The sequence below is a fragment of the Lygodium microphyllum genome, chromosome 11 (assembly GCF_053477565.2).
Source record: "Lygodium microphyllum isolate KBCC chromosome 11, Lygodium_microphyllum_v1.1.10, whole genome shotgun sequence".
NCBI lineage: Eukaryota > Viridiplantae > Streptophyta > Polypodiopsida > Schizaeales > Lygodiaceae > Lygodium > Lygodium microphyllum.
This window is the reverse complement of record NC_141145.1, coordinates 103,634,719-103,706,807: the sequence shown is the minus strand read 5'-3', so window position 1 is coordinate 103,706,807 and position 72,089 is coordinate 103,634,719. Positions and strand designations below refer to the sequence as shown.

At 39.7% G+C, this 72,089-nt stretch overlaps 1 protein-coding gene across 3 annotated transcripts; it reads right to left on the bottom strand.

The window, feature by feature from the left end:
• Positions 1-23,338: 23,338 nt before the first annotated feature.
• On the bottom strand, positions 23,339-51,826 carry LOC148029180 (oligopeptide transporter 4-like). 3 transcript variants are annotated; one of them, XM_087687936.1, is made up of 8 exons: positions 51,578-51,822; positions 46,148-46,227; positions 45,737-46,037; positions 45,549-45,646; positions 44,907-45,470; positions 41,739-41,994; positions 32,238-32,420; positions 23,374-24,476 (listed from the first exon to the last, which is right to left on the bottom strand). In XM_087687936.1, exons 2-8 carry the CDS (start codon positions 46,195-46,197, stop codon positions 23,859-23,861), a joined length of 2,070 nt encoding a protein of 689 aa, XP_087544062.1. In that variant the 5' UTR covers positions 46,198-46,227; positions 51,578-51,822; the 3' UTR covers positions 23,374-23,858. The 3 variants fall into 3 exon arrangements, with proteins under 3 accessions (XP_087544061.1, XP_087544060.1, XP_087544062.1); XM_087687934.1 differs by having other exon boundaries at positions 23,370-24,476; positions 45,737-46,227; positions 51,578-51,823; XM_087687935.1 differs by lacking the exon at positions 32,238-32,420 and having other exon boundaries at positions 23,339-24,476; positions 45,737-46,227; positions 51,578-51,826.
• Positions 51,827-72,089: the final 20,263 nt, after the last annotated feature.

Here is a 72,089-nt window from a genome sequence, read left to right as displayed (position 1 = left end):
TCCCCCTACCACCAAGATTCACAATGTGTTTCATGTTAGCCAACTAAAGCCCTTCAGCGGCACCTCAGTGGATGAGCTTCCCCCATAGATGAAGAAGGTATCACACAATATATCTCCATGCACTAAAACTGAAGAAGGCACCTCAGTGGATGAGCTTCCCCCTATCCCTCTACAAGCCATATCTCCACAAAATTCCTTCTAGGCATATCTTCTTGGACATCCTGCACTCCTCTCTGGCACCTCAGTCGGTAACATTGCTACCTCTTCGGCATTTGAAAAAACTGAGTCGTTGCCTAATCTATGCCTGTGCATGTTTGTACAGCCTACACCACGCCTACAATCCACAATGTCCACGATTGTTATAGGGTATTCGAAGCTTGTTATATAAGCTTCTTCCCCACCAAATTTTGTGGAAAATGGTTCACTATGGTGGTTGCATAGAGTAAAAAACTAGTCGCCTGCGTGTCAAAACCCTAATCCACCATAGCTTCCTCACCTCAAGCTCCTTCTTCACTTCATTTCCTCACTATTCTCAACAAACTGAAGCCTTTAACAATTAGATTTGATCACTTTCAGCAAGTATAGACCTTCAAGAAGAAGATTTGGAGTAGTCCTGAAGATCAAGCAGCAGCCCGTTTGACATCAAGCATCATCTAGCTTGACATCAAGTACTTCAAGCTCATATTTTACCCTTCTTTCCTTCAGCTCAAGCTTGTCAATGCCACTCAGTATCCAGCAAGGAAACCATGACAAATTAACAAGCAAGTGCTCCAATATCAAGATTCGACTTGGAAGATTCAAGGACAAGCTAGTATCTCTTGATACTAAATAGTGTTGTTTAACACTAAAGTCTAGTGTGTCCTTTGACACAATCTTTTCCAACTCATTTACTGATTCATCTCAGTTGATTCTCAGCCATGGAAGTGCTAAACATAAAGAACTATAAAAGGATACTTATCTTGAAGAGTAACATGGTTCATGTTGCTCACTTACACTACATGCAAGACTTGGTAGACCCACTTGCAGGAAGAAATGGAGTTGTTTACATAAAAGAGCAATCAATGATTTCATTTGAAGTTTTTGAAGACATTCGAGTTGCCTTGGTCATCATACAAAACTCAAAGTTGGTGGTACCTTTGCTTGAGGGGGACAAAAAGAGCAAAGTCAAAGTCAAAGAAGCTACAAGAAAAGTAAAGAGTGACAAAGCAAGTAAAATGAAGGACAAGATGTTGTATGATCTTAGAAGAAAATCCAATGTAATGTCAAGCCATAAGTCAAAGCCATATGAAATCCCAAAAGCTACGTATCCCAAGATTTATGTAATAGTTCAACAAGTCATGTCAAGTCACAGCAATGTACCCATTTCAAACTCACTGATGAGAAAGAAGACCAAAATGACCTCACAAAGAAGACTAGAGCACAAGATAATGAAGAATAAGTCAAAGATGAAGATCATGAAGACCAAGAAAGAGTGCAAAGAGTCTAAGAAGATTGAGAAAAGCAAAGGATGCCAAAGAAGCATGAAGAAGATAAAGAAATTTCCGTTGTTAACAACAAAGAAATTTTCCCATAGTGGATGTAAAAGCCTTTACCAAAGATGTAAAGTTTCAAGTCTTAACTTGACTAGGTTGCCAAAGAGCTAGTCTTCCGGGCCATGTCATCATGTAGGGGGGGGAGGGGGGGGGCAAAAGCCACCAAGGATAGAGACTCATCATTTGAGGCATTAGGAAAAAAATGAACTCACAAATGGGCCTTTTAGTCCCCCCTCTCTCCTCCTTAAAACAAGAAAAAGAGGAGAGAAGAATAGTAAAATAATCTTATCTCTCCACTTTTGCAATCTTGTTTTGCCTTTTTTATATTATCTACAAAGATATACTCAGATTCCTTCTCTATCCTCATTCAAGAAGTTTTTTTCAACCAAATTTTATATTAAAAAAGGAGTTAGTTATAGGAGTGTGGTGCTTCATTTTCAATGCAAAATGATTAGTAGATATGAGGCTATTGATTTTTTAATCGAGAACAAGGAAAATAAATTTCCAAATTTCCTTTTAGGATATTTTAGGGATTTTTTATATTTTAGCTTTTGGTTAAAAAACAAACTGGTCAAATTTCGTGTTTTTTGGAAATGTTTTTGGAGGTAAAATAGAAATGTCTAAAATATGAAAAGTCTTGGACATCCCGACTCTCTGAGCTATTTTTCCCCATATCTTTACTCTCTCATGGCTCTATTGTAACCTCTTCTCTAAGTTTATGCAAGCTTCATTGTTAACAGAGTGAATTACTTACACCCTCCTTTTTCTTGGCGCCTTTATGTGCCTCTCTATGCATCTCCACTTTATCTCCTGGGACAACCAAGTAGGCTCCCCGTTTTTATTAATAGTAAAATGAATACAGGAAAGAAAGAGCTACATATTGAGGTAGAGAATGAATACACTCCATTATTCAAAAGAACCTAGCATACCAGTGTCAACCCACAGGTTCTACAGAGTTACAAGCAAATGTGATTGAAACATGTGGACTTGTGGGTTGATGGGGGAACCTACCCAATTGACCCCTTAAACAATAGGCCTCCAACTTTCTCAAGAATCACAAATTTGCTGAAGTATGTGTGTGAGGGTGAAAATGGGTTGCTTGGTTACACTAGGCAGCTCAATGATTAGGCGTTCAAAGTATTTACAACTTCACAATCAGCCATAAAAAATTATCATGATGTGATCGTTGCACTTCAACTTCATATACAACAGCTCATAGGACAAGTGGTACAACTGAATAACACTACATTTCAACAAAACAATCAAATTATTTCAATGCAGGATACTATCGATGGCATTGGTATCTCATATGAGGAGGCAAAGGCACAATTGGATGACCTGAGAAAGATCAACAACAAGCTAACACATGAGTGCAAACGAAAGAAGAAGCCAATCAATGAAATACTTGTGAATAGCGGCCAGTGGAAGCGATGTATCAAAGCATGTAAGGAAGCTCAGAATGAGAACCTAGGTGAGGGTGAGGTTGGATCATGTATTAGTAGATTGCTAAAGGCAAGTACATTGGAAAACGCTTTGAGCAATCCTAAGTTTAAGGCTATGAAGGAAAAGGTGATTAAATGCACCTTAAAAGATGTGTCAAATGAGTTCTTAGCTGTGGATGCACAATCCATTTGTGATAAGGCCGGTATTAGCACAACAACTTACTCAAAGATATTCAAAGGTGTGAAGGCTGGGTTTGGTCGTGTGATGAAGAGAAATAGAATTGTGTCTCTTCCTCAACCTTCAAAGTTAATAGAGACCCAACGGCAACTTAATACAAAGGTTTTGGAGTTGATAGGAGATCCCATGCATGTTCAATGCATGGGAACACTAAAGGTTGGGACCAAACAAGAATATGAGGTGAAGTTCACCGAACTCAACAATTACTATTTAGATTTGTACAAGGTGCATTTGGCAATGGTAATGTACTACAATATGTCTATTGAGGAATGTAATGGTAAATGCAGCTTGTTATAAAATTGGATGAAAGTGAGGTCATCAAAGGAGTAAAACTTGAAAGAGTTAGTGTAACTTTGATGAATAGAGCTTTACAATTCGACAAGAACAACAACCCAAGGAACTTTAGTGTTCAATCAGAGCGCCATGTGTAGTGGCTTACTACATTTGAAGTTTCTAAGAAAACATTTGAGGTGCTGCAACTGTTCTTTACGCACACAAGCATTCCAAGCATCATTGATCATCAGGAACATGGTGAGATGCTATCAATTGAAGGGTATGGCCAATACTTGGTTAAATGGCATCTTGCAGGAGACTTGAAAACTTTAAAATACATATGTAGAATCTCCAATGGTGCAAATACAAAGAATCCATGTCTATATTGCTTGACAGAGAGGGTGGAAGAAAAGGACGGAAAGAAGAACTAGCAAAGGGTGACAAGTGATGCACCAATGCACAATAGAGAAGATCCCACTTGGAAGCCCATCTTCAACATTCCATTGGATCATATTCACATTTTTTCATTACATGATTTTGTCAAAATCATGGAGAAACTTGTATATGAATACATTTGCTTTGCTTATAGGATGCAACAAAAAAAAAAGCCATTGCAATGTGTAGGAATGTGGAGCAAGTGCTATTAAAAATTGGGCTACACAAGCATCAAGTGACGTTTGAAAAAGATGAGAAGAGATTAAGAAAATCTGGTAGCTTGCCAAAAAAGTCTTGCTTTGAAAGAGCAAAGGCTAGGAAGTTTCTCTCTCAGTACCCATCAATAAGGAAGGGAATGTCATGGTTCGTAAGCCACAGGACTACAATGGGTAGAAAAAGTTACATTTTGCAATTCCTGATCAAAGTAATGGAGGAAAAACAAGGTTGGCCAAAGCTAAGGTTTGGATAAGTCTTAACAAATTGGCTCCCTTACTTCGCAAGATGGTATTTAACAATGAAGATAAGCAAGAATTTATCGATGATGTGCATAACTTCTACGAAAACATGGTGGAAGCGTGGGGCAAAAGCTCTATCACACATTACATGGTGCGTACTATGTTAATATTTTAAAATTGTCTAAATTGTATAAACTATTGAGCATAGGTTTACTCATGAGTGATATGTGCCTTTGTAGCATATTCTTGAGGCACATGGGTTTTGTAGAAAAGGGAAGAATTGGAGTTCTCTCCACACAAGGGATGGAAAATTCACATTGGATAGCGCGTGGTACATACCAAACAAACACCGATCATGGTGGAGGGGTGAATGGTAGCAATCCAATGATCTAATTGCTATCTTGGTGGTATAGGATTATAGTAGCGGATGAAGCTAAACTCTCGCAAAAGAGAGCAAATGAAAGTGCTAATGAATCGGCTACGGACATGATGGAATCACGTCATGTCACTAAAAGAGTGCGTTATGAAGCCTCAAGTGTCAAAGAAAACCATGCTAAGTGGCTAGAAACAAGGCTTCGACAAGGTAGCAAATGGGTTTAAAGAGAGCTAAGATAGTAAGATGAACAATGTGTTCAATGTGAATCAAATTCATAGTTTAGGAGAGAAATAGAGAGTGCGCATCTATGTGAATGAGTCTTACAGTTTAGGGTTATATAAAAGAGTGTTTCACTTTCTATCTTATTCATTGAGTTCTCACATCTCTTGTGCAGGAAAGATGGCTAGGCCTAAGACAGTTGCAAATAAGCTGCCAATGAGTGTCCCATATCATGTTCAGCCCCTTGGAGCATCTACTAGCTCAGATGCACCCCCTTCTCAACCTAACCTAGCTTCCTTGAGCTGCCCTCACAAGGGTCCTCCTCAGCATCCCCATAAGAAATGCAAGTGGGAGCTAGGTATAGTGGCAGCTCGAGGAAGCTCATCATTCCGAAGGCGAGCTTCTCGAGACTTGTTCGTAAGATGGTGCAAGACCTCTACCACACAGAAAGCAGGAGATGGTTTTTGGCACAAGGTCAGGATAGACCTAATCGCTTCACAAAAGAATGTCTTCATGCTCTACAGTGTGCAGTAGAGGCCTTTTTAGTCGATTTCATAACTGATGCTTATCATTGTGCAATACATGTGAAGCACATCACTGTAACTCCAAAGGACTTCCAGCTTATAAGAAATCTTCAAGCAGTGAAGGATGCATTCGTTCCAATGCAATGATCACAATTTGTAATGTTATCTTTTTTTACATAGTGTTCTCCTCGTGCATTGGACATATGACTATATCCCAATGCAAAACTGTTGTATGTGCCCTTAAAATATGAATTAAATTTTTACTCTTGTCCACCACTCTCAACTCAACTGTAAGAGTGACCTTTAGACAATTTATATAGCCTCTGGAGAAGTTAGGGTTAGGGTTTTCCCTTGCTCCCCTGTCCTCTAGTTCATTTACACCTAGCTACCCTTATCCTCTCCAGTATAAGGAGAGTTCACATGCTTACTTCTCAGCACAGATGCCAGACTTCGGACCAGGGGTCTGTAGGTTTTTTTTTTTCCTCTTTTTTTTTTGGACACTTGGCCACCTAACAAGCATGTGTGTGAAGCTTCATCACATTTTGATAAAAGGTTATGGATTTACAATCACACGATGAACAGTGTGTATGAAGCTGCATTAACCAGGTTTTGGGGTTTAAATGGGTTAAAAGTTCATTCTTCTTCTCATTTTCACATCTTTTTTTCTTTTCTTTCTTTATTCTCACACCCCCAATCTCTGTCTCTTCTCCATCTTACCCTCCTCAAGCTTGCATGGCACGCACAAAGCAAGCATGTCACTGTTTTGGCCATGGGAAGGCCTCACGTCAAGGCCCGCCACCTGGAGCACAAGTTGGAGCCTCCTCTAGATGTATGTGGGGAGGTTTGAGCAGTTGTCTACCTCCTGTAAAGACATTGTTAGACACTTTAAGAACTGGCTTTGAGGGTAGTCTTAGTGAACCTATCTTGCTAGTCTACTAGGCATCTGTTTTTAAAAATCCCTATTAGTTGTGAGGCAGCTAGGGAAGCCTACCAAATAAAAGAAAAAGCAATGAATATATTTGAAATATATAAGATACGAAGGTGTATAAAAAGGGATCCTAACCCCTAAAATAATAAAATAAAGGAAAAAAATTTCCTATAGCAAATATTCATTGCCTTGCAAAGGTCTAGTAGGTTCCTGGGGATGAGTTAGGACGCGGGGTTGATGCCTTGTCTTTCTAGGGGGTGGCATTTAGCCGAAAAATAAATAAGGATAGTTGGAGAAAAAACAAAATTGAGTGGAAGAAAAAAGGAAAATCATGTCGCCTTTCAAGAGCTTGGCAAGTTGTTGGTGGGTATTGAGACTAGACCTGAGACTGCTAATACCCTGTTCTCCTAGGGTCACCATATGCTCATCTCCCTCCTTTTTACACACCCACGTATAAAGTACTAAAGAAAAAATTGGGGTAAAATGATAAATTTATGGCTTTTAGTAGACAAGGCTATAGGAGTCCTCACCTAGTAGGAGTTCCTAGTCTAGTTATCCCAGGTTAGGTAGGCACATCAAACCACCACAAAGGATGACTCCTTTGATAGCTCTTATAAGTGGTATGTGTTGGAGCAGTTGATTAGCAACTTCATGCATTGATTTTGTCAAGGGGTAGGGTAGGGGTTGTGTTTGTCCTTTGTCGTATATCTTATTTGTAGCAACTTGATGCTCTTTATGGTTTTGGTTTGTGCATATGAGTTCGTGGGTTCGACGGGCTGAGTCGCCCTATCCCATGGTTGCCAATGAAGTGTTGATTTTAAGGTAGAATTTTAAAGCACAAAAGTGGTTCAAGATCCAATTTTGACTAGGTAGTTTTGAAAAATATAGTTGGGTGTTTTGAAGTTTGTTGGCTTTGTGTACAAAACCAAGGCCTTAGAATATGAATTTGAAAAATCTGTTGACAATTGTTTCAAAAAAAATGCCAAAGAAATACAAAGGAAAGAATGGAAAGCATAGCTTTAAAACACTAAGGATTTTTAACTTTAGAAAAATATTTCGGAAAAACGCAGAGCTAGGAAAATATATATATGCATGAGGGTGATATTGTGGTAAAGAGGGGGGGTGATCAACATGAATTTAAGCTGCAGGTTAAGTCCAAGAAATACTGTAGCATCTATTTGCTCTCAAAGATTTTCGATGATACTAATGAGCATATGATTGTGTTTTTACAACCAAGGCTGCTAGATGAGCTCAAATTGTAATAAACTACATGCTTTCAGAAGAGTAGATGACAAATTTTCCCTACCACTCACAACCTACGATCAATCATCAACACTCAGCTATTAATCGTTGTCTTCAACTGGCTCTTATTGTTTGTTTGTAATTTGATTTTTCGTAACATTATATCTAATTGAGAGGATCTAGAGCCGTTGGTTGACATGGATGGTATGATGATAGTGGAAGCAATCATCAATCTGGTAGTTTTTTTGTCATCTCAATAAAGGTTTTCTTATACCTGGGATTTCTTCGAAGAAGACGTGAGGGTAATTAAGAAAAGTACTAGATGAGTTTTTATGCTCCTAGATCTACCCCTAGCAAGTTCAAGTTTTCTCCTTCTATCCACAAATTGTTGATTGTTGAATCAGGGTCCTCAAGCTATTGAAGATTGTGGCTACATTGAGCTTAAGGAATGGTTATCTTGGTGATTAGGTGCCGATGAATGGGAAGAAATAGTCGTCATGTTACAGGTTCATGTTTACACTAAGTAGTACTTGGTGAGTAGCAAAGTTAGCTCATCCATAATAGAGGGCTACACAAACTAATTCAAACACCCGATATAGCTGGCAAAGAACTACTAAGGAAAATTGTAACCTAATTTGGGAGGAGACTGAGAAACATAATGTTGATATTGTGACTCGCTGCTTGTAGAATTAAATCATGGCAATGTAACCATGACGCTAGCATGCTGCTTTGAATACTAATGGAATGGCTACATGTTTTGGATTCATTACTGGTGTCATAACTTGGGAAAGTGACATATTTCATAAGAAATTTAAAAGATGGTGAGATATTTGCATGTTCCACTTTCTGGTACAAGATTGAAGAGGTAATATTTATAGTTCATCTTGGATTCATAAGTGGTTGTTGTACTTTGGTGAAAAAACTCTACTTTATGCTACATGGACAATGTGTCTTGTCTTGGGTGGCGGTCTTGGGGAAAGAGTAGCAATTGATTGCTCTTTTGTGTCATGGAGTTTGCTATTCAGATTGTTCTAACTTGATTGTGAGTTATTAGAGACTAGTACCAAGCCACAAAATCATACAAGCGCTCCTTTTCTCTTGTGTCTTTGGGTTATGTGAGAGGATTATCCTTGATCACCACTCATGACACAACATGAAATTTTGAGATGCCTTAAACTTACTAGTAGCATTTGATTAAGTTACTAATCAAATGTGCAAGGTTGTTTAGCACATGTGTTGCACATGGTAGTTATTTCATGGTAACAAGCGAAGGACACAAAGGATGCTATGGGTATCAAAGGCAAAAGTTCTGACAAGTAATGTTAGTTGGGTTTTGGTAGTCAGTTGGTGCCAATTTTGATCCTAGGATAATTGTTTGGCCATTAAGTGTTAGTGATAACACTAGAGACTGGCATTAATAATTAATTAATATTAGTCTGAGGGTTAACAAAGATTGGGGATCACTCCATGCTGCAAATGGCCTAGCCAATTTAATTACGGATGGGGCTCATTTAATCTTGGGCAAGCTCATAATGGTTGTAATTAAATTTTCAAATGAAATAATTCTATAAATTAGTTTAATGATTGGATAAAGTTAAAATTTGAATTTAAAAGGCTGCCAATCGACAAAATATCGATGCAAACTAAGAAAAATGTTATTGGTCCTTGTTTGAGCTAATTCAATATAGTTTTTAGATTCGGGGAGAGAGAGAGAGAGAGAGAGAGAGAGAGAGAGAGAGAGAGAGAGAGAGAGAGAAGGTATTGATCAAATTTTAGACCTATTTTCAACCCCATTAGAGGTAGGAGACAATAGTTAAGAGGCTAGGAGCTACAAGCAACAACATTTTTGGCATCAACTGCTGTTAGCGATAGCATTTATTGCATGCGATAGCAAGCTTGGAGCTCTAGGTAGTAAGCATCTGCATTTAATGCAATCTCATACAAATAGTAGTTAGAATTCAGACATTTTCTACGTGGAAATCAAGAATTTCTCTCTCTAGCATTCTCTCACCTTCTCAACCCATTCTCAAGTAATCTTAAAAAAACTCAAATCATTTGGAGAAAATCACAATCAAATTTACTAGATAGCAAGAGAAATTTCATTGTTAAATCCTAATTGTAAATTAGGCATCTCAGGACCCGTGCCATCAATCAAAGGCATCGTACACTCAAATGGGCACCTGAAATTTGTAGAATTGTGGGATTTTAGATGCTAGCCCATCCATTGTAAATTCGGGGCAACATTTGGTCAATTGGGGTTCTATTAGAGCAAGTCTTGGGTGAAATTCAAGGGGTGATTTGCCCAAAATTCTTGGTATTTGTTTATATAGTAAAATGGATTTTTGGATTAGCTAAGGAGATTGCAAAATCTCAGTCAGTATACAATCCATGGCAATATAAGTTAAAGAAATACCAAAAGTGACACTAGTTTTGGGGCCAACGAGGTGTCAACTGTCCATGATTATTAAGGTAAAGTGTGCATTTCAATTTATGCTCATTAATTCATTTCTATAATTAAGTGCTTAATTAGGTATTACAACCCTTTCTAAAAATGAAGGCTAGTTTCATGGGCCCATTGCTGGGATACCACTCAATCCTTTGATTTGGTAGGCAAGTACCTAATTGCATGCCGAAGCTTTGTGCTAGTGCTAATTTTTGTGATCAAATGAGAAATTACAACAACATGTCTTCATAGAGTGAGATGGAATCAAGCTAGTGATGCCTCTCAGTATGAACATTCACATGGGGAAGAAGAAAATGCAATGCTTGATCTTTGGCAAGGCTCACATGATGGACTAGTTGACAATGTTGCTTTTGGGCAAGATGCATGGCCTTCAAGGAAAAATGAGGCCGATGACCAACAAGAAGAAGAGGAATTTGATGACCAATTCAAGACTTGAATGAGAATATCATCAATATTTTTGCTAAATTGGCAAAGGATCCTCAATTTGTTCGATAAATGCTTTGAAGAAGGAAATCAAGGGCAAGAAAAAGAAGTCATCTTCTACACCTTCGGGACAACAAGGTACACCAAAGGTAGTGCCAAAGCCTTCACTTGAAGCACCCAAGGAGGCCTATGAAGAAAAATGGTTGGTACCTATGGGGCAAGGTGTGCAAATGCAAGGCCATCATGGAGTGCCAATGCAATGGAATTTGGGGAATCAAGCATGCATGCAATGATGAGGCAACCAGGATACTTTGGCAATAACACAATTTTTCATGCAATGATTGGACAAAGGACTACATGTGGGAATGTATGGCACAAATCCCTATAGTATGCAATAGCCAATGCATGGTGTACAAGGCCGCCCAGTGTATACGAGTATAGTTGAAAATGTTTGCAATCCTATGTATAGCAACATTGTTTTGATACCTGGGGTATAAAGTGGCAATGTTGAGTAATGCACATGTACCCTCAAATTCTTATTGGGCTCAAGGAATTAGATTTGGTCGTGCAAATGCTTCATTTGAATTTGGTCATGATGTAATACCAAATGCACCCTTTTTGCAATAGCCAATGTGTGAAGGGACAACAAAATATTATGATGAGGGTGAAAAGGCAATGAAGTTTGAGTCCTTTAGTGGTGTTGCACAATATAGGCTGAAACCTTCAACTTTCATTCAGCAATTTGATGTAGCCTATTCAAGGGGAAACTTTACCGAATCTTCTATGCTTGCACAATGCACTACAATCGAGGATAATGGTAGGGATTTCAAGGGGGAGATTTGTCACAGGGATGCGCACTTTTGAGATGCTTTAATATTACTAGTAATATTTGATTAAGTTACCAATCAAATATACAAGGTTTTTTAGCACGTGTGGCACACGACATTTATTTCATGGTATCAAGCCAAGGACCCCGAGGATGCAATGGGTGTCAAGGTTGAAAGTTCTAACAAGTAATGCTAGCTAGATTTTGGTGGTCAATTTTGGTGCCACTTTTGACCTGAGAACAATTGTTTAGCCATTAAGTGTCCGTGGTGGTGACACTAGGGACTAGTACTAATTAATTCATAAATGCAAGTCTAAGGGTCAATAAAGGTTAGAGACCATTCTGTATTACCAATGGCCTAGCCAATTTAATTATGGATCAGCCTATTAAATTTTGGGCAGGGTCAGAAGGGTTGAAATTAATTTTTAAAATTAAATAAATTTAAAATTTATTTAATGACTAAATAATATTGAAAATTAAATTTATAAGGCTGCCACTTGGCAAGATTATCCCAACAAACTAAGAAAAATGTTATTAGGCTAGGTTTGAGCCATTTAGTTTAGTTTTCAACTAGGGAGAGAGAGAAGGTATTGATGATCAAAATTGCATGCATATTGTGAGCCATTGGAGGCAAGAGGTAATAGCCAAGAGGCCAAGAGCTACAAGCAACAACATTTATGGCTTTAGAAGCCACTAGCAACACCATTTATGGCTTTAGAAGCCACTAGCAACACCATTTATTGCATGCGATAGCAAGCTTGGGGCTCCAGGAAACAAGTAACTACATTTAATGCAATTTGGTATAGGTAGCAATTAGAATTTAGCCATTTCCCATGTGGAAATCAATGATTTCTCTCTCCTCTAGCATTCTCTCACCTTCTATGTCCATTCTCAAGTCATCTAAACAAATCTCAGCATTTGGAGAAGATACAATGAGATTTGGTGGATAACAAGAAATTTTTTCTATGAATCCTAATTTACAATAATAAGGTTTAGCAGCCACTTCGAGATCTGTGCCATCAATTAAACACATCGTACACTAAAATGGCACCTAAAATTTGTGGAATTGCCAAGGATTTTATATGTTAGCCCATCCATTGTGAATTTGGGGCAACATTTGGCTAGTTGGGGTCCCATTAAAGCAAGTCTTAGGTGAAAGTCAAGGGGGCAATTGGCCCAAAGTGCTTAATATTTGATTGTGCAATGAGGGGTTTTTTGATTAGCAAAGGAGATTGTGAAATCTCGGCTTGTATAAATCCATTGGGAATATAACTTAAAGAAATATTGAAAGGAGCGTCAGTTTTGGGGCCAAAGAGGATGTCAACTGTCCAAGATTATTAAGGTAAAGTGTGCATTTCAATTTATACTCATGAATTCATTGTTGTAATTAAGTGATTACTCAAGTATTACCACCCTATCTAAAAAGGAAGGTTGGTTTCAAATGGTAGCCTCTCTCTCTCTCTCTCTCTCTCTCTCTCTCTCTCTCTCTCTCTCTCTCTCTCTCTCTCTCTCTCTCTCTCTCTCTCTCTCTCTCTAAGTGTATATTAATATTGGAATATTTACATGCCTTCAAGCCATTTAAACAAAAAGGATACAAGCTTCATATCAGGCCTTCTAGTCAACCATGAAAATCCTATCAAGCACAAGTCAAAGCCAAAAGGTTACTACAACATAACACATAACTATCATGTTGGTTTGCAAAATTGGAGTAGAGCGAACAATATCTAGCCAAGAAGCAGCTATATCAGGGAGAACCACATTTGCTAAAATCATGGAAGAAATTTGTCATAAGATTAATCCTCAAACACGGACCACATGACCACAAATATTTAAGACCAAGTCAAAAATGAAGGGAGTGAGCCTTGAAGTGGAAGCACGAAGTGAAATCAAGAGCTATGGTGGAAGGAGCAAGAGTAAGAGAGAGACACACACACAAGATGTGGGAACTCCAACATACAATGTGTGATCGGCCTTCCCTTTATTCAAATGTCAATGAAAGAATAAAGCAATAGTAATGGGCGCTCAATACCTACAATGTATAGCTGTGTATTTTTGCACCCTTGGCATCCAAGAAATAGCACCTCCAACAAAGGTGAAGACATAGCTAGAGGTGGACTTCATATTGTCTACATGTCTTGCATAATCAAAGTCAATGTATCCCACAACTCTTGTATATCCTGGCTACCATAGCAGATGCACACAGCTGTTGTGCGCTTTAGGTACCTGGTGATACCCTTGACAGCATCCCAATGTTGTCAGCCAGGTATAGCCATATAGGTGCCACAACTCCCACTACAAATGCTATGTTACCGTGAGTGGCTATCATGGCATATATCAAACTACCCACTACGGATGTATAAGGGATCTTTGCCATCTCGGCCTTCTGCTCATCAGACTGTGGACAATAGACTACGAACAATTGGTTTGACTGACCTTCACATGAGAAGGTAAGGGACAACAATAGGCTTAACATCCTATAGATGAAGCCGCTCAACGACCTTCTAGATGTGCTCCTTCTATTGAGAAGTAATGCAGCCCCTTAGAGTGATCTCACATAATGTGCATCCCAAGAATATGTGAGACTTGTCCTACGTCCTTCATCTCAAAACTCTTCTTGAGCTGACCTTTCAAAACATCCAGCTCATCATGAGCACTCCCAGCAATCAACATATCATCCACATAGAGGATCAACATCATAAGGCTGCCATCACGAGCCTTCTTCATGTATAAACACGGATCCATATCACTATGGGAATATCCCTATGAATGCATGAAAGCATCAAACTTGTGGTACCATTCCCTAAGTGTTTGCTTAAGGCCATAAAGGCTCTTCCTCAATCTGTATAATAGGTATGAAGAAAAGCCATCTTGGCATAATGCGTCCCCATGAAGAAAAGCTATCTTGGCATCCATCTCATAAAGATTCAAGTCAAGCTGAGCAACCAAAGGCAGTACCAAATGTAGGGTAGTCATCTTCACAACACGGGAGAAGACTTCATCAAAGTCCACACCATGCTCATGCTTGAGACCCTTAGCAACCAATCTGGCCTTCTATGTTGGCTTGGGGCATCCCACGGGTACTTTTCAACTTGTACACCCACTTGCATAGTAAAGCATGCTTGCCACTAGGAAAATGAACCTAATCCCATGTATGATTTTTCTACAATGTCTTGTCTCGACTGCATGGCCCTCTCCCAAGAGTGACTATAACCTCTACGCATGGCCTCATCATAAGTAAGAGACTTACCAGCATATGTCACCATAACATAATCCATAAGAGGGCCCAAACCTTGATGGTTGTCATCTATCTATAGTGGACTACCTCAACACAAGCTAGGGGGACTTGAATATCATGTGGAGCAATAGGGACCTGGGCCACTAGAGCATCAGCTACTACAGAAAGTTGTCTAGTTGGTTGTATAGTAGCAGAAACCTCAATTGAATATCACCATACATATCTCAACAGCATGCTCAGGTTGTTTATGCATTTTATCCTCATGAAAAACAACATCATGTCTATCTTCTGAGCTTGTAGATCCCATAGGTATAGCCCATCTCATCTACATCTCCTTAACCAAGAAAAATGCATTTTCTAGACTTAAGATCTAGCTTATTGCGCTCATCTTTGGAAACATGGCAGGAAGCCTCACAATCAAAGACACACAAATGAGCATATGAGGGAGGTTTTGCAGACCATACCTCCTCTCGATCTAATAGTCAAGAGTAGTATATGGGGACTGATAATAATTATTAAGTGTATGGCAGTAGTAACTACATCACCCAAAAATATTGTGGTAAGCCTACCTCGCTAAGAATATTGCGAACTCACTCCTAAATTATCCTATTCATGCACTCATCGCCATACCAATCTAGGGTGGGGTGTATGGGGTGGTCAACTAACACTTAATACCCCTCTCATCACAAAACTACTCAAAGGATTTAGAGGCATACCCTTCCCCATTATTTGACCTTAGGCATTTCAGCCTATATCCAAACTGATTCTCAACTAAAGTAAGCCAACACTGAAATGTATCCAAGACTTCTAAGTTCTGCTTAATAGGTTATGCCCAGATCTTATGCATATAGTCATCAATAAAGGTAATGAAATACTTCATGCTATGTAACGACTTGCAGGGCATGGGACCATATACGTCCAAATGAACAAGAGCCAATGGTTCACCCATGTGTGTCATACTAGATTTTTTATGTGTATTACGCATTTGCCTACCATATAAACAATGATCACAAGACTTAAAAGCACTTATACTCAAGGGACAGAAGATATTGCAAATGGATAAGCATTTACATTCCTTTTAAGGACATATACCCAAGGTGATGATACCAAAGAGATACATGTAAAATTGCATCCACTATCAAAACATGGTCAATTGACCCAGATACAAGTAAGGGGTAGAGAGAATTAGACTTAGAGCCCCATGCAATGATGACAAGATTTCCACGGGTAATCTTTTGTGAGGAATCACCAAAAGAAACTACATAATTTGCATATTCTAAAGTGCCAGTAGAGATAAGGTTGTTCGTGAGAGCCGGTACATGACGTACATCATGAAGAGTGAACATGCAACCTAAACCAAATTGTAGCTGGACATCACCAATATCAACTATCTCTAGTGCCAAGTCATTAACTAAACATATAGATCCAATCAAACTACAATAGGAGTGGAACCACTCTCTATGAGGGATCACATGAAAGGAAGTCCCAAATCTATCAGCCAACACTGAGTATACCCTGACAATGCATCAACTAGCTATGAAGTATCAAGAGAAGAAGCTACAAGTATAAAATCATCATCAGCATTAATCTGCATTACATTAATCTCTTCAATCTTAACACCTAAATTGCTAGGGACAATGCTATGATCATCATTTTTGTCCCGCACTTTACCCCTGTCCTTTTCTTGTGCTTAACTTTGCACATTATATGGCACTATGGCCAAATATGCCCTGCTTTTCCACAGTAATGACAAGTCAATGAGGACTTACAACCATGAAACTTACTATGAGACTGTCTACGTGACTAAGAACAAGACTGTTGAGACTCTCTCCCATGGTGGTCATTACCGCGCCTACTAGTATTGCCTTGAACTACCAAAGCATGAGAGGTGAAGGAAGCATCAACATTCTTTCTATTAACTTCTTCATTCAAGAATGCACCCTCCTCTACACCTATAAGTCTAGCCCATCAGTAGACATGTTTACACACATAGCAGTATGAAATATATCCCATGATTTAGGCAATGTAACCAAGAGGAAAAAAGGGGGAGATCGCCCTTGAATTCAATCCCTTGTGAGAACCATGAGTTACTTCAACCAATATATCTAAGAAGTGGGGCTCTTCTTGTCATAGACATTGCAAATCTTTTCCCATAAGTCCCATACGGATTGCCCATCAGAGACAACATTTTAGAACACCTGCTTAGAGAAGTAAAATATGATGGTGGACTTATATAGCTCATCTAATTCATTCCAATCCTCTTCATCAATATGTTTGGGCTTGACATCCTCATGTTTCAAAGGCTTAACCTATATTTTCTACACTAAAACTTGCCAAAATTGAACCTTCCAATAGCTGTAGTTGGTGCCATCCAACTTATCAATATTAAAGATAGCATATAATTGGAACCACAAGCCATACTGAGACCAAATAAATGCACAGAAGGGAAAAATAGGTGGTTGTAATAGCTTGTAAACTAGCCTCAAAACCAGTGCCAAATCAAGCTGAAAACAAGGGATACTAACCAACTAATGAGCTGTCCACAAACTCAATGCAAAGAACTATCAAATGGAAGTGACTGCCCTCATGAAAAACTGCCAAAATCTGCAATTACGGTTTGTTTTAAATAAAGGAAAGTAGTAAGAAAGCCAAAGCCAAAACTGAGCTATCATTGAGACATGAAAAATTGGATCTACTAGGTGATATCCTGCATCATGCAGGATATGTAAGAAACTCTAGTAACCAACATACATAAGACAAGCACTCAAAGCTATCAACTACAATTTTTTAGTATGGAATACAACAATTAGCATAATGGTCATGCATGTAGTAGGTCTCAAAGTAATGAAAGAGACCAACCAAAGGCATGACTAACTGAGCAAAATCTCAATAAAGAGCTAAGACAAGTGTATGCATAACTAACAATGACCTGATAGAGGTCGGTGCTAGTCCAAGACAAGTGTCAAATCAAATCAGCCCTCAAGGCATAAATTGTAGACATATAGCATGTAAAGAGAGCATGTACATAAAGTGAATATCCCACTATGTCAATAATCAAACTCAACTACATAACCACAAGCTCTATGTAGCATCAAAGTCAATGAGGAAGCAGGTCCCACTGAAACAAAGTCAAATGGGAATGAGCAAGCAAAGCTCAAATACATCATGTACATAACATTAGATATCCAAGATCCAAGTGTATACATTTGGAGCATCCAAGCTAAAGTAGTTGGTAAACCACTATAACATCCAAGAAGGTAATTGATAACCAATGTCAACATCCAAAGCTCTAGAATAGCTCAAATGCAAGTCAAAGGCAAAGCCCAATGCCCATCAAATATAGCCAATACATGTAGTATCCATATCACATCCAAGCGGATAGCCCAAGTATCATCAAATGATAAGTGGCATGAAGTGTCTCAAGTAAATGCCTAATGTAGCAAATGACAAACAATGTGAATCAAAATGAGCTTCAATCACTACTCAAAAGCATTCCAGAGTCATGACAAAGCATGTAACATGAACCATAAGTATCAGTATATCAACCCAAGTAGTCAATAAGCACTCAAGAAACAACAGGCATGTATTTCACTAACAAAATAACCTTCAGGCCTGCTTATTATAGTAGCCAAATCTCTATCAAACTAAGCAAGAATAGTGCTCAAATGAGTTCCAAAATGAGCTCAAAGCATGCGCATATCATCCCCGAACATGATAGCATCATGCATGGCCATTCGGGCATTAAACAAGCATGCAACTGATCATGAGACATCAAAGATAGGGGGCTGCCCTATTATTACAACCTATAAATTGTAGAAGCATAGTCAATAGCTAAAGGATAACACTCTAATGGAGTGCTCAAGTAGCAAAGGCCAATGCCAAGGGATATTCCCAAGGTATAGAGAACCACCCAAAAGCTAGAGGGGCTACCAATAATTGTTGTCAGGAGAGCTATCCAAATTGGCGCAATCAGCACAAACTTGAGATGAAGGGGTGCTCCACGTTTTGCATGAGAAGGGAGGGTAGGGATGCACTAAGAGGTGCCAAAGAAGCCTTCAAGCAATCTCAAGCAAGATGGGAAGCAAGACAAGCTTCAATGAGAAGCTATAGGTATAATTGCCCTGTGCTTTAAACTATCTGCTAGATTGAGCTGAAATGTGGCTCAAGATCAAGCTCAAGAGAGCTCACTGAAGCCCTATAGCATGTCCAAACAAGTGGAGAATAGGGGAGGGTCACAAATCATACCTCTTTAAGTTGAGCTATGGCTGCCATGAAAGGAACTGTTGTAGGTATTTGAAAGAGAGTTGAAGCAATGCTGGTTCAAGCTTGAGCCCACAAAGAAGAAATCTTTGATACTAGTTGAAGAGAAACTTGAAGTGGAAGAATGGAGCATAAGTAAGAGCTATGATGGAAGGAGCAAGAGCAAGAGAGAGACACACACAAGATGTGTGAACTCCAACAATCACAATGTGTGACAGGCCTTCCCTTCATTCAAATATCACTAAAAGAATAAAGAATAAAGTGATAGGGATAGGTGCCTGCCACCTACAATGTACAAGTGTACAAGTAACTAATACACAGTGTGGGTATTGTCAGTGTAACTAATACACGGGCAACTAGGGAACAAGCGCCTTCACCCCCAACAGAAAATTAAGGCATTACAAACATGCCAAATGTGACTGAGAGTTTTCTATTTGGGAAATCGGATAAATAAAAGCAAAATGATTGCTTTACCTATCTTGTTATCTACTAAAAGAGAGGGCCCTAGGCTCAAAACCCAAATAAATTAAAGAGAAATTTTGGGGAAGATTTAAATGCACCAAGATCAAGCCCAATTTTTTAGTGAATTTCTGCTATCTATTTTAAGTTGAAGAATATGGCCAAAACCAATATAGCAATTTGGCTCTTTTCATTGAAGGTCATTAAGAAAATACCAGCTTTATTTTTTATCATTCACAAGAAGTCCTCTCCATACAATTTGGAAGCAAATGGATTGGTGGAGTATCATCTTCTTCTAAAGGTATCTTGGAAACTTAGGAAATGTGATCACAAGGGTGATTTTACATAGTGTAATGCATGCCCTCGGTCTTTGGCTATATCTTACAGTATCTCTCTATAATATATTGTTATGGGTTTTGATGTTGCTAATGAGTCACCGAGGTCCATACACATGAAGCAAAGCTCCAAATCTGACTTGTCAAAGGGCAAGAGATGAAGAGGTGAATCAGTATCTCATCACAAGTAGTGCGAAAGACACAATGGCCCTATGATAACTTGTGGGCACGTAGAACATTCCCAATAGGAAGATCATCGATACGCAATCTCCACACAAAATTTTCCCTAATAAGAGAGAGATCTCCACAATTGAAGAAGTCTATCCTGTCAATTCTTTCTAGTATCCTAGGCATGCTAAAATTTATTTGCTTTCTGAATGACCCATTGCTTATTCTCTACCACCTTGTGGTAGATCTAATTAATCGATGTGTGTGTCTTAAAAAGCAACACTTGTACTTTATAAGGGTATGCATTCATGTAGGCAAATCAATATAAAAGATTATTTTATAATACAATGGATTCCTTAGAAATTTATAAATATATCAGTTTAACAAAAAAATTATTTATATATTAGCAAGCCTCAAGGAAAGCATATTCTCTCTCTCTCTCTCTCTCTCTCTCTCTCTCTCTCTCTCTCTCTCTCTCTCTCTCTCTCTCTCTCTCTCTCTCCCCCCTTGCATAAGGCTCTGGAATGATTCTCTCACTCCTAGCCTCAAAAACGCCTTTCCTACTTACGTGGGCAAGTTTTGCCAAGTGACAACTTTCTAATCTAATTTTCTAGCATTATCCACCTTATTAAATTAAGTTTCACAATATAAAAATTAATATTTTATTTAATAATTATTCTAGTACTCTTCACTAGTGAATAATAAAATTGGCTAGGCCAATGTCTTGTCCATGATAGTTATTGTCCCATCAACTTGCATTAATTGATTAATTAACTAATACTTAGTCTCTAATGTCACCACTAATATTCATGGGCCAATAAATTGGTATGGGCCCAAATCTGACACCAAGTATCAACTATTACTTGTCAAAGCATAACTTATTATAACTTTTGTCTTTGGCACCATCTAATATCTCGAGGTCTTGGGTTCCACATTGTGAAATAAATAACTTATGCCTCACATGTACAAGTCACATTTGCACATTTGATTAACTTTTAAGTAAATGCTAAGTAAAGCATATAATTTCACATTCTAGTGACACACACGGACTCATAAGAAAGAGCCATGGTCAAGGTAGCGGAAGGCAAATGATGTAGCTCCATTCTTTGGTCCCATATGAAGGTGAGGGTATTCTTCCAACACTTCTCCTTAGGATGGGTGCCCTTCCCGTTATGTGGGCATTTAGGTTTTTCCTTTGAAACTATATCAATGTTCAAAAAAGTCTCAGCATGGTTAACCTACTTCTTCTTCATGTTGGCCTTCTTGTTGTCGTTCTTGCTTTCCCCTCCTAAACCTACATTAAAAGCTGTAATAGAGTCCACTCGCTTCAATCTCCTTGAATCATCCTTTATATTTCCAAAATAAGTGGAACTAACTCCTCCCACAAAATCATGTCCTAAACTTTGAAGATAAGCATGCTGATGTAAAATACCTCAAACTTTGAAGATGGGAGATGAGTAATGAGAATTATTGCTATATGTTCAAATGATATTGTCTTGCCAAGGAACGTGAGCTTATCCCACAACTCTATCTTGTTGATGTTGTCCTTCATAGAAGGAGAATCATCAATGGAAGATATTCGAAGCTTCTTCTCTATGGTAATTGAGTGGACAAAGGTCTTTAACTAGTAGAGAGAAGATAGCTTTGTCCAAGCCTCCACTGCAACTATCCAAAAATTGTACACATGCACAAGGACAAAATCGTGCAAGCTCATAAAGGGAAAATTTTGCACCCTAAAGTTGAGTTAATCCCAAAGAGCAACTTGGTCCATAGTTGAAATAATGTGAAAAAACTCCCACTCGATGGGTATCATGGTAGTAACAAATGCCCATCGATTGAAAGTATCTAATATGCACTCCACTTTACAAGACCAAATGGAGTAGTTGGTATCTTTTTTTTTTTGCTTTTATGAGGATGAAAAGTGCGTTGGCATCGTAGATTATTTTGTCCCCATCTTTCCCATAGTTTGTTGTATGAGATAGCCACAATCTCCCACAGGGTCTTAAAGATCCTCAGAGAGTTGGGATGTATGGTCCAAATTGTACTTGAAGAAAGCAAGCAATCATGAGCGTTACTTTTTTAAAAAGTAAACCCAACCCGCTAAAAAGTGATGACCGTAAATTGTTGCCAAAAACTAGCCCTCCAGAAAGTATTGCTTTAAAATAGCCTAAAACTCTTTTTACCAGACATGTGTAGTATATGGAGTAATGGTGGAAAGTTGGACTATTACGAAAGAGATCATATATTCAAAACCTTTAAACTCTCTCTAGCTTTTTATTCTCTCCTTAAGTTTTTCATTTTTTTCTCGAACTTTTTATGACAAGAAACAAGCTTTTTAAAAAAATAAAATTTGGAAGAGGCTTAAGCTTTGAAAGTTTTCAAAGGCACTTTAAGCCAAAATGGTAAACATGTAAAAGGTAAAGTTTAAAGATTTAAAATCCTAGAAAATAATAAAAAACCTAAAGAAATAACAAAGCGAAAAGTTTAAAGGGTTTGAACCCATGACCTCTTACATAAGAGTCAATCTTTCCACAATTACTACATATACTACACACATGAAGCAACTATCTTTTTGGCATGCCATTTTCCGCCAACAATTTTCCATCATCACTTTCTGATGGGTTGGGTTTACATTTCTAGCTCGGTTTATTTATTGGGCGGGTTTACTTATTGGCTTCAATTTACTTTTTGAAGTAGTAATGGTCACAATCGCTTGCTTTGTTTGGCTGTCATTTGGGCCATAGATCCCAACTCTCCCGGGGTCTTCAAGACCCCATGGGAGATTGTCTTGAGGCTAGCCACCCCGTAAGCTGAGCTATTGTCTCAGTGTGTCTTGGCTTCGACCCACCCTTATTTGGATGTATTTGATTATGAGCTGTGCTTATGAGCTAATGTTTTCGCTTTTTGCTGCTCCAACTTACCATGACTGATCATCTGATTCCACTTCCTAATTAACAAATATTTGTAATATATTTTTTGCAAATATCAACGAGGACAGAGTGATTGGTTTGACAGCACCAAGTTCCCCCTTTCTTTCTCTTACTTTTCCACATCTCAACTAATGAAAGGACCTTCCTCTTGGGATGGAAAGGAGATAAACAGGTTGTGGATTTCATGGTTACCAGCAACCAACAAAAAGCAGTTTATGGCTACTGTTAGTCATAAACTCTAGTAGGTAAACAAAGGTTGTGCTACCATCAACAGAAAGCAGTTTATGGCTACTGTTAGTCATAAACTCTAGTAGGTAAGCAAAGGTTATGCTACCATCAAGGAAAGTAATGACTCTTAACTAAGAAAAGTAAAAGAGTAGCTTTGCACTGTACATACTACATTATGCTTTTTAACAAGCCAAAAGGGAGGCAGATGAGGAGAAGGGGTTGGTTTCACTTTATCAAAGTGAGTGGATGTCAATGTAGTTCAAAAGCAAAGAAATAGGCAAGCAGTCTGAAATCTATGAAAGTTCATTGGTTTACTTAGCAGCCTTAATTTTTAGCTACGAGAGAAACTCAAATACATGCAAGTTAAAATGGAAAAAAGCACAAGCCACGAGATGTCTGTATAACATCAGGTGAACAATGAACACATCTTCAAGCTATTTATAGGAGGGTTAATAATGCCAGGAGGACTTAATGGCACTCACCAATCCTTCACATGAACGAGGTGCATTGATGAGTAGTAGTAGTTATTAATAAACAAGTGTGAAAGTAAAGGACCAAAAGAATGTTATATACACAGGTGTCACAAGAATAATCTGCATCCTTGGAAGCCAAGACTCTCCGAACACTTTCCTGCAGATCAAAGGCTCATTCCCCATGTCTTCTAAATATGGGACTGGTGAAATAATTATATAATTCGCACAACATAAATGAGGTTCAAATGTCAGGTGGGGGACTTGCAGGTATGGAGCTGCAAGCTGTTTGCAGAATACTAACAGGCTCTTCCGTATGTATACTGTTGCATAAACGTCCAAACAGGTCAATAGCATCCTTTTTGGTGATGAAATGAGCAGCTTAGCAGAAACTATTTATGTAAATACTGGGCAGCCTTCAACAACTATGCCAGCAGCTGTCGGACATGAAGCAAGGCTGCAGTAATCATACTGATTTCCTAACCAGTTGATACTAATACCTTCTAATCCCAGGCAAACGTACAAAAGCACTCCCATGAATGCAGTCCCAGCATCAAGAGATGCAGAAAGAATATAATTATATCGTTGCCACCATCTAGTATGAAACCTGGCAATATAGAAGTTGAACACAAAACCAATGATGAACCACACAATCATATTCACTGAAGAAGCAGGGGGAAGTTGTGTCATTCCATGCAGAATAATGGCAACATTAACCAATGGAATCCACTTTACAGAAGGAAACCGTTTATGAAATAACCAGACAACTATAGGTGTCAAAGCTCCCCCCAGGAAGAACCAGTTTAGTTCCTTGTATTTTCCTTCAGGTCCAAATATGCGTCTTGGTCCTACAAGACCCCATATAACAGAGGCATTGAAGAAAACACGGTCATTGGGGCAAGTCCAAGGACTCCCTGATGGAAGCTTTGATGTGTCACATATATTCTCTATGGAACTCAGCATCCACCAAGAAACAAGGACATTTACAAGACCAGCAACCACAGTTCCAACCACCTGCTCAATGATATTAGTGCAGAAGTAGTAAATGTTTCTCTTAAACTGTAGCAGGAATTCAACAGGTACTGACAACCTCACTTATATACATAGTCTGAAATAACACAATTTGTTGCCTTAACAGAAGTTTTTACATATCATAGTAATAGCTCAAATCACAAGCATAAAAAATAAGGCTTATCATGAAGGCAGGAGTTACGCCTGGCTGCATTTTCAAGTCAGATCACCACATGGAAGTCTTTACAGCTGGCCACTCCATACCAATACTATCAGAAGACACTAGCATGGAGAAGTATACTATAAGGAGTTGCTTGCTTCCTAGCATAGCTGCTTAATACAATTACCATCAGAAGACCCACTAGCATGTTCTTTGAAATCCGCAAGAGTATTCTACTATGGTTTGTTTTCTTCCTTGAGAAAAGCATACACGTTTTTATCTTCATGTGAAGTGAATCAAATAGTTTGAGGTAAGTATCATATGAACATTTAGTAAGGTAGGTATCATATTGGAGCACTCTCCAACAACATGCACAAGTTAAAACACTAGGGGTATGCACATTTCTAAAACATATTCCTTGAATGAGTTCATCCGCTTTTCTTCTTTCTTCTACAAACCACTATGGAAGACCCCACAAAATGTACAAAACCACCATGACAGACAGTAAACAGATAACAAACCCCTGGTTACTTCAGAGACCTAGGGTTACATGTAAAGAGGAAATATACAAAGGTCAACCCAAGTGGTGACTGTTGTGGCATTGCTCAGGGCAAGACCTAGAATATTGTAGATGAGATTGACTGGGATAACATCATTAAACATAAGTACATAATCATCATCCCCTTCAGAATAAAGAAAGAGCTGACTGAAAATTTCTCAACAACATGCATCTTCGCTCTACAAGATTTTGTAGTCCATAAACAAGAACCTAGGTCTCATCCTCTTATCATTAGCCAAGCCAAATGTCAACTGCTCATCTGGATTCACCCAACAGTGAACAAAAACAACATGCACTCAACTATGATCCACCTTAGACTTGCTTGACATCTGTACTAGATGCCTACATATCAGACTATAGGAATATCATAACACTCTTTCCAACAAAATATTCTATTAGTTTAAAAGAATTGAAGCAATGACTCCCCTCTATTGGTACAACATATAAAAGTACAGGAACTCCCAAGCTGGTTGCTCTAAAGTATAACATCCTCATAGGACCTTGGGTGATGGCAACAGGGCAGGAAAGACACACAAGTGGCTCTACATGTCCACTCCTTTGACGAGGAAAGGACGTAGCTCCAAATGCAAAGGAGGATTGCCTTTCCCTCATCCTTACCATCTCACCATGGAGTTTTTGCGAATTTCTTCTCAAGCCAAATGAAGTAGATGCACTAAGACAAAAAGAGTCCTCTAATGCTCAATCACATTTCTGCATCTTGCCTTTTGGTAAGCCAAGCTACCATGCTAATGATGATCTCCTATCCTCCATATGCAAAAAGTCAGTAACTACTAGTGATTCCCTAATATTTAAGTGACCCTACAATATGTGCTTGGATGACTTGTGTTGAGCAAATTCCTTGATAACTCTTAAGGGGAATTCAATCAACTGTTTGACACTTAAACTTGCAAGTACTCCGGTAACAATCAAACATAAGAATGCTTAGCTCAAGAAGAAAAAGCATTGGATATAAGCTTGTCCATGACCTGTGTATCCTATCCCGGCATATGCGGACTTAGTGGTCTCATATTTCATATAAACTTGCCATAGCCTCACGAAAGGGCTGCACTAGAATATCAATTCAAGAAGACTACGCAAAAGTTGTAGCTTCCCATGTGGGGTGTGTGATTATATTAGCACTTTGTAGCAACATCTTATCACCTTGGATGCTAGATAGGCCTAAGCATTTCTTCTACACTGATCATTCCATTTGTAGAAATGCCCATAGGACAACGTGACGCTACACTAGATACGATATATAAGATTAAGATTGCAATCTCCTCTTTCTTCCCTTCTACTGTTGCATGTCCTAAACTTTAACCATTGTATTGCGTGATCTAGCTATGATTCTGCTTCTTCCCTTTCTTATGAGCTTCCTCTCCACTTCTTTCTTGCCTTTTGCCTAGCATTTTTCATGGTCCCTTCCCCTCATCTATAGTTAAGGCTTTTCTCTCGCCATTCCCTTTATATCGGCCCTCACCTTCTCTTTTTGCAAAGGATGGGCTTAATGTGTGTGCCATGGATACCTCTAGTGCGGTGCAAAAGCATCTAGATGCTACCCCCTAGCCATCATCCTGGCATTTTATCCTTCTTGAGCAACAAGATTAGCTGGTGCAAGCAAGCATCATCGACTACAAGCAAAGAAGAGGTGCCTTACTTGATGCACAAGAGACACCTTAAGGATTAATTTTTGGGCACGTCTCCCCTTCAAGAGCTGACTTGCAAGACTAGCCATAGAAACCCTCCTTTGAAGTCAGCACACATAGTTGAGGCTACCCGAGTCATGAGCCAGGGAAATGTCAATGGCATATTAATTAGTGTGGTGGAGGTATTACCAAATTTTGGAGGAAGACTCTTGAGCAAAACTCTAATGCATATGTCTTCTTCCATTTTTAAGTTAACCCTTACAAGTTGAGTTAGCAAACTTTCCATAGAATTAAGGTGAGTTGCAAGGGATGTATTAGCCTTCATATCCAACTTGAAAAACTCAATCAACAATCCATATTTTGAAGATTTAGATTGGGCACAAAACAATGTGTCCAACTGTTCCCAAGTGGTATGAGATGTATCACATGATGATTGCTTGGGCTTTGTCATCATTCTTTTTCCATACTGCTACAAGAGCAACATCTCTAGTTTCTTCTCTTGGCCACTGGTTATTGACCCAAGGCCCTTCTTCATCAGGATCAACTTGATCCTTGTCTACCAAGTGTGGAAGCCCTTTCCTCTTTGAAGCGGCATGACGGTGAATCTTTCCCTAGACTGGATGGCAAGAGTAGTACCAAATCAACACCAAAAATCTCAAATCAGACCAGGAAATGAGTTGCTTGGATGTGTCAAGAGACACAAGTGCCAAGAAACACTAATGAGTATCAAAAGATACTATGCTTGTTGAGCTTGATGTTATACTTTGATGGTTGAATCTTCCCCTCCTTGCTAGTTTGATGTGGCAATCTTGCTGAAAATTGAGTGGTACAGTAGATCAAAGTGGCAGTGAGTTGATTGAACTGAGAGGAGTGAGAAAATAGAGTGAAAAATGAGCTTTGGGTGAAATCGGCTATGGTTGCAATTTATGGTTTCCTGGGCCTGATTGGTTTTTTACTTGTGGCAGCTCATACAATGGACTATTTGAGCTCAAAATTTGTCAGGAGAGAGCTCATAGCATTACCTTCAAAAGCCCTAAGGTTGCAGGGTCAATCATGCTGTGTGTAGATGGCAAGAACCGTACGTCCAGAAGACGGTGCATTTTGGACAGTGAGCTGGAAAATTCACAATGCCAGGCTATTAAGTGGTCAATCTCATGAACTCATGTAATAGGAAGTTGCAACCTAAGTCAAGGAACAACTCCCCAAAAGAAAGATAGTTAAGATCTTGTTCAAATGGAGAGATTCAAGAGCTCCAAGACAAGTAGGTACTGCTGGCTATGGCAGTCAAGAGAGGTAGAGTGAAGACAGAGTGAGGAGATGAAGACTTCTACTGAAGCTGAGTTGAACTGAGGTTGTGAAGAGTTGGAAGAGCAGTGTGTGGAGCTAAACCGAGCTCACCATGTCTCTGATACCATGTTGAGAAACATTGATCCTTGAGTGAGGTTCAGCTATGGAGAATGGCAGTCAATGACAAGAAGCATGATGACTGAGACTAGACACACTGTCTGTTACTCAAGTGAATTAGGTTCCAAGATAGATTAGCATGGAAATACAATCTTGAGTAAAGAGAAACAAGAATGAAAATACGAAGTACAATAGCATTCTCATTCAAATGATTGCCAAGTACACTCTTTTGCAGGATGATACCACTTTTCTCCACTGTGCCTATGGGATAAAGGAAACTTCTCCTAAGTTGCTACATGTCCCTTGCCCCATATAAAGAGACTATCATAGGAGTGTGATTGCATATGTCTCAATAAGGAGAACACTACATATAGTTCAACCCCAATATAGTCCCATTGTATAGTTATTCTCAGCATGGTTTCATAGGCCACCCACTTATTTTTAATGTTATCTTTACCTTACTGATGAGATTACATTAGACATGGATGTACCCTAGATTTTGTCTCATAGGACACATTGGCCTTATGTAGCGTTAATATTTCTTTCTTCCTTTCTTTCTCTCTTTCTTTCTCGGAGTTACATCCATCGTGGCTTTTTCTCTCATCCAACACTATCTAGGCCCACTATTATGAAAAGTTAACACGAGTAGAGAAAAGTTATTTAGTATTATTCCTCCTTTGATCATTTTGGAGATTATTGCAGCCCTAGACATTTCTTTTTCCTCTTCGGAATTTCAGCAAGCCATTATTTCTTTGCCCAAGGAAAATGCTTCAAAGATTATAGTAATCTATGTTAATTTTCTTGAAACTAAGAAAGAAAACTAGCTTCTCTCTGGCTTACTATTTTGAGGTGCATGTAGTAATGATAATGGCAACAAAAGCATCTCGCAAGATTAAGATCTGATGTGACAGTTGAATTGGACCAGCATCGCCCCTTCAGTCTAGTCTACCTCCCTAACTCCACTCAAATGCCAGCCCTAACCTCACACAGCCCCACCTCTACCTTCACTTCTGCAATCTCTGTCTACAATCCTACCATCTCTCCATGCATTTGCCTATCCTGCTTCTCTAAGTGCCACCCTTCTACACCCCTGCCACCATCTACTGTGCTACTAGCCACATTTTACCCTGCACTCCTACAACCTTGCCCTGCCACCCTTTTCCTGCATGCCCACATGTCAACTTCAATGCCATCTATCATCTTGTCACCTATAGTCTACCTACTCAAGGCACCAAGTGCCGCCAAGGGCTCCCTTTGGTCCAAGCCAGTGCCACCCTCCTCTTCTTTTCACCCCACCCTCATGGTATATTCTTCAGCCTCCTCTTCTTCCCTCCAACTTTCTTCCACTTCCTTGTCCAAGATGCCTCCCTCTTCCTATCCTCCACTCTCCCTCACCCTAAGGCATCAAAACCAACATGGCAAGGGTCTTGTATCTACAAAGCTTGACATACTTTAACACCACATGTAGGAGTGAGTGAGACATGAAAGATTGCAGCCAGCCCACAACCTTCACTAGAGGTGTTGGGTAGCATGTACACAGGGCGGATGTATTCCTCATAGCAATATGTCCCTTTGCATTCAACTAGAGTAAGGAAGTGGAGTTCGGTGGTGGTGTTGCATGAGGTGGAGTGGAGTGAAGTGCAGTGAAGGAGTGATGTGGAGTGGAGAGGGGAAGGGAATGAGAAGTACATAGTAGAGCAAAAAGTAATGCCCTTCTACTATTTCTAGATGGCCCTTTTTACAAAACAGGAGGATGATACAAAAATTCTCCTTAACATTTTTTTCTGGAGATTTGTCCCTGGGGAAAAGACCTCCGCGGAGAGATGTAGACTTAAGAGTCCAGTCAAAAAATCTGGGTCCAGAAAGAACTGAGAACTGGGACCAAGAGTCTAGCCTTGGATCCAGAGTCCTGTGCAATAATTCAAGTCTAGATCCAGAGAAGTTTCTAGAAACAAGTCTCTAGAAAAGTCCAAGTCACCTAAAGTGTTTAGTCTATAGATGTAAAGTAAGAATAATTTAACAAAAGCATGTTCCTATGCTGTATATATAAGTGGTCTACAAGTCAAAAAGCTTGTTGTATGCTATATAAGTGACTACTGCAGCTCGTCGACCATCCATGCATCTTCGTGGAGTGATAGTTGCTAGAGCTTGATGAACTACTGATCATGTGCCTAAAGCTATTGCTTATGCTTGGCAAGGTTTCCAAGGAGGATATCCATCTCCTAAGAGACTTGTGTCATCCTTGCAACTAGGGCCGACAGGTTTCCTTGCACTTCTCATCATACCAACTATTCTATGGGACATTCTTGCTTGGGGGGATGATATGGGCTCCTGCAAGCTCCAATAGAGATGATTTGAGTAAGCACTTGTTGTCAATCTGGTGAAGTGGTATCTTGGGAATCTCAGGTGGTTGCTCAAGAGAGATCACGTCATGTTTGCAAGTGATGGTAAACTGTAGGTAGGCCTGGTCGGTGCCATTGCTAGTGCACGAGGGACACTCTAAAGGACTGTATGTCAGGAATAAGTGATATGGGTCCAAGGAGATAGTCCACCATGCTCACTCCTAGTCTCTATATAGATCCTCCTAAGGCGGCTCCTCCTATACATCTGGATTCATGCTTATATGGAAAGCATGTGAGAGAGTATGATCTAGGCCATCTATCCAAGTCCATAAGGATGGCTAATCCATGTGCATCTCCCAAGGCTAGGAGGTGGTCACCATACCTTGTGCACTCAATTGTGTCTTGCGATGTCCATCTCCCCTGGTGCTCTCTTTGTACATGTAATCCTCACTCTCGAAGAAGGGAATGTGTCTCTGTGTTGGGCAAGCATTGAAGTCCCCTGCCAATAGGACATCTCCAATGCTGGAATAATACATAATATCCTCATATAATGGTAAATATGGTGACTCTCCCCCCTATAATGCATATAGAGAATGTGTTGGAGCAAAGTAGCATAGTGCCGTGTATATATCACAAGAGTGATCTGTATGTATCTAGATCCACATGAAACGAGCCTCCTCATCTCTCTGCATGACATGTACCATATATTGTAGCTCCTTCCAATACAGCAGCACTACTCCAAAAAACCCTCTGATACCCCCCCTCGTGATTGGGCTCTAGGGTGGCATGCCATCTCCCATCTATAGCCTCTCACCTTTGGCAAGTGTGTACTTGAACTCTAGTGTGTCCTATATATAGGATGATGTCCCTATCAGTGGTCTCCTGGAAGTCCTGCATCCGTCCTCATGGCTCGATTACGATTTCATACAATGAACTTCAATGTGTCTCATAGGCCACGCCCTGTCATTCACACCTCTTTGTGACAATGATGTACCTGTCTCTGTATATTGCCCATTTGCCCACTTTGCGGACCTCCATAATTTGTGGCATGCACTCCCTACGGTGGGCTACTTGGGTGGGTGTGAGGTCATCCTCAAGGCATAATTTTTTTCCTTTGAGAGCCTTCCTTTTGGAGAGCAAGGCTTGTCATGACTTCAAATCAACAAATTTGATGACAAGGGGCTAGCCCTTTTCGTGGTCCCTTGATGATGGCATAGTATCCTTTATATCTACAAATGATGCCTCCTACAACGGTGTGGACTAGTTGGGCATGGATGACGAGCTGTGCATCTCTATGTGGCTGTGTCTAGGGTGATCCCTTGTGGAGAGGGAGATCCTTTCCAAGGAGGAGTTAGCCACTTGACATAGGACAATCCTTGCTGCTTCTTTGCCGTGACTTTTGTACTCTTTTAGTCATCTAACCTTCTGTAACAAAGAGCTGAGTTTATGCACGATGGCCTAGAGCCATCCTACCTCTTGTAATCTTGTACTTTTTCTTAATTAACACAATTACCTATTATGGAGAGAGAGAGAGAGAGAGAGAGAGAGAGAGAGAGATGTTGCTCAATGCATGGATGTCAAAAAATGTGTTTCTGATATTTGTCAAACTCCATACATGAAGAGATGTACAGCTACTGAATAGAAACGATATACCTGTACAATAAACATAGCACGTGGAGGAATTTTCATATAATGCCCAAGCTTGAAGTCTGCTAAAAAAGATACTGCTTGCTTTGTACTGTCATACCCATATGTCTTGAAAACAGTATTTGCAATAGGTTTTCCAGGAAGTATGTAACCAATTAAATACTCAGAAAGGACATTTAAACCAGGTGTCTGTTATTTAGACAAGAAAAACACGAGTCAGAGTTCAAATGGCCATGTGGATCACCTACTTTCACGATCAAGCAAGCACGCTGTGAAAGGACCTAAAATTATATAAATTGACAGTGTGAAAGGAATTGAAAGGACATGAAATGGACATTCTTGAAGAAATATTATTGTGGGCAAAAAGAAGAAGAGTCAACTCTGAAAATTTGCTTTAGGTAAACGTTTCAATGATCTTTCTTTTGTAAAAATGCAAGGTTAGCACCTTCATAGATATTCATCATTATCAACCATTTAAATCAGTAACCAATCTCGCCAATGTCATTTGACAAAAACTTACCAGTTCTGTTTAGTTGGTGCAGGCACACTTCTAATCTGAACCAGCATGCACATACATACTTTATTTTTTTCATAAACAAATATTCATGTTTTCATTAAGTAAAAAATTCACAAGAATAGAATTAATAGAAAAATATATGCAAAATTTTATAGATAGTGGTAAAACACACTCATAGCAAAAGTATCTAAATTACCAGCATGGCAACAATCAGCATGTAAGCATATAGTAACTTCCCAGAGCCTTAATTTTGTTGATTTTTGCACATGGGTATTTTTCCAATATTTATTCAACAGGGAACGTTCCACTCATACATCTAGAGGCTTTGCTTCAATGATAATTTGTTTTTCCTAATTTCACTGAGATTTGATTTCCACCATATCAAAGATTCATTCAAGTATCACAGTGCATTACCTTGCTTGCCAATCCAAGGTATCCATGTCGCTTGTGCAAACCTAGTTCTCATGACTAAGGATTGTAGAGAAAAAAAAGAGTACAAACATGACCAACACAATGGACTTAGAGAATAACGGAAATGAAGAGAAAAGAGCCTATGTCATCAGTGATGCCAATACATGAGATCCCAATATAAATAGAAGACAAAGGAGAAGTCCTGAACTCGAGTTGAAAGAAAACTGAGCATTGGAGTACTGAGGAGAATCATTCTGGACTTCTTTAAGAACTCGTGGCACACAAACTAATGGTTGAGCACAAAAGTAACCATCTCACTAGCTATCACAACAACAAGCTCTACCCAATAAAGCTTTCTGATATCCTTTAAAAGATTATTCGATAAATGAGCCATGCAATAAGAAATTATAATGAGATAGTAATGCCCCTCAATTATAGCACCACCAACTCTATTTTCTGGGTCACCATCTACCACAAATGCCACACATTATCTAGCCTAACCATGTCAATGCTATCTATCCACTCATAGGAAAATACATAATCCCTCTTGTATGTGCTTGAAGCATCATGTGATGAAACAAGAAAACATCTCACCACAAGAGTATGACACAAGCACATGGATGGATCTCTTGTGTGTATTGCTCCATCCATCTACAATCAAGGTAAACTCCATTGCATGCCCACAGCCTTTTTGTGCCCTTGGTAGCTTGCTCAACATTTTGTCTCTCATATTCCCCAAGTTTCTTCATCGTTGCATTGAAACACTTCGACATAATTTACACATCGACACACATCCATGCAATAAGTTATCATATGTGGTAGCCTTCTAAACCCATTTTCAGCATTATCCAACCATTTTATTAATTTTCAGAATTAAATAATCTTAAAAGCTAAATTCAACCCTTCTAACCTTGCCCAAAATTAAATGTGCCCATCCATAATTAAATTGGCTAGGCCATTTGCAACCTGGAGTAGCCCCCAACCTCTGTTGACCTTAGACTAGCATTAATTAATTAATTAATGCTAATTTCTAGTGTTACCACCGATACTAGCCAAATAAGGGCCAAAACTGACACCAGCTGACTCCTAAAGCCCAACCAACATAACTTATCACAACTTTTGCCTTTGACACCCACTGTATCCTCAAGGTCCTTGGCATGTTACCATGAAATAACTGCCATATACATCACATGTGCTAAACAACCTTGCACATTTGATTAATAACTTAATCAAATTTTAACACTAAGATTAAAGCATCTCAAAATTTCACATCCTCATGACAAACCTTTTCCTTGAAATCCCTGCAATCGTCCTCGATTGCATTGCATTGTGCCAAAAGAAAAGCTTACTACACTGGAATTTCCATAAGGCATCACAACCACAACATTGGCCACTGTTGTCCAACCATGCTACATGCGCCAAACATGTAGAAAATTTCCAACTAGCATATACATAACAGACTGAAAATCACTTCAAAACTGTTGCGAAAAACTCATTGGATGCATCCATAACCCATGTTTCTCAATTATTCTAACGATCAACCATAGAAAAACATTAATTCAACATAACTATCAATGGCATTTACAAACATGTTGCTATTCATGGAACTAGCTATAAACCATTGAAAACTAAGCATATTTTGATTATAAAATGATCACTTGTTGATCTGAGAACTGATCACAAACTACTGCAAATGTGACTCCAAACTCATCACACACTCATTGCAAAAACTGACTAGCAATCAATGAAAAACTGATGCAAAAAAAGTGACCATAAATGGTTCTCAAACTAATCAAAAACTAATTTGAAACTGATCAGTGTCTCAAAAACTGAGACAAAATTAATACCAAACTAATCATAAGTTGATGCAAAAGTATAGTTTTGATACTCGTGTGAAACTCATACTCATCTACATACATCTCACAATGATTAGTACACTAAGTAGTGATCTCATGGTAAACAAACTGTTAGCACAATACCTTAGATGCATGCTAAATACAGACTACATATGAAAGCTGTCCACAACCGGTGGAGTGGAAGTGCTACCTCCCCCTTGAGCACCCAGCAATACTCCGAACCCTTGCTCTGTTGAACCTAATTGAACTAAAGTCTGCTCTAAGACAAAGGCATCTAGGTAAAGCCACAACCATTGAGGATGGTTTACCAAGTGATCTTCTTCCATCCATTTGGCATCCATTGCTGAATAATTCTAAAATTTCACCAAGTATCTCTTAAGAACTTTAACTTTGACCTTTCTTTCCTTACGACCAAAATCTGCTGGAGTACCAAAATCTCATCCAACTCCTCAACCTCAGGTTGAATTTCAGCAGACATATCCTCTGGTACATCACCATGAAAATGCCTTAACAAACTAACATGAAAGGCATTGTGTATTTGCCAATGTAGAGTAATTTCAGCCGATATGCTACATCATTGATCTTCTCCAGCACCTAGAAGGACCCATAGTATCTCGTACTCAACTTTGGATATAATTTTTCTCTTTGTTTTATCTTTTTCAGCCTTGCCTTTTTAAAAAGCAGCAGTACATAATCGCGCTCTGCAAACTGCAAAGCACGTCTATGATGATCAACTGCCCTCTTTTGCTTTTCCTATGATCTCTGAAGTGTATACTTTATCTTTGCATAGGCTACATCCACGTTTTACGCATATCGGTTAGCCTCAAATATCTTATCCTTTGTTTGCAAGATAGGTGGTACCTTCTTGCCACCCTCAACCACCTCAAATGGAGCTATGCTAGTGGAACTATACACTATGTTGTTATAAGCAAACTCAACCAAGAAAAAATACTACTCCCACTATGTCTTGTGGTCTGAAACATAGCACCTCAAAAGTTCTAACACTAGAATTTGCTTCCTCAAACTAACCATCTATTTGAGGATGGAAGGATGATGAGAACCTCAAGGTGGTACCCATATTCTTAAACAATCCCTTCCAAAACTAACTGCTCATCCAAGGGTATCGACAACTAATGATCGACTCTCGTATACCATGAAACTTAAAGATGTGCTGCAAATATAATCATACCATATGATCAACCTTTATTTTCTTCCTCACTGGAATGAAATGGGCTTGTTTACGAAACCTGCAAATGATAGTCCATATTCCATCATTCCCTGTAGGTTTCCTAGGAAGCTAAAAAATAAAGTCCATTGAAATGCTCTACTAAGGCAAGGCAAGGGCTGCAATAAACTCGACATCTTTTGCCTATCATGCTTTACCTTCTGACATATGATACATGTCCTGTGACAAACTATTCTACATCATGCCTCAAATCTGGCCAATAAAAGAAATGCTCCATTGCCTTGACCGTGGCATCAATACCTTTGTGTCTTACATACGAAGGAGCATGACTTTTAGTGAGAACTCTAAGCCTTAACTCCTTTGTGACACACAGTCATCCATGCATCATCAGAAATCCATGTCTTAGTACAAAGTGCTCATGCCTCTAGCCATTGCAAAGCTGATCATAAACAGTAGCAAAGTCTAAATCAGCGACATATTGCTCTTTCATGGCATCCAACTCAATATGATAAACCATGCTGACAACTAAAATTTATGGCATACGTGACAGTGCATCAGCCACAATATTCTTTTTACTATCAATATGTACAATCTAAAAATAAAACATATAGAGAAATTTTGTCCATCTCATACACTTCTCTGACAACTTTATCTGCGTCAAAAAGTACCTCAAACTTTGATGGTTTGTTAGCACTCTAGAACCAACCCCCAACAAATAATGTTTCCATGTAGATAGTACATGAATAATAGCCAAGAGCTCTTTTTCATAGACCTACAAATTCTTTTCTACACCGTGGAGAATTCGGCTCTCATAAGCCACAACTTGGTCATCCTGCATAAGAACAATCTCAATACTGTTACTGTATCCATCACACTGAACTACGAATAGCTTCCTTAGATCGGGCAACACAAGCATAGGATCTGAAATCATCTTCTCCTTCGACTTTTCGAATATTGAAATTTCCACTACCATCCATCTAAATGGCACATCCTCTTCTCCAAAGCATGCAATGAAAATGCAATTTCAGCAAAACCCGCATACATGCTTCCTATAGTCATAACATAAATCTAAGAAGCTGTGGATCTCATGCACATTTCTCAAAGGTGGCCATGATCGTATTGCTTGAATCTTTACAAGGTCCATGCAAATACCATCAGCCAATACAATATGCCCCAAAAAGTGAATTTCATGCAAAAAGAATTCACTTTTCTTGTCATTGATAACCAACCTATGCTCATGCAATTCATTGAACACAATGTCCAAGTATCGTCTATGCTCCTCGTTCTTTGAATAAACAATCATGTCATCAAAGAAAGTGTTCACAAATCCTCTATGTCGCTTGAAAATGCGATCCATCATCCGATTTAAAGTGACAAGAGCATTTGTAAGCCCAAAAGGCACGACAAGAAACTCATATAGCCCAAAAGATATTCTGAAAGTTGTCTTAGACACATCCTTCAATCAAATGCGTATCTTATAATACCTACTTTTCAAATCTATACGGTTGAATATGGATGCCCCCTACAATCTATCTATAACATCATTAATCCAAGGAATCAAAAAGTGATTCTTAATCGTGATCTTGTTTAGGGCACGATAATCAATGCACATACACCATGAACCATCCTTTTTCTACACCAAAAGCACTGGAGAACAAAAAGAAGATGAGTTGGGCTAAATAAGCCCTTAACAACTCATTCACTTGACTCATAATCTCCTCCTGTTGGACTGCACTAACTTTGTAGAGTGGCTTATTAGGTGGGCTACTTCCAAGGATAAGATCTATGCCATGACCTTTTGGCCTTTCAGGCAATAGCTGCCCTGAAAGTGACTGAGAGAAGCAATCAATATACATTTTCAGAAATGACATATGATCATTCTCTAACTTAGACATGTTCCCAGCATTCTCGCTATCATCTTTATCCTTAGTAAAAACCAAGTATGTTGAAAGATGATTTTTTATTACTTCAAAAATGACAGTAGCAAATACAATAGGGATAGATTCACCTTTCAACTTTACATCAAGTGTGAGTACCTTTCCCTTATGTTGAATAGTGATCTTTTTTGCACGAGAATCAATCATTGCATGCATACAGTGACACCATGATATACCAAGCAATACATCACAATCCTCAAGTGAAAAAATGAAGAACTCTTCACTATCCACATATCCCTATATATGTAACCGTAGCTTTCCAATAAGTGGTGCGACAGGCTTTGCATGGCCTTTACATGCCATTTCAACTTAGTTGTAATCAAGAAATTACCACCCATCCACGGAAGGAAGGCTGGTTTCACCACTCCATAGAAGGACAGTGGTTGTTGGGCACCATCTTCTTGTTAGTTTGCTCCTTCTGAGAGACAATGGCTGTTCAACTCCTTCGCCTCCATAGTTTGCTCCATTAAGAGGTAGAGGTTGTTGCCCATCTGTGGTTCCCCAAGAGCTACTTATTTTCCCACCTCCCTTACCAAGCCATTTAATTAATTGTTAGCATTAAATAATCCTGAAAATTCATTTCAATCCTTCTGGTCCTACCCAAAATATAATGTGTCCATCCATAACTAAATTGGCTAGGCCATTTGCAACCTAGAGTGGTCCCCAACCTTTGTTGACCCTTAGACTAGCAATTAATTAATACTAGTCCCTAGTGCCACCACTAACACTTATTAGCCAAATAACTATCCCAGGGTCAAAACTGACGTCAACTGAGCCCCAAAGCCCAACTAGCATAACTTATCACAAACTTTTGCCTTTGATACCCACTACATCCTTAGGGTCCTTGACTTGTTACCATGAAATAATTGCCATGTGCATCACATGTGCTAAACAAACTTGCACATTTGATTAATAACTTAATCAAATGTTATCACCAAGATTAAAGCATCTCCAAATTTCACGTCCTCATAATAGTAGCTCCGAGATTAATGAGAAGTAAAGTAGTAGCTAAAAAAGGAGAGAGATGATGATGCAAATGATGGCAAATCACGATAATGATAATGACAGTAGGGAGAGGTTGGATTCTAGAGAGCTAGCGTGAAGGGTATACCGGGATAAAAGTGGAAATGACAATGATTCCCTTTTTGAGCTAATTGTCCTAGCAAATTTCTAGAGACTCATTTTTAATGAAATTATTTGTTTTTTCTTTGAGATCCATAGAAATGTGACAAATTCATTGCAATTATAGATTGCTTAAAAGTATACGTATAGAAGAGAGGAACATGAAGAGTGGAGAGGAACACCAATCTACTATGTTGATGAATGAATAATGTATCAATGTATATACAACTGAGTCACAAGTCACGATTGTACGTGCACAAGTGAGGTCCTCACTTCGGCAATATTCATGGTCCCGATCCACATGATCACCCCAGATGTATTGGTCTGCCATTTGCATCCTTCAAGAAAACTTGCAAAAAACAACAAACACTGCTGTTGTGAATGAAAATGACGTGGAAGAAGATGGCTCCTGCCTGGACCCATGGTTCTGCTGGCCAGCAATACCTGGCATGCAGCAGTGGAAATGAGGAGTATACAAAGCCAGTATGTCAAAAAAAGGCTGCTACTGGTAGCAATGACCTGCTATGGTTGAAATCAGCCTGAACTAGGGTTCCACCTGGCTGCTGTCTGGCCTGTATGGATGAGATCAGCAGTGGAAATCAAGCAGGGAAGGGGCAGGCTGTCAAAACGCAGCAGATAAAGAATGGCTACCTGCAAAACGCAGGGTGCAGACTCTGCCGATGAAAATGCACCCCAGAAGGCTGTCACAGCCGCTATCTCAGCCAGTAGAGACGTCACCCAGCAGTCATGAATGCTGCAAACCTGAAAGCACAGCCTGCAGGGAAGTTGCCAGCAGCCTAGGGATGTATCCCAGCAGAAAACGCAGATTGATGGAGAGCCTGGACTTGAAAACACAGCTGACATGGATGAAGAATCAGGCTTCCCTGCGCAAAAACACAGAAAGCGCAGATCTGCAGCTCTGAAAGATGGCACCCAGCTTGCTTTGCCACAAACAGGTGCTCCTCTTCAATTGGCTTTGGCTGCGACCACGGCCAATGATACCATATGAGAGTTCACAATGGAAAGGAAAGTGAACATGGAGCCAATAGAGCAGGAGACTGAAAGAAACACACAAAAGAGAAAGAACAAACAAACTGAAGATTGAATGATACAAGGCTACAACAGTCAACCCCAACCCCCAAGATGGAGCACCAATGTGGGCACCAGACAGAGGCACGGTGAGGCTGGCTGAATTATAGATGAATGGAATGAGGGGACAGGCTGACTATAAATAGGAAACCTAAGGCCACAATTGATATACACATTGGCCAGGCCCAAAATATGGGCACCTAGGTCAGCCTGCCCAAATGACCAAAATGACCATCATACAAAAAATGAAATGCATTGGTGTCACCTCCACCTAAAGTGTATAGGACTAATAAATTGACAGGGAAACACACTATCAGAGCTCCAAATGTCCTTGTCCACCGGCTCAAATTGAGGCTCATAGGCAAGAGATGACTAAACATGACACACACAACTACTAACAAGTTCTATACAAAAATGGCATTCACATGATTCAGAAGACACATTGATGCAAAAAAGAATAAAGTGGCACTAACGAAAAGTCACCACATTGTCTCAAAGAATGGTGCGGCGATGGATCTTGTAATGATCCAAGTATGGTCTATGAATGTTCATAAAGTGAGAAGTTTGGTTAATGTGAGAAACTGACACGAAACATCGCAAACACAAAATTTGTGGTGTCATCATGATCCAAGCCTTGGAGCTGTCCCTCAAGGAAATGAGTTAACATCTCTGATGTATTCACAAGTTTACATCAGGTGCAAGTGGTATTTATGCGAATATAGGATTTAGGTGAAACAAAATTCTAAGTCCGTAACAAGAAAGAGTACATGTAGCATCTCCCTATTTAGTTAATTCTCAACACTTGGCTAGCCAGAAAATCTATGGTGTCATCATGATCCAAGCCTTGCAGCTGTCCCTCAAAGAAATGAGTTAACATCTCTAATGTATTCACAAGCTTACACCAGATGCAAGTGGTATTTATGTGAATATAGGATGTAGATGAAACAAAATTCTAAGTCCCTAACAGGAAAGAGTACATGTAGCATCTCCCTATTTAGTTAATTCTCAACACTTGGCTAGCCAAAGGGAGACATGTTGTAAAGAGCAAATAACATCGAGCTAGAGCAACATGCACTCTCTAGACATCAGGGCATGTGCAAGGTGGAAAATAAAAGGGGCCATGAATAAGGTAATAACCCAAAACTATCTAAATTTAATAGCACAGACTAAAAGCTGTACTGAACAATGGTATTATGCCAATTTTGGACAGCAGAAATCAGCTGGCTTTATCATTGTATGACAATGCTACAGCATTCTTGCATGGCACTAAACGAATGCTCTGCATCTAGCCTATATCTTTCTATTAACGATATGAATCTTACTACATGATTTCAAACAATTTACCAAGAGTTTGACACTTTCCCATATTTCTGAAGGCAAAGAGAATACCTGATTTGTCGTTGCAGTCAATATGCCAATGGGCAGTGTAAAAGTTGATGATAAACAGCATGCCAAAACAATACCCCACCATGGAAGCTGAAGTTGGCTTTTGTATATTATACATGCTGCAATAGAACCACCAATGCTGATCATGGAAAGAATGTAAAACCACCAATTGGGAATATCTTTGTATCTTTTCATAAGCCTGGTGTGAATGTCATCTTTATCTGCCTGTATTGAAGACTTGGTACGATACCATATTTCCCTGTGATGACAAAACAAGACAAATACTGGGGGGAAAAACGAAAAATTGACATCTGTCAAACTCGAATCTCTCTTTTGCACAAAGATAGAAAAAGACATGACGCATTCTGAAGCACACTAAGATCTACTCCTGTTTGAAGATGACTTGATGAGGTTTACAAAGTAGAGTAACTCTTTGCAGTCCTTGGTGCAACAAGTTTCTTTTCATTGTTAAAATGCATCATATTTCTTTTTAAATACTTCTGTCGTCTATCTGGATGTGCTTGGTCCATGCCAAGCAGTATGCTCGCTTCTATGCCACTAGAGCAAGGCTACAGCAAGGCTACAGCAAGGCTAAGATTGAGCCATGGATAGCTCAAGTGCAAAAAAGTGACTGTTAAGTGAGTGGACAGTGTGCAAGAGAACAAGTGAACAATGCAATGAGAGTGACAGTGTAACCAAAGAATCAAACAAAATGAAGAATGAACATTGTAATCAAGGACTCAAATGAAGAGCTAAACCTGAGTAATAGCTCACTTTGTCAGCTCCTAATTTGTACTTATCCTTGTCATCTGAGAAGGGAAAGTCAATGGTTGCAAAAATATGCATCCAATCTTGCTGGTGTGTGGACAAGGGATGTATTTGTGAGTGGGCCATAGTTTGGCATGGTTTTAGTACCACTTTCAGCAGAGCATAGATGGCATCTCTGTCAACGCCCAAAGCTGCATCCCAACACATTGCCACCCTTAGAGATGCCTCCTAATGCAATGGTTAAACTGTGCAGGGGCTGGTAGTGGGCCTGAGAAGATTGGGAGGGGCTAAGGCATGAAGGAACACTGGCCAAGTGCACGTTGAGTGGCCTATGCACAAAAAATCTGAGAGGTTACTTTATTTTGGGCTTGCCAGAGCAAATCATTATCATACAGCTTCACTGCTGGTACTAGAACGAGAGAACCCCTAGTAGGATCACCAAAAATTTGATATATAGTTTATTGGGATGTGCTTGTCCACATCAAGCAACATGCTCTCTTCTGTGCCACTGAAGCAAGGCTTTAAGGTTGATCCATAGATAGCTCAGGTGCACAAAAGTGAATAAAGTTGAGTGGACCATGTGCAAGAGAAGTGAGTAGTGCAACAGTCAACCAGATGATGTAATTAGAGACTGAAAAAAAAAATGAGAGTGATCATTGTAACCAAAGACTTAAATGAAATGAGCAGTGAGCAAGGTCATGAGAGACTCAAATGAAATAGAATCTGGAGACTGAATAGAAAGTATGTAACTGAGATACATAGCCAGACCAGCACCTCTAAAGCCAAGTAAAAGTAGAGCTAGAACTAAACCTCAGCATTCACATACACTACAAGTCTGCTCCTTGCACATTTCTATCACTGCAAAAGCTACCAGGCCAACACAGCACAACTTTGTCCACCCGTTGTAACCACCACTGCTATAGTAACAAAGTAACAGCCTATGCTAGAGCAAATACTATAACATGAGGGAAGTTGTAGTTGGAGCATGAAAGCAAAAAGTATCATCAAGTAAGGATGGAATCATAATAGAGGTCCCATGGACTTCCTAAAGCAAGCCATGGCTAAGCTAGAGGCAACACCAAGCACTGCTACTGTGCTTTAAATTGAGTTCATAAAATACACCTCCAAAATGCTTTCTACACTCTTCCCCATTCTATGAACAGAAAATCATATCATCAAGTAAATTTATACAGCTATCCATTACCTATTGGATGGTTGAAGTCTAGTATCAAAACCAAAAGTCATAACCACTTACTCATCTTTCCATATTTTTGACTTTGTCTTTTGTTGCTCATTGATCTAGCTTTTGAACTCTTTGTTTCTTCATAATCTCCCCATGATACAACTTTGTAGAAAGCTAGTTTTTAAAATCTGCATTCTATTTTCACCCCGTTCCGAAAAAAACTTCCTCTAAGATCACTTCACAAACTCTGACAAGTGAATCCCACTTTAATGGTCATTATTCATATCACTTTCCAATCCAAGGTTACCAAATGGATATAAGGAGGAGTGTGGAGTGTCTGAAGTGTCATAAAAGCTTTTGTGTGCTAAATTCGATTGTGGCTGCAGTTAGCTTCCATGTGACATGATCATTGCATTGTGCCAGATCAGTTATTTCACCCAATTTCTCCCCTTGAGAAAATCTTTGCAAACAGAAGAATAGCATCTGCAAATAATTGGAAGCCTTTGTGCCCTTGCCAACCCTTCCCCTCCCCCCGGGAAATGAAAAAAAGAATACTCTCCCCCTTTCCCCACCTCTACTCTCATCTGCTGGCCTCCCCAACTTCTCAATACAACACCCTGCTGTCACTAAATCAAGAGGTCCACCTACAAGGAAGGCTGATATTCTAACAGCTAGTAGCAGGAGATGATTGAGAGTTTGGCATCCAAGTGCTTTATGTCATCAAGACAACAACCTAGGGAATCCCACCTAAACTCTTCATAAAATGGAATATCTGTTTTCCGGGTGCAAAGGTGCACGTACTTTATAATGATAAAATGCATGGTGCTTCTTGAATTTTCACATTTTTTGAGCTTTGACTTCTATGGCTCACGTTGTCTATATTCCTTCAGAGTAGATTCTAAGCCCTCTTTTATCAGTTAGACAAAGAATTTCATTTATCATTGGTTATTGAAGAACATTTGGAAACGAGTAGCAGTACAATTTTCAGTTTTATGCCCTCTCATGAGTTAATGCTAGCTGAGTTGAATAAGATTGCAAACAGTGTAGATAGAACATAAATCTTAAACAAATCGCAAAAACCCCATTTCCATAAACATCAGTTTTTCCTGCCCTACATTGTAAGCAATAAAAGAAATAACACTAGGAAACAATTCACAAGTTACTGCTTGTTTCCATTAATTTGCTGAAACGAATGATAATCATGCTAGGTCTTGTCTTACTTTCCATGGAAGAGTGCCACGTGCATCAAAGTTGCAGTAAGCTGTGCAAATGAGAACCCATAATTGAGAGCAAACAGGGTGCTCATATTAATTTTGCCGAGAGCTTCATACGCAGATACATCCAGTTCGAAATTTTCATTCACAATAGCAGTCACATTATAGCTTTGACCATCTGATGTGAATACGCTGCTTGAGTATAAAGGGAACACCTTTGCATCATACAAGTTGAACCAGTATGCGAATGGAACCACGAGATAGATAAATATTGCAAATCCTGCAAACATGCATAGTATGGAATGCCATGGTGTAACTAATGGACTTCCAACAAAGGCTGACATGCTTGCCCAGTCGAAACTGAAAGCTCCGATCCCAAGCCCCTCTAATCCTGATCCAATCTGTTGAGCAGTCACTGAGTTCGGCCAGATAAGGCAAGCAATTGAAATTGACGTCAGAGTGATGGCTAAGTACCCTGGTAGTGCATAATATGAGAAGGAGGCAACAAGGGCAATAATGAAAAATTGCACCCTTGACATGCCCTTCTGTTCATCTCTTTCATGGAGAGTTCTGTAAAGTCGAAAAAACATAATTAGAAGCTGTGATTGTCAATTGCTAGAAACAGGCCTCAGAATATATTTGCATCACCGGAAAATGGAAACTTGGACAAGATTTGATGGCCACCACATGTGAGATGGATCGACTAGGTATTTGCGAAATAGCCCTGCCCAGCTGTACCCAAGAATCTGGTTTTTGAACACACAAATTGATGAGCTATGGTATCGTGATAAGATAATTTTTTCTCACCCAGTTTTGTTTTGCAATGTCATTAATACCTGAGTTAATGTGACCAACATTATAGCCACCACAAGGCTCATATTGCGCTTATAGAAAGCTTTGATGGTGTTGATAACGTATATACCATATGCGACCCCACCACCTGAGGCTGCTCCACAATTTGCAAATATGGTAATAAGAACATGTTCCTTGATATTGAAAGGTCCTGGATTGAGTGTAAACTGCCATCTTGTGTATGGAAAGCGCAATGCCTTCTCGGGCAATAAAGAAGCCAAAGCATGACCAAGAGGTAAAGATGCAATCTGAGCAGATATAGCAGTCACTGTCAGAGGTTCAGTTCTGTAGCCAAAGAAGGAGTTCAGGAAAGCAAGAGTCATACATGACATGAGACCTAAAAGCCACATCCGGAAAGTCCAAACAGGTAATGTATAGTCATCAGTATTACTAACTGTAGCAGCCACTTCCTTGATTGGGGACTGATCCAAATAACTAGCCCCATCTTGAGCCTCTAGTAGAGACCTTTTTTGTTCTGCAAAATAGAAGCAATAAGACTTGCTATAGTTAGCAGAATCTGAACAGAGCCTAGGAATAGAACATATTTTTCAATAATACAGCAAATAATTCCCTTTTTGTAACCACATTTTCCCTCCTACATAATTGAATATGCCACCAAAAAAAGAAAGATTATGCACATGGGTTATGACTGGAATATCATTCATTTGCTTATTGTCTCTGGTAAGTTACAAAAAATTAGAGTAAAATTAATCCTCGCTTGATTGACCAAGTTAGGGTGGGTTCACAGTAGGGCGGACGGACAGACCATCAAAATCCATGTCCGCACACTGCATGTTCACAAACAGGCGGACAAAAATTTGATAAAATTTTTTGCAAGCCATTTATCAACTAATCTTTCTTGGCCACTTGGAAAGGCTTTCATACAGCCCCTAATTTTTGCTGCTAAGAGGAGTTTCGCACATAAACTGAGCCACCTTATCTCTGCAATTAATGCTGGGCATTCTTGTATCTTCGCACAGTAAACTGTGCCCCATTTCTCAAACGGTTCCTCTTTTGGGTGTAGTTTGCGAAATGGGACAGAGTTTCTTTAATCGCGGTTAAAGGACGAAATGGGGCCTGACATGCAAAACCCATCTAAATATACATACATGTAAGATCAAAAATCCAAAATTTGGCAATGAAAAAAGTTCTACAAAGTTGCATGTAATGAAAGGGGACCATTGAGCAAGCCATTCATCACATTCAAATTTCAAACCATCCTCAATGTGTCCTGTTTATGCCATTTCCAGTAGCCATCAGGCATCAGCCATTGCACTTTGTTGAGCAACCAAAATGTGACTCCCTAGGGCCTGATTATCATACCTTTTCTGGTGTCTTTGACGGAGTAGAACAGCCTCAAAAAAGGCATTTTAGCCCTTTGGACGACACTCTAACTTGCCAGTTGTATAACACGCGAAACATTCTTTTGGCTCCAACGTGTTCTATAAAAGGGACTCAGCGAGCAACCACACTCATCCTATACTTGCACTGTTCATTCTCTTCAGCCCAACAGTTGCTGCCATCATCATTCTACCCTCATCTACACCATCTAGAGGTGCTGCCGTTGCTGCCAGCCATCACCATCTGCTCCAAAGGCTGCTGCCAGCCTGTCTACGTGGCTCCTACATCTGCATTTTTGCTGCCATCCCATCATCGACTGCTGCTGCTGCCTGTTCAGAGGTCTTCCAACCATCTCGACCTGTTTAGTAGCTGCATTTTGATCTCTCAGCTGTTGACATGATCAGTTGCTGTACTTTCATCTCTCCTCAACTGGGGACCTGCTGCAGACACTCCATGACCGCATCAGCTGTTGTGTTCTGCCTGGGATCTGCTGTGTCTTCTGCTGATCATGACACCTTCTGATCTGCATTTTGCTATTCCACCTCATCGCCATCATCTCTTTCTCATCAAAATCAGATTTTCAGTCATTTTCTTCATCAACCAGCCCTTCACTACCGTGTGACATCACCCTGACATCCAGTCTGCTCCATCTATTCAGCATTTGGTGGTATTGCTACACTCAGGATCCATAAGTGGGGGGCATCAGTCCACTACTCTCCCTCAGCCTGCTCCCACAAGAGTCAACCATTGTTCGATTCATCATCTACATCTATATCATCTTCTTCACTCATTCATTTACAGCATTCATTCAATCATCAAATTCCTCCTCTCTCCTCTTTGTCTTTTGCATTCTTGTCTGACTTAAAGTGAGCACACCTGCTTATCCAGGTATGGTTGTGTTGGGCATCCTCCTGATGGCCCCTAGATCATTACCCACGGCCACTCAAACACACGAATATCCATCCTTTGTTTATGGTGCACCGTTAGACATTGCATGGGCCACTCTGACACAAAGATATCCATCCCATGCTTAACGTGCAAGTATCCATCTTCCTTGGGACACAACCAATGTGATAGAGACCATCAGGACAACAAAAGTGAGGACAATATGGAGAGGAACATCAAGAACACCGACAAGGTCCTGAGTCCTGAGGCGAACCATGATTGGCCTCCTTTCCACCCTCCGTCCCTTCAAGTTTCTGCACCGAGGGCGCTCGACTTGCAATTATGGCACCCTCTATTTAGGTGGCTATTCTTGCACACCTTCGTGAGAGGGAAAAGCTAGACGGCTCCAACCATACCTAGTGGTCATGCATCATAGATATCTTCAATTCATGGGAGTTTGTTACCCTCTCCTAAAAACGGCATATTCAACGACAATCTCCTCATCTCCAAGGTTCGAGATACCGAGAAGAGCTTGTGTCGATGATGTTGGAGCAGGATGCGAAGCATATGGAGTCAAGTTTAGGGTGTAGAGACAGCCAAACATGCCTTTGCAGTTGGCATATCATCAGTAGCGAACAAATGGAAAAGAAGAGCAAGAAATGCAAGAAGAGGAAGGACAAAAATACCAAGGGTCATCCCATTAACTGGCCTTACTATGGAAAGACAACCCATCTGCAGAAGAAGTGCTAGAAGAAAGACCGCACCTTCAACCTGGGGTGAAGGTGGAATAGAGTCCAAAAGCTACAGCAGCTATGATATTAAAGTTAGTATTTGTCCACCTGTGTGAGATGAATGAAACCATCCTAGCTTCTTCACAATAGAAGCCTTGCCTAGTGCATAACAAGGCATTTGGTCATATGACCTCCTACCATGATTGGATAAAGGATCCTGGATCTCCATGATTGAGGGGTATGAGTCATCATAAGTGACAATTCTTCTATGCATGGTCGAGGTGTGGACACTATTTCATTACTTCCTGATAAACACATTCGATAGCTAAAGTCCTATATACGCTAGACTTGGGATTCAATCTTATGTCCATTCATGGTCTTACTTAGTGGATACCCAAGTGGTCTTCACACAAAAGGAAGTCATGGTGGAGGATTTGCAGGAGATGTTCTTCGATCCAATACATAGGAGGGTTGTGTTACATCCTTGGACAACCGAATGGGCATTAGTAGCATTGGTCACAATGGTCATGGAGTGATTTAGTGCAAATGCATTAAGGGCACTTCAAGGTTAGGGCAGCTGAGTCCTATCTATAGGACTCAAGTCCCTAGTGTGCATATTCATTTGTGTGATCATTACTCTTGGACTTTTGGTTGTAGGCCGACTAGTTTGTACATCGAGACCGTGCGGGCCAATGGTATGGAACACCAACTCTTGGGATGTGATCATGACCCAAAGCATAGTTTTTCCATACGTGAATCAAACGTCAAACGCAAACGCGTATGAAAGTATGAAACGAGTATGATGCAAACCCTAGACCTGAATCATACGTGACCCTAATTTTTTAACATATTCTTAACAAAATATGAGAAAACTACACAACCAAAAGCAAAACTGAAAACTGCATAATAGAGTCACATCATATATCATGATTCATGATTCATCTAACATCAACTAATCTACTCATCATCTTCATCATTCATTAAATTTACTCATCAACTAAGTATGTCAGGCAGCAGTATTTCCAAGTAGAGAGCTGTGTTTCCCACAGTTTGTGGAGTTCCTCAGGCTCAATTCAGTCATTTTCAGTCACGATTCCTCAAGAGTGTGTGTTTCAGACTGCCTGGATCCAGGGAAAGAGTCGGCAGATAAAGGCGACCACATTCTGTATGCTTTTGTGTAAAGTCGTCAACATTTTTTAATTTAAAAAAACGTCAAGTCTGATATGGGGTTTTCAGACGCCTGTTTTTCAAACGTTTATAGACGTCTGAAATTCATTTCAGACGCGTCTGAAAACAACTATGACCCAAAGTGTTGCTAGATACCAAGCTCAAGGGTGAGCCGTTAGGCTCTATGATAACTAGGAGGTGAGTTTGATGTCTAGTCCCTTTACATCCATGGATATAGTTTGTATTTTTTCTCATGTGCAAGTTGGATCATAAGCAAACATTTCATTGGTATTAGAGCATCAATCTCCCATCTAGTGCAATAGTCATTGATGTGCACAAAACTACTTTCACTCATAGAATTGTGATGATTCAAGCCTTATAGGTACGCTTTTATCTTATCTAGGGGGGTATGGGACACCACTAGCAAGAGGGGCATGCAAGGGGGGCACATGTTGCAAATGATGGGTACGACAAGCTTCACTTCTTGTTCGGTTGGTGTTGAGGTGATGCATGTACGCAAGCATCTTTGGTGGTACTTACGACCGAAGGCAAGGTTGGGACAACTACCACTCTGAGGTGGTGGCATACCATCATTGGTAGTTAGGATCTCATTGCTAGTGGCCAAGAGCTTGTTGCTCAAAATTGCACCAAAGGTTTTGTTTTCACACTAACATTTAATGTTAATGTGATCATTACGTTTATTGTTGGTATAGCATTTATTGCTAATGTTGCATTAACCTATGTTATTATCATTATTATTGATTTTAATGGTATGGCCACATTAACCTTTAATGATAATGTTCATATAACCATTAATTTTAATGTTATATAATTGTGGTAGTTTTGATCATCTCGCTCTCACTAAACTTTGATGTAGGAGTCTTGCAAGAATAGTGAACATGTTATTACATGTTCCTTTGCCTCTTTACTAGAAATACATCTACTTTTACGTATTAAACTCTTGAGAGTCTAGTCAATGTGGGCTAGGTCATGCCAGCTTCAGTGGGGCTTATAGAAAGATTGTGAGGTTGTAAGCTAACCCCCACTCACATGGGGTGGGTTTTAATTCCTCAACAAGCGCATTTAAGGATCTCTGGCCATAATAGCATCGTCCTATCGGTCCCATTGGCTGCACTGACATGTTTTATGGTTTCTCATTCAAGAGTGCTGCTAGTACTCCATTAAAATGCTCATCTTTCATTGTTTTAGCAAGGCTTGCAAGGTAATGAGCTAACCCCACTCCCCCATCCCTCTTCATGCGAGCATGTGGGAGTGGGGTTTTAAGAGAGCCCTACTAACCCCACTACAACCAGGTGCAGCACAGCTCATAGAGTTTGGGTGTGGCACTACTCTTGGTAACAAAATCCTGATCGGAACTTCGGATCTTCTAAATATTCAGCTAATGCTAATCTTAACATCGAAATTACACTCATCTAAGCATGAGAGATCTAAACTGTGTTTCAGTAAGATATCATGCAGGACGGAAACCGTGATGGAGGGCGAAGGCGGCAACGTTGTGCTTCAATCATATGCAGTCGTGTATGCAGTGTTGCTCCTTTTGTGCCCTGATTGTTATAATGGGTTCTAACAGCCAGCCAGGCCAATCAATATCGATCAGCATCAGCTGCTTGTGGGGAAGTGGAAAGAACGAAACTAGCGAGGAAGAAGAAGATGAAGAAGAGGATGGGAATGCACACATACCCGATTCAGGGAGGGGCTGATATGAATCTGGCGCGGCAACTGAATGATCGGGAGCGGCAGGCTGGATCAGGTGAGAAGGTTCCATATCAGCTCTCTGTATGAGACTCCCAAGAGCGCTCTCTCTCTCTCTCTCTGTGTGTGACGGAAGACGGACCATGGACCATGGATGCGCTTTCTCTCTTGAGACGAGGAACACGTGAGGCTCGTGGCAGATGGCAGACGTATCGCCTGCTCCACCTTGCATGATATATGATCTTCTTCTGGTTTCGTCTTTCTTTTTTTCTACGTTAACCAGGCATTTCCCGCATCCTGGGAAGATCCAGAGAACTACACAGCACTTTTCACGCTTTTTCCTTTTAACTTTATCGTCAAGATTCAATTCAGAGGCCCACACCACGTCAAAGAAGTCCCCCCCCCCACCCACCAAAGAAAAACTTTCAAAGACGTATTGCCTTGAGAAGGACCATTTACCATAGTGATTCGGAGCACTACGCAACTTGCAAATTAATTAGACTGTCAATCTTGCTTTTATTTTAGATTATCTGACTTTCATTTTAGATTTCAATTCCACAGCCCACATTGCTCGATCCAAAGGGGAACACGTGTTTCGGAATACTAATATGCACATATGCTCTTTCACACACTTCTTTCTCACTGTGCCATATTTGTGTAAATTTCGCAAACATAGTGAACAAGCAATGATTTAGAATTAAGTTGTCAAGATAGTAAATACATTTTCACACAATATTGCTTTTTCTCAATCAACCATGATAACAAATTGGTTCCCAAGGCACTAAACCTGCCCTTTTGATGCACTCCTTCCACAACTTCTCTATCATCTCCTTGTCGAATCGCACTATTATTTGCATTCCTTCCATAACTTCTCCTTGTCGAAGTGCACTATTGTATGGTGCAATTTAGACAATGGGAGGCGCATTTGATCTGGCATCCTCCTCTCCTACTCAATCATTGTAGATGGTCTCATATCACCATTGTAAAGGACAACCTCTTGCACTAGCTTCTATTCATTAATCACCTTGTTGACCAAGATAACCTCAATGAGTAGGCTATCCTTCAAGACAGCAAGACATTCTCCATCTATTCACCGCCTACTCCTTGCCCAAGTGCCCGCCTCTCTCAAAGCATAAGAATTGGTCCCCCCTCGGCACAGAGCTCTAGGAACATGTGGACCTTCATTGTATGCTTAAAGTGGTCATATAGGTACATCATGATTGTGTGGTGGAGGTATCCTCCTCCTCCCCATCTTTGTGCCCACTACCACCTCCTCACATGCTCTATATGTTGATGACATGCAAGTGGTAGATAGATGTGGCAGTTGTACAGCAATCAAAATAGCTTTTCTTTCAAACTACTCTAGGCGAGTACCCTAGGGCAAAACATATGTGAGAGAGAGAGACAGAGAGATGCATAACTTGCATTCAACGTAGAACATACACAACATTTGCCAAACAAGGGTGGGTTGGGTCGCATGTGTGATAAGTTAATTTTCACTGAGTAACATGGTTTGTCGAGCGTCACATGAGAAAGATGCATTGATTTTTCTATTTTAGCAAGTAGATTGTTTTAAAAGAAAAAATTTTAGGGTGCCATGTAGGGTCAATTGCAATCTAGTGTTTTGCAATGCTAGCTTTGGTGCATTCCTTTTCAAAGATAGAAAAGATGCACTTATTACTTTATCATATCGATTATATAATATAGAAATAAAGTTTGTTCCATGGAAATGATTAAGAAAACTATAGAGAAGAGGATATATTTGAGAAATTGAAATCTCTCTCATTTTTGCATTTTTTATAATTTTTAATTTTAGCATGGTTATTATTTTATTTTTGATTTTTTTAGAATTTAAATAAACTTACCTACCACAAAGACATTGATCATAATCTATATGAATGAATCAATCATAACTCTTACATGTAGAGATAATAGAGAATAAGAGACTATATATCAATTATTATACATTATTAGCTTACATATATAGTGCCAGGTTAATTATAATTATTTAAAATATGAATATGTTATCATTTTTTATGATATGTTTTTCAATTGGATATATGTCCAATTGTGTGCTAAATAGATGATATCATTATTTATGCATATATATATATATATATATATATATATATATATATATATATATATATATATATATATATATATATATATATATGGTATCATTTGTTTTGTTTATGTCATTCTTATGTTATATTGTGGTGTGTCAATGTGAATGGTGCTCTAAGGTCTAGGCTATTGTGTCACATGATAGTTAGTTGTAACTTACATCTTATTAGTAGTAGAATCTCTCACACTGGAAGATGCACACTTTGTTTAGTTCATTCACTCTCTCTCACACATTCTTGACCCATTTCTTCATCTTTCTTTTTCATGTCCTTGCTTCTTTCTACATGAATCATGGCTGTGGTTTTTTATATGGGCTAGTAATCATACCTTCTTTCATAGGAAACAAGTGTTTGGGGTTTTTGTGTCCCTATTGTCTTTGATAGCTTATCTAACCTAATACCTTGCCGTGCCAATTTCAACTAGGCAAGCATGGCTCTTTCTCCTCCATGTCTATGGTTGTGGATTTTGTTTCAACCCTATTTTGTTACATGTGTCATGGAATCTCCTACCCAGCCCTATATTTGTGGTACAACCTTTAAGAATGTCAAGGAAATTGAGCTTTAGCCCTTCTTGCATGATCCACCTCTGCTAACCATGTTCATCAATACTACAAAGATTATCATGTTCAGTAAGTTTGTTAGTTTAGAGAGACTACTACTAGGATTAGCAACCACTCAACCAATTGGCTTCAAATGTGATAAGATACTATATAGAGACCCATTCAAACGTAGCATCAACAACTACCAATACTCAAAGTCAAATCCTATCTACCTTCCAACAGTGCAAATGTTTATGGAAACCCAACTAATATCCCATTTGATTCAAATGGATACACAATAGATCTTTACTTATTATGGTGTACTTTCTTGCAAATATTTTGCATTGTGATCGGTTCAACCCTTATGGGTTGACCAAATGACACAAAGATAGGGAATGATGATGACTATGTGTGCATGCTTGTGCTCATGTGGATCGATTAGGCTAGATTGGTATTTTGAGAGATGCAAGCTCTTTACAAATAGATTCAAATAACAAACTATATGCTGACAATGTTTATGGAAGTTGCCAGCAATTCGAATGTGCTCATGGTTTCCAACGAATTCTTTCTTAAAACAAATGTCTACTTCTTGTTATGATAAATTACATTGATTATTCTTTACCTACATTTTGGCCATCTATTCAACATTTTTTGAGATGAATATCATGAGGCTCTAATGGATACTCTTAGCAATGGATCAACAGAGTTGCAAGCTTTCAAAACAACATATGATCTTATTGGACAGCTAGTTCTATTTGATGATACTATTCATACAAAAGCTTGTGTATGAACATGCACCTCACGCGCACAAAATTATGTTGTTAATTTCATCATTGTTGATCATGAAGTTAGCATTGGGGGGTATATACACTATCTTCTCTCAATAAATTATGCTTATCTTGTTATTTTTTGGTATGACATCAATTCAAATCATGCTAATAAAAGAAGGCACCTATTTTTCCTTTTTCTTGCTATGCATGTATATGGCCCAACTTCTTCTAGCACATGACAGAGAATAGTTTAATGATGATATATGGTGGTAATCTAGTAATTCTTTTGGTCTACTTTTAGCCAAATGATGGTTTAGGAATTTGTAGATGAGATGCATTATTGGCCAATTTTCATTACATATGTAATAGAATCAAATAGCCATCATAAATAGAGCAATAATGCCCAATGAATAAAGGCTAACACTAACACCAATTGCCTTTGAAGAAGATCCATATATGTCACAAAAGTGATGAAATCATTGAGCTCCAACCACTATAAGCTTATGAGGATACCTCTAATGGGTTGAATGCATTGGCATATCAACCTAGTGCATTGGGATTTTTGCCATGCCTAGACTTGATGTGCGCAAGTAGAATTAACCCCCCATTTTTCCATGCATCCATATTTGGCATCTTGCTAGCCCCTTGAAGGTGAGTCGGGTTGTTTTAGTCCCTAAGATGTAATGGCCTACCCCCCACATTAGACATTGGCAGTATCCAAGTTGAAACAAGGAGAGTCCAAAGTAAAAAAGATGTCCATGGTTTTCCTTAAGGGGGAGAGGTGTGGTGTGTCGATGTGAATGGTGCTTTAAGGTCTAGGTTTTTGTGCCACATTTGGGCTCATCACAATATGTTTGCTTCACTCAGTTTATAAGTTCACCCACACACACTCTCTCTAACATTTGGGCTCATCACAATATATTTGGTTTTTGTGTTAATTCAAATTTCAATTTATAATAACAAGGCCATATTCATCTTATGATGGACTTCTTTATTAAGATTGAAAAGAGAGGGAAAGCCATTTGAAGAAAGAGTTGCTCCGTTTTAGGAAATTGTTTTTTTTTTGTTGATTCAAATTTCAATTTGGGATTTCATAGAATATAATAGCAAGGCCACATTCATCTTATTATGAACTTCTCTTTTTGGACCTCTAACACCCTCACGCATGCACAAACATGTGTGAGTCCATAACTTTTGAGCATTATAGGTGCAATTCTATCCACACACAAGTAACATCATTGCTAGACCCCACAATCGAGTGGCAAAAAGTTAGTAAGTATCAAGATTGAAGAGAGAAGGAGAGCCATTCAAGGAAAGAGTTGCTTCGTTTTAGGAAATTGACCTTATACCTCCGACTACCAAACACATTGCATCCTTACAAGTTGAACCATAAGCGCTTTTGGAACTCTTGGTAGACAATGATTAACATCCCCCCACTCACTTCCTCCCTCAAGGGAGGCCTAGGAATGGCCTCCTTGCTTGTTCCTCTTCAAGTACGAAGATCTTGGCCAATCCAAAGGGCAAGACCTTTGTGTCCCTATAGTTTGGCTCAATATTTTCATCAATCATGGCATGGCGTGTCCCTCTTCCTTATATGTATGCAATAAGTGGTGGGTATACCGATCCTATGCGTTCTAGCTACTCTATTATTCTCATTAATCTTACATTCGAAAGACACCAAGTAGAACTCCTTTGGAACTAGTATGGTTATGGGTGCCAGGCTATTGAAGGAGGAAAACCCCTCTTATAGGCTTATCTAGAAACGAGCAAGTAGAACAAGACCTCTAAAAAGAGGAGGTACTTCTCTCTATCCCAACATGGATACTCCTAGATGTGGCTTTGATTATGATGAAAGTCTCTAAGGTGCACCATTTGCTACCTGAAATGGGAGGCAATAAAGAACCAAATTAGTACTATGGACCTTGACAAGCTCAATGCACTTGTCCTCAAGCACCTCCCATATAAAGTGATATCTCGCCTCAACGTGCTTTATCTTTGCATGAAAGAAAGGGTTTCATGCTAACTAGATGGCACTTTGACTATTTTAGTGCAATGTAGGCATCTCTCTTGCAATGCCCAAATCTCCCACTATACGAGTATGTTATATAGCTTCCTTGTAGGCCTCAATTGGTTGCAACATATTCAACACTAGTGGTAGATAAATTTATACATTGCTAGAATTGAGAGACCTGTGTGAGACTATGCCACTAGTGAACACAAAGATAAAATCTCATAGACATCCTAGAGTCTATATTGTTAGCTTGCCTATGTTAGTTATGTCAGCCTATCATCTCCTAGTTATGAGCTCCTATTAGAGTCTAATGGAGACATAGGAGCTCTAGTAGTTTAGGTGCATTTTCTTTATTTGTCGGCTTCCTGTGTGCATTCCTAGGCCAGTTATTGCTTTCCACAGTTTGCCTACACCTATCGGTCATTGTCATTGTCATCTAGGAATTTTTCGAGGTTACCCTATTTTTTGGTGTTTTTCCCTTCATTGACCAACATATATGGTCTCTACAAGAACATGTTGACCAATTTATTGGTGATTTGGCTATTTATAGCCAACCCTCATACTTGGCAAATACACATACTCTTCAATCTTCGGTCTTCCCTTTGCATGTGCACACTGTGACACTCCGACTCTCCATGCTTGGTGTTGCCATTATCATTAGCCTGATTTGGTGCCCTTACTAACCCTTTGGGTTACATGTAGGGACTAATGAGTCCATCATCATTATATTAGCATTCTTCTTCAATTAGTGTAGTATTCTTCCTTCATCCATTGCTTCCTCTCTTTCTCTCTTTCTCTCTTTCTCTCTTTGTTCATGTTTCTCTTCCATTGTGCACTCTCACATGGTAGCATTGCCTAAGTAAAGACATAGTTTGGAGATTTCTTGTAGAAGAGCACGTTTTCATCATGGAGGAGTAGCCCAGATGTTCAAAATGCAGATTTTCAACCTGTATTTACTACTTTTATGGCCTGTGCAGGTGCTCTAGAGCCCATCGACCCTTTTGACAACCATGCTTTATTATCTAGGACCATGCGACCTTTTCCAATCATTAACTAGCCCCAACTCTCTACTGTGTGCAAAAATACAAATTTCTTTTTTTATTTTTGCAAGTGACCTCTCCCTAGTGTAGGCAATAGCTTCCTCCTCATAGGTGATAGCTTTCTATTGTAGACAATAGCTTTTTGTGTAGGCAACAGCTTCTTAGTGATTGACATGTGACAATTGTATCTTTGATAAATGTAGATTTCTAGGTGATCATTAGGAGAAATATGGACTCTCTTTTTTGTCCCTTAAGGGGTTTCGTTCACCTCTCTCTCTCTAAAAAGAGATTCCAAAATAATATTATAATAAGAGATCTTCTACAATGAAGAAAATCTCATATTTGTATTTTCAATAGATTTCACCTATTATTTTATTGCCAAAATGTAGGATAAGGTCACTTTTTCTCAAAATCCTCATAACTAAAAAAATACAACTCTATTTTCTTTAAAAACGGAGCTAATCATTGATATCAGACTCGTTAATGCCCTTATGGCTTTTCAACATTAAAATATATTAGAATCATTCTCATTTTTGCTTCTTAAAAGGGTGAAAGTTAAAAAGTGATATAAAATGATGTACACATCATATTTTAAGATTATTTTTTACCTAGAGACACCTTTTTGACTTGAGAGTTTCCTTGTAAATTTTTATCTTTTTTGAACAAGTATATGCCTATTTCTGGGTATTTTTTCATTCCCTCTCAAAGCTCTAGTTTTGTCCCAAATTTTATGTACTCTTCTTCTTCCCTCCAAAATATGGTTTCTTGCATACGAATTCTTCTAAAGCAGCACTCGGTACTATCTACAATACTCTCTACCTTGCTATAAGTAATCTCAAGAGTGGTTTTGATACCATATCATTTACTGAAATCACATAATCTCTATCTCCAACACTCTCTACCCTGCTATAAGCAATCTCCCTCTTCAGTACTATGCTATAAGATATCTTGCTCTTTAACAGTCTATACTATAATCAATCAAGTGATAATGGGGATATCTTTATTTTTTTAATCTTTGTGATGTTATTATTCTTCACATTTTTTATTTAATCCTTAAGCATCAATTCATAGAGAGAGAGAGAAGGGGGGAGAGAGACAGGGAGAGAGGGAGAAGGGGGGGAAAGAGAGGACTATGTGAGATGAACTAAGAAAATAAGTGATAGAGTGACAGAGAGTAAATTAGGGTAGAAGATAAGATGATATTATTGTTCTCCACTAGCCAAGCTTCTATCTATATAAATGTGTTAAAATATCTTTGATCAATTCACAGAGAGAGAGAGAGAGAGAGAGAGAGAGAGAGAGAGAGAGAGAGAGAGAGAGAGAGAGAGAGAGAGAGAGAGAGAATATATTTTGGATAGAACGGAAGATAAGATTTGATGCTAATTAGAGGTAGATTAAAAGCTAAGATTACAGGATGATTAGGGATTAATTAGGGTCTGTCATGATTGAAATCAAGAGAAAGAGACAAGATCCAACTAGGTAAAAAAGAACACAGATATAGTGAATCAAAGGGGTGTAATTGTGTGATTTGAATGTTAATACAAGTTAAAATTGGCATATACTTTTCTTCGTAGAATACAGGTGTAGGACATACTAAGAGAAATAGAAATGTTCACTTCCAATTGGATGATAAATATGCACCAATGTTCAAAAGAACTGTGGAAAGGGATGATGCAATAAGATACATAATGCAACAAGAAAGAAATACAGGGAAAAAAATGTGGACCTTTGGGTTGATGGGTGCATTTATCCACTCGATCCAATCACTCAAATGTCACCACAATTTGAAGGGCTTACATCATTTGTAAAGTTTGTTTGTGAAGGCAATGAAGGATTGTATGGATACACATGCAGACTTGTCACACAAGGATTAGCAAGGGTTTATCAAGCCTTGACAAATATGCAGACAAGATTATAAAGGAATATGTAGTCTTTGATGGAAAAGGATAGATTATTGACTGAGAAGGATAGGGAGAATTAGAGCCTACAACAAGCAATGTCTGTCATTGAAGATGCTATGCATGCTACACACGTGCAGAATATGGAGTTATAATCTAAAGTTATGGACTTGGAGAAGGAGAATCGAAACATAAAGAGGAAGCTCACAAAAACTTTCGAGATTGGGCCAACTTTAAAAACCAAAGTAGCACATCGGCGCATTCGATTAGTTAAATAAATTCACCAATTAACCAAAGGAAGTGGGCAATATCATAGATGGATATATGCTCAATCTGCTACAATAAGAACTATGTTCCCTCATGCAGAGAATGATACTATTTGCTAAAGTCCTAAGCAAGGATATTGTAAAAAATGCATTGGAAATTTGTAAATTTAGGGACATTGTAGATGGTGTCGCAAGTGAACATCTTAGGGATATAAGCAACTTGTTTATTGCTACAAATGCTCAAGGATTATGTGACAAGGTGGGAATGAGTGCTGAGTCATACAATATGCTCTATCAACAATTGGATACAGGTTTTAAGCAAGTCTTCAAAACTAAGTGAGTAATGCCTCTGCCAAAACCATTTCACATGAAGAAGGCTTGAAAACAACTAAATGAGAAAGTTTTAGAACTAATTGGTGAGCCGACGCATCTGGAAAACACACATATATTAAAGTATGGTTCCAAAGAAGTTGCCTTTGTATTGAATGTATCCAACAAATTTGTATTGGATATATGTAGGGTTCACATTGCTATGGTCAAGTTCTACAATATGTATATGGAAGAATGTAGAGGCAAGCTTAAGTTTGTCCTCAAACTTGATGCGAGTGAGATTATTAAGGGGCAAAAACCTGAACATGTGAGTATAACACTTATGAATCGAGCATTGGATTCCAATATTGATGAAATCCATCATTTATACTTCAGTGTGCAATCACAGAATGGAATATGGTGTCTTGCAGTATTTGAAGTACCAAAGGAGGACCATGAAGTACTTAAAGTTTTTTTAAACCTCACTGATATACCCAGTGTTATTCAACAGCAAAATAATGGAGCAATTTTACACATTAAGGGGTTTGGGAACTATCAAGTTGAATGGCATCTTGCAAGTGATTTAAAAACATTGAAGTGTATGTTTGGTTTATTAAATGCAACGAATGTAAAATTTCAGTACGTATAATGCATGCAAACTAGGAAGAAAGGGAAAGATGGAAAGAAAGAATGGCTTGCCAAGGCATGACAACAAGGTGCTCCAACACGTGATCAAAAAGTCATGAGAAATGGAAAGCTAGTTCTAATGGATCCAAACTAGCGCCCTATTTTGGAAATACAACTAACAAGGGTTCACTTTTACACATTGCATTTTTTAGTTAGGATAATTGAGAAGCTAGTATATGAATATATACGCTTTGCATACAAGATGTAGCCCGTGCCAGAAGCTGATGCTACACGCAAGAAGGTAGAACAAGTCCTCTTTGAAGTTGGATTGCATGGGGGCCAAGTAGAAATTCAAAAGTACAAGAAAAAATTAGGCAAGAGTGGAAATATCCCTTGTAAACCATGCTTTGGCGGATCCAAGGCTAGGAAGTTTATATCTCCACCTCGAGATGAGGAAGGCAATATACTTGTAAAACAACCAGAGAAGTATGAATCATGGAAAAAGTTGCACCTTGATATTTTGGATTGGAGCAATGGGGGACGAATGAGGATTGCAAAGGTAGAAGTGTGGATACACCTAGAGAGATTAGCAGCTCTCTTGCAAAAGTTGAGGTTTAGGGATGGTGATGCTAGTACATTTAAAGAGACAACTGCTAAATTTCATAAGTCCATGGTGGAGGCATGGACTACAAACAACATAACACACTACATGGTCAGTATTTTCACCACTACAAAAAAATATCATCATTTCAAATTACTTTGTGTTTCTAATCTCTCTTCTTATGCAGCATATACTTGAAGCACATGGTCTATACTTTGCAGATCAAGGAATTTTGGCAGTATGATCAACTCAAGGTATGGAATGATCTCACTAGCAAGCTCGTTGTGGTTTTCAAAAGGCAACTGATCATGGAGGTGGGATCAATGATTCCAATTCTATGAGGCAATTATTACAATGGTGGTATAGGAGATTAGAGATACGATATGAGGAAAAGAAAAGAAGTCCAAAACCTCTCAAACAGAATTTGTAAGTGGGGCAATATATGAAGTGAAAAAAGCAAGATATGAAAACAACACAGCTAGACAATGCCACATAGAATGGTTGGCAACCCAAGAGAGAGATGGCAAGAAATGGAGACCTAGATAAAGATAATAATTTTGATGCATTTAGAGTCCACGAGAGAGCACATGTACTAAGGATATGACACATCAATACTCCTATCTTTAACATGAGATGTCTTGCAAATTTTGTTTAAAATTTCAAAGGTTTGTCACTATGTTTTTCAAAGTCGATTTCGAACTATGTTTTTTAATGATGAAAAGTTGATTTTGAAATCCTAAGTCAAAGATATGAAAAGTCCAAACCTTGAAACATTCACTTGCCTAGAGAGAGAGGGGCATGTGGGGGGTGGTAGGAGACACAGAGAGGCAGGGATGGGGTAGAGAAATGATAATTTTAAAGTTCATTTACACCACAGTAAGTTTAGAAGTTTTTTCTTTAAGTCAAGTCTCTCCTTTCATTTTTTCCCATTACTCTTCGCTCTACCCTCCACCTTTCTATCCTTCATCATCATAACCATGGCACGTTCCAAGCTTCCTATCAAGAAGGCGCCTGCAAGAGAAAGAGCTCAACACTCTTTCAAATCTAGTGAGCGTACTGTGAGTGACAAAGGTCCTTTGGTGGGGCCGATAACAGTGGCCCTAGTGCAACTAATAATGGTAGTGCTATTGTGGCCAACAATGGTGGCCCTAGTGTGGTCAATAATGATGGTTTGCCATTGTCTAGAAATGGTGGTCCACATGCTCTAGTTGCTCCACCTCCCACTACTGTTCCAGCTGGTAATACACGTCCTCCAACACATAAGTGAAGATGGAGACCAGGCATAGCTGCGCTATGTGAGATAAGGAAATTCCAGAAGAGTGCCAACTTGATTATTCCTAAGGTACGATTCTCTAGGTTGGTGTGAGAAATACTGCAAGATTTGCAGTCAGGGCATCATCACAGGTTCTTTTCAAGGAACTAGGCAAGGAATGTGGGGCGATGGTCAAGCCAAGGCTTGCTTGCTCTCCAAGAAGTAGCTAAAAGTTACTTGATTGATCTAATGAGTGATTGTCAACTTTTAGCCATTCATGCCCAATGTATCACTATTAAGCCCATAGATATGGTTCTTGTTTGTAGGATTCGCAACAACAAGGATGCATTTAATCTTAATGTCAACAATATGCTTTGAGAAGCTACCTTGTAATTGGATCTATGTTTTTAGCTCAAGTTTGGTTGTAGATTGTAAGGAGCTTAGTTTTGAGTTATCTTTCCAATAGGCCTTCAAGTATTTGATAGTAGTGGCATGCAAAATGGAGCTAAATTTTGCCTAGCTCTAGTTATACTTGGTGCGATGGTGCATTATTTACTGTGTATTTCATGGTTTCATAATGCCAAATCTAATATGTGATATTCTATTTTGACCATGATTTGCATTGTGCGTATTTTCAAGTTTCCAATTTTGTAAGTAGTTTCGTTGACGATAAATTCGATGCACAATCACGTGCACGTCAGTGATCAGTTGTACATGGACCGATACACTATATCTTTACTGTATCTAGCGGTTTGGCAATACTATATCTGATATGCAATATTCCATTCAACCCATGACTTATTTTTTGTGAATTTTTAATTTTCCAATGTTTCACGTAGTTTGGTTGACAACACATTTAATATGCAGTTGTGCACACTCGATGGTGAGTTTTTCTATTATTAGTGAAGTATAATCCAGTTAGTGCATTTTCAAAAAATGATTGAATAGTTAACTTTATAAATCAAAATTTGGTGAAACTTCTCCTACATGCCGGACATCATAAAAACTCATGGATATTAAAAAATTGCCCCATTAGAAGCCTCTGGGACACTTGTCCGGAGGCTCGTGTCTGGGGCCTTGAATCCCCAAACACGCAAGTCTTGGGGGATTCAGGGCCCCAAACACACGAGCCTTTGGGGATTCAGGGCCCCAGATGTGCGAGCCTTCGAAAACGTGTCCCAGAGGCTTTTGATGGGGCCTTTTTTTTTGTGGTTGATGTGTCCTAGAGGAGTCCATATGTAAAATTTCACGTCAATCGAATCACTGGTTATATTTTTTCAAAGCCTGGATACATTAATTCAAGTTTAAGGGTTTTTAAAAAGCTTTGCTATAAGTTTAAAGTTTCACCTCATTTTATATATTTCACTTTTAAGTTTTGAGTTTTCTCTCCTAAAAGACATGGCATGCACCAAGTAAGCAATGGCTTGGAGATAGCCCCCTAGAAATTACATACACAGGCCACCTCCCCCAGCTCCACCACCACCACCACCACCATGTAAGCATCGCAAACGTTGATGGAGGCCAGACACATTGGTTCTTCACAAGATCTGTCATTACCAGAAGACCACGCACCTCTTGATACCAAAGGCTCCATTCCAGAAGCTGGTGCAGAAGATTATGGATGGTATACTGATTAAGAACATCAAGAGGCACTTCCCAGATGGATCATACTTGCAACAATCCGATCGCTGGATTATTGCCCAAGCCCTCCTTGCACTACAAGAAGCTGACAAAGCTTACCTCATTGACTTGTTTAGAGACTTGGTGTATGCAACAGTGCATACATGCAAGGAGAGTCAACATCACCGACATGGATCTGCAGATAGTGAGTTTCTTCCGGCGGTGGAAGGATAGTCCTCACCGAGATAAAAAACGATAGGGGTGTACTACTTAAACATATACAAAATGTAGCTTCCAAAGAGATTTTGCAAAACCATGGTTGTAATGGATCCCATGTAAAATGTTATGAATATGAGTACAAATTTTTTGATGCATCTTATTTTTGTTTATTCACTTGTTATTTGTTTTATTTATGTCTTTGAGTTATTGCTACATGCGTTCGAACAATTCTTAACCATCAGGCGAACAAGGTGGAAAATCTGGAAAATCTAAAGCAGAAGACAAAGGCCAAGACAAAAGTGAACTGGAAGACGAAGGCGCGCCAAGAAAAATATGGAAGCACAAGAACTACAGAAAAGTCCTACATAAAGGAAAAAGGCGCACAAGAAAAAGCACAAGTCAATACTTTTGTAAAAGAGCGCAAGTGCATCAGGGTTTAATTTAAAGAGCACCGAGCTCTCACCCGTGCAATTTGTAAAGGTAGATGGGCGGTAGGAAGGAAGCTAGGAAGATATAAGGACAATGGAAAAAAGGACCTAGACCACGGCTGGCCATGTAAAAAAGGGGATAAGAGGATGACTCCCCAAAAGGGATTTAGGGTTTTGTATATAAAGTTGAAAAGTGAATGAGAAGCTCATTCTTGTGTGTGGCCAAAAGTGGTTCTCTTCTTCTTCTTCTTCGTCTTGCTTGCTTGAGCTTGTGCTTGAGAGAGGGAGTGTGAGAGAGTGAGTGTGTGAGGGTGAGAGACCGGGGAGGAGAAGCTCTCCATCTTCTCCTCTCTTCTTCTCTTCTCTTCTCTTCTTTTCTCTTCTCTTGCTCGCGGCAATGGATCTTGGAGCGTGGAGCTTGAGGATGGAGCTTGCTTGAAGCTTGCACTTGGATCGTGGAGCTACTGCAGTGCACGAGAGAGGAGGTAACTCAATCGGCATGGAGATAAGCTCACTACACCCGTAGATATGGATAGCGCATCGGCTATGTGAGAGGTAGCCATTAGTACTCGGCTTGGAACGCTTGAAACAATAAGCGGTCTGAGGGCCTTGGAGGTTGAGTGAAAGCTCCCACATTTTGGTTCCATTGCTGGGACCAACGGATTCAAGCCTTGATCGCTTGCACGCTTCGAATCGAGTATCAAAGTAGGGTTTCCCCCCAAACCGGTGCTTGAGGTAGATAGGTAGGAAGCGAGGGAGTTTGCGATCTCCTTAGCAAGTAGGTTTTTGTTATTTTGGACTTGGGAAAGCATGATGGAGTAGTGTAAGTATTTCCCTTATGATTTTTTCTTGCATTTAGGAAGGATAGGAGCAAAACATTGGAGTACACAGTAGGGTTTTCTGTTGTTGTATAATAGGATGAAACAGGGAAAAGAAGGGCAAAAAAGGAAATTTTGGGTTAAATGTGGGTGAAGGGAGCAAGACTAGGTGAGTGTAGGCCTGGGCAGGGTGATAAGGGGCCAGGAGTGGCAAGAAAGGCCACATTTTGAATTGCAAGGTTTCAGGAGAGAGGGAGAGAGCTTCATCGCGTGGACCTACTTCGATCTGGTCATCTAGGAGTTATTTGCCCAACCCAGGTAATTCCACACCTTCCTCTACATGAGTAGCTCGGATCTGGAGGTGCTCAATAGGTAGGAAGGCCTCGATCACTCAGCGCGACGAATTCCTTGAAGTTTGGCAAAAATCGCGTCGCACTCGGGCCGTCTGAGTGATGACAATTTTGGGCCGAGTCCCAGAATCGGCCCTTGGACTGCTTGGCCATTTGGCCCTTGACCAACTACACTCGGACTCCCTTCACTTCGCCCATCCGAGTGAAGCATTCATACCAACTTTGAAATTTGGTCCTTTGCTATGTCGACTCGGCCCAACCCCACTCGGACAAGTTGACATTCGGCCCAATCGAATTCACCATTTGGCCCTCGGCCCACTTGCCTCGGCCCACCTGACTCAGCCCTCGGCTCACTCAGCCACTCGGCCCTCAGACAACTACACTCGGACTAGCCGAATTCGACATTCGGCCCATTTGCATTCAGCCCTTGGCCATTTGGATGGGCCGAATCGGGCATTCGGCCCCTGCAATTCGGACCTGGTGGGTTGAATTTGGATTTTTTCAAATTTTAACCTATAGACCCTAAAACTGACCGAGAGACCATATAGAGCCGAAACCACATTATAGATTTATCACTGGGCTGAAATCTAGAGCAAGTAGTTCAAAACTTGGTTATAAACGGTCCTTCAAATCATGCATGGCATTTACTGTAACGGCCCTGCGGGCCAGAGGGGGTCTGCCCCCCCTGGACCCCCATAGAGGGGGCTCAGCTCCCTCCGCACCTCCCCCAAGTAGGTTGGAGAGAAAACGCGCGCCGTGACAGGTCCTCCAAATTAGATCCTAGTGTAGTCATGGCTTTACACAAGCATGGATTTGCACGTGCAAAAGAGCAACCAAAAGCCCGTAACCGAACAAAAACAAACAGAGACCCTAGAACCTCAATGGGCCAACCTAGCCAACAAGGGCAAAAAGGCCACACCACAAAGACATGTATGTGTTGCATTCAGACTGCATCTAGTCAAAGCGAAAATCAACAACATCAAGCTACAACTGCGAGGATGACTAGATATGACAGTTCTGACGATAGGTGCACCTTGAATAGTACGGCATAGACGATCCAAGACATCAGTGGAGAACCCACATCTGGTTGTGCAGTTGGGGACTCAAGGGCATTTGTCAGAAGGCTTAAATTTACAAGCCAAGACCCGAAAGACGAAGACATAGTACCACCTGCTTATCTTAGGGTCAAAATCACTGCGAAAAGAGAGCACACTATCGGTGCTCTGATTGATGAAGGAGCAGATTTTAATATCTTGACCTATGAGTCATGGACCCTACTAGGCCAACCATAGCTCACACCGACTAATGCAACTCTTAGTCCTTACGGGGGACACCCACAAGCACTTATAGGGAAGTGCAAAATCTTCGCGACAATTGTAACTGAGAGCTTGCCTATCCTATTTCATGTTCCTCCAAATAGTGCTAGGAAACCCTCCTAGGAAGACCCTTCAAAACGGCAACCAAGTGTGAGACCGATTATGTAGCACAGAGGTTACACTTGACACTACTAGGTGTGAGGATAGTCACAATCTTTAGCAAGGATGACCTCATTGAACCTCGAGGGAAAGGCAAGAAAGGTGTTGACATAATAGGCAAGCCTAGTAATGAGAGCAAGGACCTGTTGAAAGAGTTGATACAAGCACAGGTTGAACAATGAGAACCAGCGAGTGAGGCCACGCTTGAAGCAAGGAGGTTAGGGGGCAATGCCAAGGACAGGCTTTGGACTTACAAATATCGTAGAAGACTACAAAGGAAGCCCAAGCCTTATAGACGGAGGTATCGATGGAGAGCCAGCACAACGTCGTGATGGATATCCAAAGCGTTGCTATGTGCTCAAGAGTATTATGCAAGTAACCGATGGATTTGGGTACCAAAACCCCTTGCTAAACCATCTCTATCAGCTGAAGGCCAGATTGCATCAAAATCAGAGAAGAAAAGGAGGAAATCTAAGAGAAAATCCAGGTCTTGGGGCAAGAAACCAAACATGAGTATTAGACAGGGAGAGCCTAGCATGCTTAATAAGCAAATGTCAGATGTAACCATTGAGCGTGCACAAAGACCACTAGTGCTCAAGGAGCTTTTGACTTCCCAAGAGGATAATGAGAACTAGAGGCACAACGCTGCTCATAAGAAGGCTGATTGCTCAACAAAGCAAATGGCACAATCGTCTAACAGCCATGAGCAAATCGTTCAGCCAGTGCCAAGTCCACTTAAGAGTCCTAGATCTCCTGCACCCTCTTTTCCTAAACGGACACAGGAAGCACGACAACAGTCGTCAAGGGCAGCTGCTCAATCCCAACCTATATCTCCATCTAAGCTTCCAAATGTTCAAGAGGTGGGACACGACACCCCCCATAGCTCTCAGCCCAAGGATATACCTGTGCAACGTAATGTGACTAGATCAACTGATGCTCGATCTACACAAGTGAATGCACAAGGGGAAACAAAAGATACGACCACTTTCGATCGGCCTAAGGACTTGAAACCACAATCCACCAATAGTAGCCAGTCCATTAAACTAGCTACTACTACTTCCAATCAGGGATCACAGCAGTCGCAGCCCTTGGCCATGACAATGCCCCTTGTGGAATGTGTCCTTAGCCATTCACCTGTGGAGGAGGTGTCACAATCGACATCCTTGACAACTCCAGCACTACCAAAGCACCTGAAGCTTAAGTTTGAGGAGAGACCTCTCAAAGATGTGGCCAAGGAGATGGCACATCTGACCAATCAACTTAGCAAGGTTGTTCAGCAGGTCGCAGCTAAGTCCCATGAGAGCACACCAGAGAAAGAGAGTGCTAAGGCCCAACCAAGCACATCAATGACTGACCTAGTTCGAGTCCTTAAAGGAGACACCGCAAGTGCCCAAGAAAAAGAGGACAAAACAATGGAAACAATGGCAGTTGCAAGTGGTGGTAGATGCCAATAAGATTGAGACCAAGAGCACTGAAGAGCTGAGGAATAAAACATCAAGCCCATCCATCAATGAACCCATTGCCATCTCTCCTGGTGCGCAGATGGGATGCTGTACGCTCACATAGTGAATGCCGGAAGGTCCCCAAGACCAATAGAACTCTACTTTTTGCACAAATTACAAGGTAAAAAGCATGAACGACAAGAGCAAGAGACCAATTGTGTGCAATCTCCCCCCATGCCTTGTGTGAGCGCTCCACAAAGCATGTATTTTATGTATTATTCATCTTCAAGCTCAAATAATAGCCCAAATTACAAAATAGCAAGCTTTTAGCTTTTGAGTTTGCTTTAACACAAAACAGGAATAAAGCTAATGGACGGTGCCCAAAGAGTCTGGCATGCCCAATACAATGTTCAAATAGAAATAACATAATCATGCGCCCATGCGCATACAAAATAATAATAAATATCCGACGCCTCAATAAATAGGCATGACAAAATATACGCGCCATGCCTAAGGTATGCGCCCATCAAAATATAATCCATAAATCGAATACTCGCTATCCTCCAATGCTTTCCTCCGCCACTGCTGCTATCTCTACACATCAACTGAAGCATTCACAATCGTTAGTAAAATAATACAATTAAACCGACAAAAGTGAATACCTAACAGTCTTCAGCTACATAAATAAATCAACTGGTTAGAAATAAATCCTAACCTTAATTTATTACGAGTGCGCACTCTAAACTCATAAACGTTTATTAATTTAATATGCATTTTGCAAAATCACCCACTATGGAATCACCCATGTACACACTAAATTAATGAAACGCCCGAAAAGGACAGGTGTCCCCATCAACTTCTCGCACAAAAAATCCACTTTGTGTATGAGCCCCGGTCATCAAAGTTTATGGAATCCACTGTAAAACCTCACGGAATCCACCGTGGCACGGAATCCACCGTGGCACGGAATCCACCGTGAAATATGCCTCCTAGCATCATCTCCTAACATCAGTGAAACCTCAGACGCAACCTCAGACACATCCATGTGTTTTGATAAGTTAGAGCAACCATTACCATCAACGGTTGCTTGCAACACTCGATCCACTGACAACAGAACTCGCATTGACCAATCAAGAGTGGATACAACATTATCACAATAGGGTGACAATACTATACCGGTCACATCCAAGGAGAACCATGACACAATAGCAGCAAGGCCTCAGGAGAAACATGGAAACCCTAAGGACATAAGCAATCCTAGAGTTGACCAATCTTGCTCATCTAGGCTTGAGCCCTAGCTATGCTAAAGCCTAGGGAAACTCCTAGAACCTTGCATGAGATAGCAACCGAGCAAGCCCTCATTGAACATAGAAGTGTCACAGAATGCTTGATTGAGTTGGATGCTAAACTCTCTAGGTAAAGAAGGAAAGAGAAAAAGCAGCTACTCTTGTAAGAGAACTAGAGGGAATTCACCAAGATCGAGCACAATTAAAATTAGCACTTGCAAGTTTGAAGACCACCCCATTGAGACAAACCTAGCAATAGAATTTCAACAAAATGGAAGAAGGAACTTAAAGGCACATAAGGATATTATCCAAAAAATGGCCACATACTTGGCAAGAAGTTGAAACCAAGAAATTCAATTCAAGGAGTATGAGGTAGTATGTAAAAATGTAATCTCTTTACAACAAGAACTAGATGCCCACATGATAGCTTCTAGAAATTCACATTGATGTGTGGAGGAATTGAGGGCACAACTAGGCCACCACTTCCTTTAAGAAGGGATTTCAAAACTTAAACCTATGAATGCACAACAGGGATATTGATGGATCATCTCCATCATATAAGGTGTAGTGATTAAGATTTTTGTGATGTACCTACTGCTTGATTTGGGGGGTAACATTTTTGGTAGTTGCTAAGGGCCTATTTCTTGCTACTGCCATTTGTACTCTATTGGAATGATCATACTTTAATCTAACTAGGCAACCCTAGGTCTACCTTGTAGAGAAGTACTTTGCCTCACCCACAAGGACCGACTTGAGATTCCTAAAAACCTAACAATCTCTGATAGCATTCTAGCACATGGCCTCAATGATGACTTAGCAAATTAGTAGAAGCCAAGAGCAAACTAATCATTGCACTTGATTTATAGTGAGTAAGAAAAGAGGGGGAGTTGGACTCAACCCCTAGATCTATGAGGCAAAATCTCATCTCCATTCTCCTAAAATGGCACATGGTCATTTCTAAGATTGAACCCTAGGAAAAGTCAACAATTTAGTTCTTATCCAAAATCTTCCTTTTTAGGAAAGCACCTAACTCATCGAGTCCACCTAGCCATCAATCACTTCTGCTAGGTATAGATGGTTACTCGCTTCCCAATGAAACATGGTTTGCATTAGTTAACTAAATAAGGCATACTACCATACTATTTAACACTTAAAAATATCTTCCTTAATTAGCTTTTACACAGCATTCATTTCACATATTCACTAAAGCACAACAAGAATATAGAGAAGGCAATCTTTCCCAAATAGTTTATATATTTCTTTTTAGCTTATTGAGCTAAGTACAAAATTTTCCCTCTTTTTCAAAAGAGCAATATTCAGCCCATAAATTCCTAGGCTTTTGATGCTTGCCACATCTCACTAATACAGATTTATCCTCCACCTTAGGACAAATTATACATTTAATTATTTCTAGACTAGAGCC

Coding starts and splice junctions, on each gene's coding strand:
- LOC148029180 (XM_087687934.1), bottom strand. CDS start 51,821: ATGCAAGGTGGAGCAGGCGATACGTCTGCCATCTGCCACGAGCCTCAC. Junction 46,228..51,577: donor TCAGCCCCTCCCTGAATCGG/GTATGTGTGCAT, acceptor TCTATTTTGCAG/AACAAAAAAGGTCTCTACTA. Junction 41,995..44,906: donor GTGGCACTCTTCCATGGAAA/GTAAGACAAGAC, acceptor TTGTCATCACAG/GGAAATATGGTATCGTACCA.